The sequence below is a fragment of the Cyprinodon tularosa genome, unplaced genomic scaffold (genome assembly GCF_016077235.1).
Source record: "Cyprinodon tularosa strain WSP-4 unplaced genomic scaffold, ASM1607723v1 ctg189, whole genome shotgun sequence".
NCBI classification, from domain to species: domain Eukaryota; kingdom Metazoa; phylum Chordata; class Actinopteri; order Cyprinodontiformes; family Cyprinodontidae; genus Cyprinodon; species Cyprinodon tularosa.
Genome location: NW_024038669.1, coordinates 1,662,619 through 1,734,707, shown reverse-complemented (window position 1 = coordinate 1,734,707; position 72,089 = coordinate 1,662,619). Strand labels below are relative to the sequence as shown.

General features: G+C 39.0%; 3 protein-coding genes across 3 annotated transcripts; 1 reads left to right on the top strand and 2 right to left on the bottom strand.

Annotated features, from left to right (window-relative positions):
* Positions 1–3,704: 3,704 nt before the first annotated feature.
* On the top strand, positions 3,705–14,826 carry LOC119782109 (gap junction gamma-1 protein-like). Its single transcript, XM_038282903.1, has 3 exons — positions 3,705–3,861; positions 11,807–12,968; positions 13,046–14,826. Exons 2-3 carry the CDS (start codon positions 11,837–11,839, stop codon positions 13,057–13,059), a joined length of 1,146 nt encoding a protein of 381 aa, XP_038138831.1. The 5' UTR covers positions 3,705–3,861; positions 11,807–11,836; the 3' UTR covers positions 13,060–14,826.
* A 3,140-nt stretch (positions 14,827–17,966) lies between these two features.
* Positions 17,967–49,545, bottom strand: si:dkey-3d4.3 (leucine-zipper-like transcriptional regulator 1 homolog). Its single transcript, XM_038282875.1, has 8 exons — positions 49,427–49,545; positions 41,001–41,187; positions 26,814–26,896; positions 26,633–26,711; positions 22,139–22,185; positions 20,479–20,599; positions 20,002–20,185; positions 17,967–18,545 (listed from the first exon to the last, which is right to left on the bottom strand). Exons 2-8 carry the CDS (start codon positions 41,167–41,169, stop codon positions 18,014–18,016), a joined length of 1,215 nt encoding a protein of 404 aa, XP_038138803.1. The 5' UTR covers positions 41,170–41,187; positions 49,427–49,545; the 3' UTR covers positions 17,967–18,013.
* A 5,030-nt stretch (positions 49,546–54,575) lies between these two features.
* LOC119782135 (ileal sodium/bile acid cotransporter-like) lies at positions 54,576–63,015 on the bottom strand. The gene is made up of 6 exons (XM_038282947.1): positions 62,505–63,015; positions 57,954–58,072; positions 57,143–57,231; positions 56,144–56,319; positions 54,891–55,048; positions 54,576–54,781 (listed from the first exon to the last, which is right to left on the bottom strand). The coding sequence occupies exons 1-6, from the start codon at positions 62,891–62,893 to the stop codon at positions 54,642–54,644; spliced, it is 1,071 nt and encodes a 356-aa protein (XP_038138875.1). The 5' UTR covers positions 62,894–63,015; the 3' UTR covers positions 54,576–54,641.
* Positions 63,016–72,089: the final 9,074 nt, after the last annotated feature.

Sequence of the window (72,089 nt, the reverse complement as noted above, 5' to 3'; positions counted from 1 at the left end):
TAGCAGCTGGACCCACCGGTGGGTCCGTAGGGTTCTAGGGGTTAAGCACATTTTCCTTCTGAAGAAATTTTGTAAATCCTTTATACATGAGTATTCCCATGCATACGTAACAAGGAGGTTCCAGTTATTCACTGATACATGCTAATACTAAATACTAAGCTGCAGCTACAGTATACCTCCCTGAATTTAAAAAATGCCGGCGACTATGGGCACTGGCCTATTACAGCCCTCGACAACTGGAACTTTCACCTGGGAACTATTTGTGTAGAAATATGTATATTTCTATACAACTACACACACCTGTCCCCTCTTTATTTACCTCCATTTGTCTCTGTGTCAGTTGTATACCATTTTACTCCCAAAATAATTTTCAATAAAGATTCATGTACAAGTATCAATTGAAACCATATGTTTACAGTCACAATGGTCAGTTTGTTAGAGAAATCTGTAGGGATATTACTTAACTGGAGGACACTCATTTCCAGAGCCACACTGGCAAAACAGACAACAACAAAAAAATCAGCAGACTATATCAGTGTTTCCATCAGCCTTTAATGTCTGCAAGGCTGATAAACATAATTCACAATGAGAGCAATGTAACATTAATATGCATGTTCAAACTCCACTTCCAGAAAAAAAAAATGTCTATGGAAAAAACAGCTTTTTTCAGCTTCTGGTCTGCAGGAACCACATGCTGAGGTGGCTCGGTCTGGACTTCTTCTTTCTCTTTCGCCCTAACCCTAGACAGTGGTTTACAGGGACACCCCAGATTACACCCCATGAATGAAAGCATGCTTCTGCTTCACAATGGAGCTGTGGCTGCACCCTGAGGAGGGGGAGGGGCAATGCATTCCTTCACTGACCTCCTGTTTGCAGCAGATATTAAACAATAACTGCTTCCCTTTGTCTGCTTTCAGCATTAACAGCCTCTACCCAGGACAGTAGAGCAGAGCTCTGATTTAACAAATGGGTGAAAAACTGATTGGTATTGTGTGTGTATTTGTATGTATAGGTTAGTAAGTAACAAAGGCTTTTCATTACATGATATCTGGAGATTAAATGTGACCGTTTGTGGGTGAAGGCTACGCATTTGCAGTGTTTTAATATGTGTGCCTCAATTTGAGTCACCTTCAGAGAAAATGCGGCATCAGCTGGCTTCCTAATTATTTTTTACAGGTAGAGCAAATGTTGCAAAAGTACTGCTGTACTGCAAACTGTAAACACTAGCCAAATAATTGCAAGTTTAATTAGTTGATTGTGTATAGAGAAACACAGCAGCAGGCCTTTTGCTGTGAGCCCCTACCTGCTTTGAACAATCTTATTTTTTCATATCATTTCATGTTATTCTGGATTATGGATTTTAGATTATTCTGTATTTTGCTCCATAAATGTTTCCATAACTTTTTAACTTTCTACCAAAATTCCCAGAATAAAAGTATCCCCTGATGCTGCCACCATCTTGTTCCAGCGCTGTTGGTGTGTTGATGCTGAAATGCAATGATAGTTTACATCATTTCCAACATTTCATGAAATCGTCTAAGAAAGTTCAATTTTCTTCACCTTTCTCCATCTGCTATCCCCTACATGACTTTTAACTATCCGCAAGCAGAAGATTTAATGCAAATCTCCCATAAAGGGCAGGTTTGTGGAGTGCATAACTACACTACAAAAAGAATCTATCTAAACAAGTCTTACAATCTTAGATCATCTTACTGCAGTGGCGGATTATTGAATTTATTACTAGTATTTTCTCAAAAAGAGAAAAAAAAAATCTAACAGAATCAGCTCTTGATTAGTTTATAAATCTCAAGACAAGATAAAAGGTTTGTCTAGATATAAGATTGGAAGACTGGTTTAATGGATCTTTTTTTGCAGTTTAATAGCTGTGAACAGATTCACTGAAAAAAATGAAATCCAAATAAATAATTTTTTCTAGAAATAAACAGCATTTTCCCTGGATTGACTCATTTAGACACTATGCCAATGAAATAAGATGATTTGCATTTAGAATACGAAAAACCAACTGTTTTATTATTTCAAGAGCATTTTGAACTTAATTGATCTTAGATTGGAGGAATTCACCTCTGCATTTAACCCATCCCCATGCAGAGCAGTGGTTTGCCACTGTGTGGCGCCCGGGGAGCAGTGTGGGGTTAAGGGTCTTGCTCAGGAGCCCAGAGTGCAGGCTGTGGGGATCGAACCGAGTAATTGCGTCCTTCTCAGAGCACAAGCGCACTGCTCTAACCCACTAGTTAATCTAAATATCTTATTATATTATTTTAAGGGCAAAAATTCTCAGTTCATTGGCAGATCCTTTTATTTACCTGCTTAAATTACAGGCAAACAAACTTATTTGGAGAAGAAATCAGCATTTGCAGAGTACCTAATCCACCTAAGTTTTAGAATTTGAACAGCCTCTTGCCTTTTTTTGTTCATGCTTTCATTAACTAGCCAGAGAGTTATGCTACAGGTTTTTCGTCTTCACATAACTGTTTAAATAGAGCAATGTGGAACATGTTGCCTTTACGCATCCCTGCTTTAAACTTGTAAACAATGTTTTCCTGTCTTGTCTGCTGGTTTCTTTGGTCATCATCATGATGAACTTTGTTCCCTGAGATCTTCCCAAAACAACTGCACTCAATTTACAGATCATTTCACACTGAGCCTGGTTCTGCTGGAGGTTTCTTTCTGTTTAAAGGGAATTTTTCCTCTCCACTGTCGCTACAAGCATGTGTGTCTCCTGGACTGGGCTGCCCGTGGAGCTGGTTTATAGTTGCCTTTTGTATCTCTGCCTCTTTTCTGCACGTCAGCTTCCTCCTCCTGGAACCCCAGTCGGCCTCAGCAGATGGTCGCTCACACTGAGCCTGGTTCTGCTGGATGTTTCTTCCTGTTAAAAGGGAGTTTTTGCTCTCTACTGTCGCTACAAGCATGCTTAGTGCAAGGGATTGCCTTCAAGTCAATAAGTCGATGCAACCAACATGTTTTCCTTTAGATAGAAAACTGACTGTATGATCTGGTTGAACTGTACAGTTCCTTGAGATGACACGTGTTGTGAATTGGCGCTATAGAAATAAACTGAATTGAATTGAATCTCATTCAGGTGTGTTGGAGCAGGGATAATAGCTCTTTAGGACTGAACTTGAGTAACCTCTTCAACAGTAGGCTACAGCAGGATCAGTAGCATGTAGATGCGACAAGTCTGGGGGGCTGGGGGGGCTCAAGAAGTCCATGTATTTCTTTCACTGGAGAAAGTGTGACATTAGTCAGGGATTTGGCAACGACTGCTGAAAAAATGTGGACAGGAAGAGCTGCAGACTCTTCTTTACAATCCAAAAAAAACACAAAGATTTAAAGACCTGTTTGCAGCTTTTGTTCCTCAGATGTTTTCATTCTGAGAAACGTTGGCAGGAGGAGACATGGTTTAAGGTTACAGTCTGCAGCAAATAGGATTTTCTTTCACAGGAATAATAAAAAATATATATATAATTTTAAGCATACAGTATATAATTCATGAAAAACTCATGCTATAACATGGGATTTGCAGAGAATAACATGTAAGGGGTGAGGGTTCCCAATCAAGGGAAGATTGCATCAGGAAAAGCTGCAGCCTCTTTGCTGGCTGTTGATCGACTGCGCAGACAAGGGGGTGGGAGCAGGGCTGAGAGTGGGAGGAGAAAAGGAGGATTTGGGAATATTCTTTGTCCTCGCCCAGCAGTTCAAGCAGCACCACTGGAGAGGCAGCGTCTCCTCAAAACCAAGGGAGAGAGAGGAAAAAAGGAGAAAACAACTGAAGGGCCTCATATTTATAGAAAGGGCCCAAAACTGAAGACAACTTCCAGGATTCCAGGAGACATTTTGAAGGTAAGTCAGAGAAAAAAAAAATCATAAATCCCACCAACAGAGTGAGGCGGCAGCATCACTGCTCAGCTCCTTTCTTTATATATATGTTTGTATATATGTAGAAAAAAACGATCCTGTATTTAGTTTTTATTGTGTGTTTTTAATATATTTATATATGTAAAAAATCAAAACACATTTATGAAGGAAAAAGTGATTAGAAGCGATTAATGGTTAAACCCCAAGTTGAGTTTAGGCGCACAAACTGATGGGAGATGGCGCTAATTAAAAGCTGCAGCGCAATTTAGCGGCGTGTTTGCAGCAAATGCGCAGAGTTGGATGAGCGCGTGGATGTTTGGCGCACATTGATGTTTATGCGATTATATAATTATTACACAAGGAGCCTTTTGATCTTTCCTCTTCCGTTTCCTCCTTCCTCTCCAGGTTTATTCTATTTTTACACCTTTTGCTTTTTTAAAAGTTTGTCCTTTTTGTTAATCAGGTAGATTGATGACCCACCGGTGTCTCTACGCATCCTGCGTGGTTCCGCCGTGACGTCGTTTGCCACGCGGAGGATTTTTTTTTTTCCTTTTTTTCTCCGCATTCCCTGCAAATGGGATTAGTTGGTTTGCAGTTCACGTTCTGCTGCTTCATGGTTATTTGGAGACTTTCTCAGCGCGGATTGGTTCTGGGCTACACAGGAAGATTAATTTTAAAATATGCAGCTTTAGTTTAGATTTATTTTTTTTCTCAAAGCTTTTTCCTCCTTTAGCCCCCCCTTCTTTCTTTCTTTTTTTTTTAAGGCTGAGGGAGGGGAAATATGAGGATCAACTTTAACCCTTCTCCCAGATGTTGGGGCCACAAAGCTTCTCTGTTCTGCAGCAAATAAAATAACCTCCACAGTTTGGAAACAGACTAAATGCTGCCAAATATCCAACATATTCTGCCCAAAATAATCCAGTGAGCATAACTGGTCTTGAAGGAATTTATCTGTTTAAAGAAGATGTGAAATGTTCTGATAAATATGGAGTTATGCAAAACTTATACATCCTTTAATTGGCATTTTATAGACTCTCTGTGTATAAAACGAAATTACATTTTGTGCAGCTCGCATGACATTTCCATTAAAGCGCAGCAGTGATCAAATTTAAGCTGTGTGGGAGGAGAAAAACATGGTGCAAAAAATTTAATATTGTTGGAAACAAACCTGCACCACTATCCTTTCTATAAAAAAGGTTTTAAGCAAAACTTGAACTCACTTCAGCATCAGACTCAGTTTTAAGATTTAAAAGTTCAGAACCAACAGATAGAAAAGTAACAGAAGAGGGTTGAATGGTTTCAGATTATGTGTTCAGAACATCAAAGGTTCTGACATTTTTAGCTCTAGTTGGAAATAAACAGCAGTTCCCCATCAGTTGGTCTCAGTTTAAAAGGTTCTGCCATTTTAAGATGGCAGGAACTTTTGTCTGGTTTTTATGCAACAGGAATGCAATGAAGCAAGATCAACAAAGGTGCAACTTAGGAGTGCCTGGAGGACGGGGTAAAAGCTTTAGCAGCTGCGCTTTGGACCAGCTGGAGATGATTTCACTGAAACGAGTAAAAAGGAATAACTGTTGCCAATAGTGGATGAGATTTCCAGCTGAAGCTCAGTTTCCCAAAGTTCCTTAAATAAAAAAGCAAAGGGAGCCAACATTCCAGCATTCCTCTGGTATGGTTCAAAAGTTAGTGGGTGAAATGTTTTAAGACCCAGTGGTCAGTAAAATCTAAGGGGGTTGAGTTGCCTGGGCTACAGATAAAAACATTTAGTTGTTTTTTAAATGTATTTCATCATTTAGGTATGAAAGATTTTCACCTAATGGGATTGAAATGTTTCAAATGCCTTAAGCCGGGCATACATTGCGATGTTTTCAATCGTTCTACTCGGTTACAGCTCAAAGTGTACGATGAAACCACAGGGTTTAAAAGTTCGCAATATGTTCTCACACTGTGCGACCAGATGCTTTGATGCGTTCTACCTGCTCACACTGCACGTCTATAAACCACGCCAGGCTCTGCACCGAGAGATGGCACAGGTACGACACATAAATCTGGAAGACGAACTTTCTTGTTTGCTCATGCATAGTTCTAGAGGTTTTGGTAAATCGGCTCGTAGCTCCACTTCAACAGCAGGATTTGTCCACGAACACTTTATGACACCGACCTTATAATTCCTGATCAGGAGGTGGTTGTGAGGGGCTGATTGCCCGTCGTTACCCCGTCTACACTGCATGAAACAAGGACTCGCGATCGGTCTGAAAGTCAGCCCCAGCATTGGCCTGAAAAGGGCAAAAAATCGCACAGTGTATTCCCGGTTTTAGAAAAGCAGGCAAAGATGACTGGAGGTCAAATGTATTTAAAACGTATTCGGCTTAGATATGAGATTTCATTCAATGTTATAAAGAACAAGCAAAAAAACAAATTGAAGTCGAGAACAAAAGCCTGTGGAACCCCATGGTTTAAAGAGAGAAATTGTTTGTTTTAAAATAAAATGCATTCCAGAATCAAATGTTTCAAAGCAGGATGCTACATACACTGGAAAAATGATCTAGAAGTGTAAAAAAAAAAAAAAAAAAAAAAAAAAAAAAAAAAAAAATTATAAATTAAGTGTATTTACCCTTAATTTGATTAGGTAAATAAGATGGTTTGCCAAGGGAATTAGTAAATTAGTAAATACTTCTTCTTCTTCCTCAAAAACCTATTTTTTACAGACTTAAAAACTTCTAAAGACGAGGGAACAAATATTGATACATTAAAATATCACAATATCTTCATATGCTGATATATTGCCATTTAAAAACACCATATCAATCTCTTTTACTAATGAAATATTGCTATATGTCATCGTTATGCTACGAAATCCCCCGAAAATTCCTGAAATGTTGCCATATTTTTATATCTTGATATATTGACGCGGTATCGATCTATTTTACTAACAAAATCTCACAAGAATTTGCAAAATATAGAGTTTGTAACAGAACGATTAAATTTCACGAGATTTCGAAAGTAAAATAGATCGATACCGCGTTTTTAAAAATCTATTTGATATCAGCATATGAAAATATATTTGAGTATATTATTTTTCAAAGTGTCAGAAATGGATAACAAAACTGCTATTTTCAATGACTACTTATTTTTGTCCAGCTTTAACATCGGTATCGATATCGGTTATCGGCTACATGAGTTTTAAAATATTGGCATATCGGATATCGGCAAAAATCCCAATATCATGCATCCCTATTTTTATTCTTAAAATAAGATAACCAGATAACATGCACTTGAAATAAGACAATGCAATTGTTTTCTTAAGTGTAAATTGTCTTGTTCCATTGGCAAGATGTCTCGTTTACCTCCTCAATCCAAGAACAAATTCACTTATTTTAAGAAAAAATGACTTATCTATATTTTTATTTTTCCCAGTGTACCTGTAGAACAGTGATCTCAAAGATAAACAGGAAAATTGGCTCTAAAAAATTGCTTAACATTCATCAACACACTGTTTTATTTGTAATGTTTGCAGGAGGAACGCCCAAATAATCAAACTCAGAACAGAGAAGCTGGGAGTTTTTATAAAGTGTGTTTGGATTAGATTACAGTCTAAGTTTATTAAAGGTGTTAATGCATTTCTGCTCAGCAGAAACATTGTGAAACATAGTTAAGAGTTGGCTAATTTTGTTTATTAAATCACTTCAGCAGCCTCATGTTTGGCCACAATGATGCCTAAAGAGTTACGAGTGATGCTGATTACAGAATAAGTAGGGTTTTTTTTTTATACAGGGCTAGACTCTTTTTCTTTTTTATTTCATTGTTTTGTTTTGGGGGAGGCTTTCTATGTAACATTGGGGTCTTGGTCATCCGACTGAATTAACTTGTTGGATCTGCATCTCCTCTTGCATCTGAGTTATTGGCCCATTCCTGGTCCTGTTTGATACTGCTGCCGTTTCAACCTGTGACTTTGACCTTGTTTTCCAAATGTTTCTATGTATGATGATGATGATGTACCTGATTATAGTAGCATAACTGGGAAACAATTGTTTCCAATCACGTGTAACAAGTTGTAAATATTTAGATAACTAATGGAGGCATGGACCAACCAAGTGGAGTCGCCTGCTCTTTAATACTGGCCTCACTTTGCAGGGAAAGCAAGCCGTCTTGATATTTTTACAGTGTTGGGAGAAGAGGACTATCATTTATTTATAGTTTAGGTTTCCATGAGCTTTAAACACTGATGTAGTCTTTGGTACATTCGTGTTTAAATGGATGTGGGACCATCCCAGTCTGTTGTTAGGGCACCACTGTTGGCATGCAGGGTGTTGATGAGTCAAAGATGATTTTAAAGAGAAGAAACGCCCAGAAACGAATGAAACCAGCAGATGATGATCAGGTTTCCTGTATGGATGCTGGTTAAACTGGTCTGCAGGTTTTTCTTTCCCTTGTTTGCGTTTAGGGAGTTTGTTGTGGAAAGAAAAACCTCTTCAAATGTAAAGAGGCCCATTGTTAAACAGATTAAGTTAGTAGTTTCTCTATAAATCTGTAACTTAAGCTGGAGCGTTTCTTTCTATTCATTGGTTATATTCAGCCTTAGGATCAGGTTCATGTTGGAAGGTCGGCCTGGAACGGCTGCCCTCCTCCTTTTCCATGCATCCATGCTCTGAAATCTGTGTGTTGGGTCGACTCATTAAGCCGAATTTAAGCCCTGATTGGAAGACGGCTAGAAAAGGAACTATCAGGTCAATGTTAGAAGGAAAGGCATTTAAAGTATTTTAAAGATCAGTTATAGACTCGGCTTTCGAATCGTTTCCGTTCCAAATCTCAAAATGTAGAAAGGATTCTTCCCAGTCCGATTTTGACTGGGATTGTTTTTTGTTTTTTAAGCAGTTATCTAAATCAGATGCTTTCAACATATTTATCAGAATTATCTTAACATTCATCGGAAAATTATTAAAGTAATTGTCATTAATGGACCATTATGGTCTTTAAGTATACATGAATCAATCTTCTATGAATCGAAAATTAAAAATTAGGTTTTCTTTTTTTTTTTGCTTTTTTTTTTTTTAACAGGATGCTAGCTAAAAACATGTTTTCCTCCATCCTAAATTTGTCGCTCGTGCGTCCCACGTGTGATATAGACCAACATGGGGTATTGCAGGATAAACCCCAGATTCCAAATACTCCCGCCAAACAGAAAAAACAACGTTGAGGAGATCCGGTTTGACAAATTAAAATTAAAAACGATGGATTGGCAACTACAAATTGGAGCATAATTCTTATATATTCCAAAAAACTAAGGCAGTTGAATTAAATGATTGGATGCAAACTGTCGGTTCTTTAACATACCAGGAAACAGATTTCTCATCCTGATCAAAATATTTATTTTATACTGAGAGATTTAAAAGTTTAATCAAATCGAGTCAAAAGAAACTTTTATGGCAGGCATGGATGAAGAGATGCTGAGTTTGGAAGTGGAGAACAAACATAGTTCATACAAACCAATTTTGTATGATCCTTGTTATCCCTGTTAGAAAAATCCACAACAATAAAATATTTTGCAGAAACTGCACATAAGCTGGATGATAATGTTTTTTTTTTTTGGTCATTAAATTAAGTGGATATTTCTATATGTTTTGCTTCTATGAATTTTAATAATAATTTAGTGCATGCTCTCAAGCTCAAAGGAATAAGGAGCGAGGGAAGATGGGAGGAAAGGCGGAGGCTGTAGGTTTGCTTTGCGCAGGAGGTCTGGAGCAGGGCGGGGCGGTCAGTGATTTCAGGGTTACAAAGAACCCAAACATGGCCCCATCCAATGGGGCGGACTCAACACTATTTCTGACATTTTGGATTAAAAAAGCTTCCTGAATGGGAAGCGAAACGTCTTTGAAATTGGAAACAAAGTATTTTTCTTTCCTGACTGAGAATCTTCACCAGTATACACTAGGCTTGTCCCGATCCGATCCACGTATCGGATCGGGACGCCGATATTGGCAAAAAAATGTGTATCGGCAAAGCATGTAAAATGCCGATCCAGACTGCCGATCCAGTTTAAAAAAAAAAAAATCCGGTCCGTATTTTCCAGTTTCGCCGATTGAAACGATCCATTCCACTATTTTGCGCCAGTGTTCCCCTGTTTTGCATTTTTATTAAAACTTACAGTAATATAGCACCTTTAACTGTTTACGGTTTTACTGTTCACTGTGCAATTTCAGATTGCTATTCGTAATTTTGTCCAGTTTGTGTTTATCTCTTAATAAACAGGTAGGTTTGTTGTTACCAAGCATTGTGTTTTATTCAATCTCACCTAATTTAGCTGGCTAGATGTTATCAAGAGTACTAAAACCCTTTTCAACATGAGTCTTACAACTAAGGCTAAATACTTTAACTTAAACTTAAATACATGCTCGGATAGGCTGGTATCGGCCAGTATCAGTATCGGATCGGAAGTCCAAAAACAATATCGGTATCGGATCGGAAGTGCAAAAACCTGGATCGGGACATCTCTAGTATACACTTGTGTGTCGATCTAGAAATGTTTAAGTAAAGCATATTAGGTGTTCTGTCTAGATTCAACATAAAAGCATGGGTATAATTTTGATACAAGGCTGTTATGTTGGTGCTTGATAGATAATGTTTCGTGTCTGAACATGACTTCTGTTGTTACGGGGGATCATGGTTGTTGACAGGAGAGCTAAACATCAGTGGCTGACTTTTTTAAAATAATATTGACTAAAATATTTTATGGTTTAAAAAAAAATCTAAACCCTTTCAAGATGTTTTGCTTCCAGAAGTCTTTTTAGCAGCAGTCTATGAACTAAAGTCCATAGCCGTTTGTGCTAAGCTACATTGTTTGTAGACTGAACAGGAGTTGAGGTTGGGTGGATGTTGTGAAACCACAGGAGCTTTTTATTCATTGCGAGACCATTAAACTACAACCAGCAGCATCTGGATGTGACTCTGTGTTTGTGTGTGAGGAGTCATCAACTGTTTTTGTGAGATGAGGGCAAGAATTGCACAACTGTCTCCCACTCAGTGTGTCGTCTGGAACGTGAACCTGAGGGCTGGAGCTTCTTGGGGGGGGGGGGGGAGAAAGCAAAGAAAACTTCTTGGAAGTTCATACTTTGACTTTTAGTGACTATAGCTGATGGATTGTTTACTTTTATTGTTAGAGGTTTAGGTGGATATTTTAGTTTTTTTTTCCTCTGACATGCCAGAGCATGTTCTTGATCATAGCTGTAGAATGGGACATGTTGTTTTTTATGCTTTGGCTCCACCTTGTGGCTGTTAAATTTACTACATTCAAGTTTGGTTTGCAATTGAACTTGAAATATTCAAACTTCTTATAAGGTGATGGAAAGAATAGCTATTAGTAAAGGTGAATGTTGTTACTTTTACTCGGTTACGTCTACCTGAACACGTTTTCAAACAAAGTGTACTTTCAGTAGTAGTTTTACTACATTGTACTTTTTACTTGACTGATATTAATAGACTGCATCAATGTCTTTGCTTGAGTAAATTTATCTCTTCTACCTTAAATAAGTAACTTTATTAGATGGGGAAAATGTTTTGCTAGCCAAAATTGCAATATATTTGGATGCTTATCTTATTGTAGTCTCAGTTCACAGCAGTAATCCTATCTATTCTATCAGAATAGAATATGATTCTATGAAATGTCATAAAGTATCAGAGGACCAAATAGTTTTGATTGTATATTGTATTTAAATTGAATCTTGAATTGTTTTTATAGATTTTTGAGATGTATAAAAGATGATTGATATAAAGTCTTATGCCTGAATTTTATTTGGTTATTTCCTTTATTTTACCTGTTAAAATACCAATTTTTTATTTGTATAGAAACACATTGAAGTGATGCTACTCTACCTCATATTGTCAATGATCATAAAAGTCTAACAGTTTTATTTTTCCGTCTCTCTCTGCACAGGACTGATAACTTCCTCGGTCTGGCAGCAAAATGAGCTGGAGTTTCCTGACTCGTCTGCTGGATGAGATCTCCAATCATTCCACCTTTGTGGGAAAGATCTGGCTCACATTGCTCATCGTCTTCCGGATCGTTCTGACGGCGGTCGGGGGAGAGTCCATCTACTACGATGAACAGAGTAAATTTGTCTGCAACACGCAACAGCCTGGTTGTGAGAACGTTTGCTACGACGCGTTCGCGCCTCTTTCGCACATTCGCTTCTGGGTGTTCCAGGTGATCATGATCACCACGCCGACCATCATGTACCTCGGCTTTGCCATGCACAAGATCGCCCGCATGGAAGACGACGACTACAGGCCCCAGGGCAGGAAGAGGATGCCCATCGTCAATCGGGGGGCCAACAGGGACTATGAAGAGGCGGAGGATAACGGCGAGGAGGATCCTATGATCCTGGAGGAGATTGAGCCTGATAAGGAGAAGGAATCTTCAAAGAAGCCCATAAACAAGCACGACGGGCGGCGGCGCATCAAAAGAGACGGGCTGATGAAGGTCTACATCTTCCAGCTGCTATCGCGCGCCGTCTTCGAGGTCTCCTTTCTGTTTGGGCAGTACATCCTCTACGGGCTGGAGGTGGCGCCTTCCTACATTTGCACTCGCTCCCCCTGCCCTCACACGGTGGATTGCTTTGTGTCGCGTCCCACTGAGAAAACCATCTTCCTGCTCATCATGTACGGCGTCAGCGCTTTGTGCCTGCTCTTCACGATGCTGGAGATAATTCACCTCGGCATCAGCGGGATCCGGGACTGCCTCTGCCGGCCGCGACCACGTTCCCGTGCCTCTCGCAACTCCGCCTTGGCCAGCCAGAGATCCTCCATCAGCCGCCAACCCTCGGCGCCACCAGGCTACCACACCGCTCTGAAGAAGGACCCGTCTGGAAAAATGGCTTTCCAGGATAACCTGGGAGACATGGGCCGCGAGTCCTTCGGCGACGAGGTGGAAAGGATGCGCAGACACCTGAAACTGGCCCAGCAGCACCTGGATTTGGCGTACCAGAACGAGGAGAGCAGCCCACCTCGCAGCAGCAGCCCGGAGTCCAACGGCACCGCCGTGGAGCAGAACCGACTCAACTTCGCCCAGGAGAAGCAGAGCAGCGCCTGCGAAAAAGGTAAGCGGATTTCTCCACCTGATTACACTGTAGCTTTTATCCAGACAAAGACGTATCTGCCATCCATGTCTCCACAGGTCTGCGTGCTTAAAAAAACAAAAGGACAAAAAGGGAAATGATTGCCTTGCTTGAGGTGGATGAAGAGCCAAAGCCTTCCAGTGTTACGTCCTGCTGCGGCGTCATCTCAATGAGCAGAACTTCACTCGGCAGACCCAAAGTGCTTTTTAACTGCCATCATGCAACACAAATGGTAACGGTTGACATGTGCATCTCCCTCAGGGCAGCTAACTTTAGATACTATATGGATATTTTATTATGAGACTTCTTGTCATTTCTGTCTTTTTTTTTTTTTTGAGTCTGTGTAAATCTCAAGTTTGCCTTAGACTTGAGCTGGAATTTTGTTAAAGAAAGGCCAAGCCAGTCGTTTTTGTAACTTTTGTATTTGAGATGATTGGGTGATTGTAGAAGCGAACAAAAGGTAGAACAGGGCGTCTGGAATCAAGGAGCGGTACTGGGAGTTATCGTCTAATGAAGACTGTAAACGATGTTGATCATCACATAAGGGCTTCTCTCAAGTGTCTCCCCATTTCTTTTGTGCTTAATGTCAGTGTTGGTCCTGAACTGGTCAACATTTCCGAAACCTGGAACCTGTGGCCTGTACTGTGAAGCTGTGGTTCCTCCTTCGAAACATTCCTCCTCTGTATCTCATTCCAGAACAAATGATCCCTCCTTCCTCTTTCAGGTTTTGGGTTCCCTTTCCCTCTGGAAGTGGACTTCAGTCAGAACGTGTCATATTTTCAGTATTAGTTAATTACGACTTGTTTACTTGTGATTTTCTCCCTTGTATTCTTCTTTCCTTTCCCTCCTTGTTGGTGTTCCTTCTTTCTATCCTTCATTCCTTCATCTCGGCTCTGTTTACATCCCTCCTTGGCTCCTCGTTTCCTTCCTTCCCAGCCCTATAAATCCTGACTCTTAAACTTACAAAGTTTAGACCTTTTTATACTTTATATAACGATCTAACCTCACTATTTTGGACTTGGGGATTCCTATAAAATAATAACTTAAAGGAACATTGGCTGTTGGCTGATTCTTCCATGTCCTTTCCTTCTTATCTCGGAGCCGTTTCCATTGCGCTGCTCTGATCTCAGTCAGGGTAAATGGGTCGAACCTTCGCAGTACAGGCCTGATGTCAGGAACCGGAACACTTGAGGTGCCTTTGTCCAAAGGAATAAACAAACCTGGGTAATGCTTGAAAAAGAAGAACCATGTTACTCTTGATTATTGCCATGTATTATTTTATATGTTTAATACGGTTCTTTATTTTTGTATTCTGAGTATTGTTGTTAGGATTCTGTGTCGTACAAGAATGGCGTTCACTACTGTCTCTGCTCTCTGTGGCTGGATTCTGAGTGAACCTGTGTTCTAGAAAGCCGTTCGGTATGTTTTTGAAAGATAAAGTGCAGCAGTTTGTTTTTTTATTTTAATTTTTTCCTGTCGCTTCAGTCTGTTTCTTCTTTTACTCGGTACGTTTGTGACCAGGAGATGTTTACTTCTGCAGCCCCCTTTCCTCCTCAGTTTTAACTGGAGAAGCTGTGTGCCACATTCCCCATTGCTCTAAGTGCTGATTTCTGGAGCTTGATGCTCCGGACCTGAAATGATGGTTGCGAACAAATTTCTACAATGTGAATTTCTTCTTTGATTGCACCAAGTTTTGTATTCAGACTCATAACCACAGTGCCGTTAGTAAACCATAAACATCATCTCAGATATTTTTGACCAAACCTTTTTGTACTTTTTTAATGTTTTGTATTGCTTAGTACCTTGTGGTTTTGAAAATAAACGGTTTTTACAAACATGATGATTTTTGTATGTTGTGTCAACGGGAATAGGGGGAGGGGGGCTGTTTGACCAAACGGAGTCGGAAACAAAGAAATGACTGAAGAGTAAAAGTTAATTGGTTTCTATTGAGTTCCAGAAATGAAACGCATCTTTTATTCTCTGATAAGGTGAAGGCTAACACTAGCGCGTTAGAGCAGTGCACTTGTCCTCTGAGGAGGTTGCAAGTACCCTGTTAGATCCCCACAGCCTGCACTCTGGGTTCCTGAGCAAAACCCTTAATCCCACACTGCTCCCTGGGCGCCACACAGTGGCAGTCCACTGCGATGGGTTGAATGCAGAGATAAATCTCTCCAATGTGAGATCAATAAAGTTCAATTATAAAGTGTTATTACTTCTCCTTGAAAGTTTAAATGAGTATTTCCTGAGCGATGACACCCTGGAAAAAGTTGCACTGGATCTCAGCCATTCTCCATCTTCTCCAAGCATCACCCGTCATCAGAGCTGCAGGATGCCATGCTCTCTCTCTCATATCCCACATTAGTCGTCTGATCACGACTCATCAAGAGTTGAGTGATCTCTGTATGGTCGAGTCTAACGTAAAGCCAAGAAGAATACAGCTGCTATTAAAACAAGCAGACCCAGCTGTCGCATTAAATGGCTGCAGAAAAACACCATCCCCCCCAGGTTTTAGCTCTCAGAAACGTGGATCTTTCAAATTAAACTTGTTTTGTTTTGTGAAAAAATCCACTTATACTTTAGCTGTTTTATTCTAAAGAAATGTGTATAATTTCTTCACATTATAACAAAACCAACTGATGGATCTCTTTGTGCTGCTTCGAGTAAAAAAACTGTTTCAAAATAAAATGACAGCAATAGCTGAAATTAGTTCATAACTGATCGTCTGATTATTTAAATACAACCTATACAGATTCGGGGGGGTTGTGTACAGCAGTGCGCATTAAAGTGGGGATTGACACTAAAGGATGAGAAGCCCTGGTTTAAGGTATCTGCATGTCATGAGGTCTTAATTCACTCTAAAGATCTGATCCTTCAGATTAAGGGTCTTAAAATTTCTTGGGCTGGCTGTAAGAGCTCTTAATTGAAGGATGAATGGAAAAGCAAGTTACATCCAGTTTATATTTATATATGCACACCCACAAGTCTTTACAAGACCTCTAGTAAAGCTAAGTACGACTGTAGAAATTCAATATTTCAGATTTGGAGCAGGGATCCATCTAAAGTTGATGGATGCTTTAAGAACCCCTGATGTCTGAGAATCCATGGCACTGAATATAAAAAAACTTTAAGGACTCTTGGCTTGAAGTGAAGGTGATCAATCACCCTAAATACTGACCAAATTGTCCTGGTATAGGAAGTAAGGTGTAAGAAAAAGTAGCCTTTGCTTTCTATCATAGTTCATGTATCATAGGGAGCATCAGACATTTCTGTGCTTAGAATCCCACAATCCTTTACATGACAACTTACACTGTGAAAACGATCTAGAAATAGGTAAAAATTTTCTTAAATTTCGTGTATTTAATCTCAATTTGAGGAGGTAAATGAGATGATTTGCCAGTGGAATTATTATTTTTACTCTTAAAATATTATTAGATAATATGCACTTGAAGTAAAACAATGCAATTATTTTTTCTCAAGTTAAATATAATTTATCTTGTTCCATTGACAAAGTGTCTCACTTAGCTCCTCAATTCAAGATAAAAAATTATTTTAAGAAAGGAAATGACTTATTTAGATTAAAATTTTTTGCTTTGTATAGGACCCCCCCAGGTGGTTCCATACACCTTCATTTTTTGGGCTTTACAAGGGAGATTTTAGTTCATTTATAGAAGACCCTAGTACTAATTTAAACAAAATCATCAATGTGCTTCTGTGAACTGTGGTCGGAAAAATTAGATTTCTCATATTTCATATATTGATTTATACTATTTACTCATTGAAAAAAAAGTTTTTACTCACCTGTATAGGATTTCCTAAAAGCGCGCGCCTGCGAGTTCACGAGCCTACGGAAACCGCGGCAGACCAAACCAGATGAAAGTGCGCATTCAGCGTCTGCTCTTGATAATGCAAGCGTAGAAGAAGAAATGTGCTGTTTACCTGTGCAAAGAAAGAAACAATTAAAGAAAAATGTCTGAGGACTTCAGTGTTGAGGAAGAGCATGAGTTCTTTGCCGAGCTGAATGCGCACTTTCATCTGGTTTGGTCTGCCGCGGTTTCCGTAGACTCGTGAACTCGCTTTTAGAAAATCCTATACACTACTGTTTATGCTCTAAAAACATTCTAAATGACTTCGTTTCGAGTAAATTATGGACGCTACCCACTCAGGACACTTGGAATACATTGGACGAGCAGTATGGAGGAATATTGATGCGTTTTTTGTGGACTTTTATGGACCTTTCTGTCTCGGGCGCCATAGACCTCCATTATTTGAATGTCAGCAGACAGCAAGAAGCCTCCCAGATCTCCAGATGCATTTGAGATATCAAAAAAGTACTCCAGAGTGTTGCTCAGCATGGGGGTGAGTAGAAAATGAAGCCTAAACATGTTTTGGGTGTACTATTCCTTTAAGTTATTTATCTTTTTTTTAATGTTCTATATATTTACTGAGGTGAATAATAATAATAAAAAAAGTCAGAGTTGGTCTTTAGAGCCTGGTATCCTCCACGGTTTAGACTATTTCTGAATAATCTCGTCTCCCACAGAACCTGATGAAATGGAGAGGACGCCACTAAACAATTTACTGAAGCTTTTCTGGAGCAGAGGCACCTTTTCTGGAGCTTTGGCGCCCTCTTTTGGAAAAACATCACACCTTTTTGTTCTTTTCAAGATGAGGAGTTTTTTGGTCTGAGAAAAAAAGAAAAATGTCTAATGTCACAGATGAGAATTTAGGTTCCAATTTAAATATTGGCAAAGAGATTTTGTTGTTTGAATCTTACTGATGACCCACACTGGCTATTTTTCTCCAGGACTAATACCAGAAATCTGTCTTGAAATGTCAATACTTCAATAACTAAATGTTTTTTAAAACTCCAAAAGGTAAAATAAATGCTTAAAGATTACTCAGAAAATGTGGTAGATGTGAAACATCTTTATATACTCTTATGTACAAGTTGTATCATCGGGCGGGGGGGGGGGGGGGGGGGGGGGGGGCAACACTGGTTGTAAGTAAACCTTCAAGTCAACCGTCTGTTAAGAGTCAGTCAGGGTCATACTCCAGATGGAGATGGGACTCTTTATGCTGAACGGTTTTCCTCCCAGCACCAGCAGCATGTCAGGCAGATTCTTGGAAATGTCCTGGTCGTCTGAGCAGCTCCACTGCTTCTTAAAAGCTCTGTTCTCAAACGTCAGACAGTTCTTCTCTGTGTCAAAGATGGTCTCTGAAGAACAAAGACCTTTGCTGAATGTCTTCATTTCTATGTCTGATTGGGAAATGGGGAAGCATTTATTTTTAAAATGTCGCGGTTTAGCATCCTGTTGTGATGACAGAGCGGCCTGGACGCCATCGGACTCGTAGCTGCGACCCAGTCCGGTGCAGCAGTGGTGAATCCTCTGTGGGGCGTCGCTGTGTGGGAGGGAGGCCACCTGGCTCCAGCTCTGAGAGGGGAAGCTGTACCTCCACAGGCTGTTGTTTGGTGATTTCTGGCTCTCACCGCCTCCGAAAAGCAGCATACTGTCTCTGTAGGTCACAGCCGCGTGGCCCATCAGCCGAGGGGGGCCCTGCCTGCAGAACACGAGCAGACCAGCTGTTAGTTGGAGAAGAAACAGCACCTCTGTTAAATCTATACTGTAACCTCTGGCCTTTAGGGGGTGATAGACTTCGAGTTGTAACCCCCCCTTGAAAGCAACTGACTACTGCTGCAAATGAAGCAGCTTCTCTCTATTATGGAATCTGATAACGGAGCCCTGTGGGCCACAAGATGGAGACGTTATGGAGTTTCTGGAAAAGATGAGTTAAAATTCAGCCTTGAGATGAAATCCTACATCAGAGAACCAGAAATATGTCGGATCAGTTTTATTGACTAACAAGCTTGGGTTAGCTGTGGCTCTGGGTCACATGACCCAGATCTAAAGTTAAATAGACGAGTTTTAGAGAAGAGCTCATGCGCTGATAACAACCATCTTATATCAGAGATCTGATTGTTCCTTATGTTTCGAATAGAGCACTGCGCTCTCAATTTGCAGGTTTATTAGTGGTTCCTAGAATTTCTAAAAATAGAATTGGTCCCACAGGCTCCCCTCCTGCGTAACCAACTACCAGTTTTAGTCCATGAGTCAGACACCCTGTCTACTTTTAAGGGTTAGCTTAAAACTTAGAGTAAAAGTGGCTCAGGTTATCCTGAGCTATCTCTATAGTTATGCTGCTATAGGCTTAGACTGCTGGAGGACGTAGGGACCCCCATTTTATCATTCTGCTTCATTCTATCTCTATTCTCCCACTCTACAGAATCTGTTAGTTCAATCTCTAACGTTCTGCTCTCTCTGCTTTTACTCATAGTACCTTCATCCAGGCTGTTCCCATTTGGCTGCGACACCATCCTGGAGAGAAATAACAGCTGTGATGCTGCCTGTTTATCAGTGTAGTCCTGTTTCTCTGACTGTGACTGGATGTTCTCTCTTCATCCTCTGACATGGGAGCTGGCTCGGAGCTCGTCTGCCTGGCTGTGTGTTTCCTGGACGGGGTCGCCTTTAACAGTTGCCTTTTGTATCTCTGCTTCTGTCTCCTTGAACCCCAGTCGGCCTCAGCAGATGGCCGCTCACACTGAGCCTGGTTCTGCTGAGGTTTCTTCCTGTTAAAAGGGAGTTTTTCCTCTCCACTGTCGCTACAAGCATGCTTAGTGTGAACTGTTTTTTCCTTAGATAAAAAACTTTTAATCAATTTGACTGGATGATCTGGTGAACTGTAAAGTGCCTTGAGATGACGTGTTGTGATTGAACCTCTTTAATGTCTCTCAAAGTGAACTAATGCTCGGGTCAAAGGTTAGATAAAATAGTTTTAAAGATATTTCAATATTTTATTAAATAAATATGGAAATAGTCAAAATAGTGAATACATTTTTAATGTTAATTTCCCTTTTCTGATTATTGAGTCAGTAATCGTTTCCCGTTTAATGAGGGTTTTATCCAGAGACCGGGATGATGGTGGTCTGTTATCTATCAGCTAACCACCCGGTACTGACCTGAGGGAGGTCCAGGTGTGGTTGGTGGAATCCCATTTCCAGAAGTCTCTCTGCTCCCGCAGACCTTTCAGTCCTCCAAACAGAAACATGGAGTCCCTGTAGGCCACGGCGGAGTGACTGTGTCTGGGTCCAGGACCTGATGATCCCCGCTCAGAACCAGTCAGCCGAGTCCAAGTCATGGAATCTGTCAGAGACAAAAACTGATCAACGAAACACCGATGTTCTTCTCAGCATCAAGTCTGCAGTCTCAAAAAGTCTGTTTGAAATCAGCTAAACTCCACTGACCTCTAAAACCAAGGACAAGAATGTGTTTTAAATCAAAAAAGTTCAGCAGTTTTTAATTGAAATTTACTGAGAAAAACCTGGAGACAAGCCGACTTAATCAATTTCCATTTTCTTTTCTTTTCTTTACTAACACAGTTGTAATTGAGTCATTTTTTTTTCTAAACCTGCCAATAAAACCTGAAATAATCTCACTGAGATTTAAACTCCAAAACTCCTGCGAGGTTCCTTTAAGGTCCATGAATCCTCCGTAGACCAGCATGGCCGATCCCAGCACCACGGCGCTGTGTCCTTTCCGATTGCTCGGCCTTTGGCTCTGCAAACACAAACATCAGCAGACATTAAAGCACAGGGAACATTTGATGAGATATCAAGGAATAAATATATCCAGATGAGCCACTTTCAACTGTTCTGCTTAGACAAATAAAAATAGAAAAAGTAAATAAAAACCCAACACTGGAAAAACAATAAAAATGTGTTAAATCAAGTGTATTTACCCTTAATTTGTGTAGGTTAATGAGATAGTTAGCCAATGGAATTAGCATTTTTACTCTTAAAATAAGATAATTAGATAATATTCACTTGAAATAAGACAATGAACCTGTGTTTTTTTTATTTTAAGTGAAAATTGTCTTGTTCAGTTGACAAGATGTCTCTTTTACCTCCTCAATCCAAGAACACATGCACTTATTTTAAGAAAAAATAACTTATCTAGATTTCTATTTTTTCCAGTAAATTCCAGGACATTTATTTACTAACATGACATGTTTTATTAACCTACATTTTTAACAGAAGCAAATTATTTAATCACCTTACCTATATCAGAGATTGGAGATGCAGGCTGATATATATGATATTGATCTGCTGATAACGAACTGATAGCGTTTTGAGAGTAAAATTACACCAGAGATTCTTTCTTTGATGCATTTCATGCATCATGTTGCTCATTTAGATAAATTCTTTATACATTTTTATTCTGACTGTAGATGTGGGCTAACTTAAGCTAGTAGTTATTGTATTTTCAGGCATATCAGCTTCCATCCTCCTTTCCTGAGCAGAATGTTCACTATTTTGAAAAGTGATCAAATGAAACAGCCCTCTGCTTTCAGTTCTGTATAGTTAGAGAAACTGGAAACCTTTAGTTTGTATGTAATTTACTAAAAATAATTTTATATGTAATTTCTTTACTATTGTATTAATGTAGTAAAAGTAAAGGACATTTGCCGTCAGGTCCGTATGATATACGCTCAGGCAAATATCCTTGTCCGGAAGTTTGGATTCTGTTCTGACGAAGTGAAACTGAACTTGTTCAGATCATATTGCACATCACTGTATACGGCACATTTGTGGTGCAACTTTAAAAAAGCCAGTCTTCATAAGTTGAAGGTGGCTTTTGTTAAATAAGAATTTTGTTAAATAAGCCCAGATGGACCAGTGCCAGTGAATTGTTTGTATCTGTTAGTATCAGGACTTTTATGGCTGTTTTGAGAAAGCTTATGTATAAATTTATTTGTCGTCTAAATGAGTCTGAAAATATAATTATTTTACTGATGACCAATGTAAAATATAGTTCAGTTAAATATTCATCTGTGCTTTTGAGACATTGGTATAATTGCCTCCTGAAGGGGTAGGGACCTTCTCTGTTGTACTTTTATTCTTTTTTTATTCTTAGTGTATCTGTTTTCTTTTAATGTATATTGGACCTTGAGTCTGTAATAATAAAATCAATCAATAAAGGGTGATTAATTGATCTATGAAAAATTAAAAAGCACTTTTCAGTCTTCCTCTGTAGAAGAAAGCTGCGAGCACTCAGGAGGTTTTACTGTATTGGTATGATGGCCAAGGTGGCGTTTACCTGAGGGCAGCTGGTCCTTCCCTGGCAGGACACCCACTTCTGATTCACTAGAACACAAAGAAAAAATAAAGCAACAGACTTTAGCATCAGGACTCACAGAATTCTGATGCTACTAGAACTCCCACTGGCCGTCTATTTGATGGTCGACATTTTTCCCAATGGAATGCAAAGGGTTCCTACAGCATAAGGCAAATTAAATTCAAGATTTTTTAAGACTTTTTAATGCCACTTGAAATACAAATATAAGGCCATATTCACAAGAAAAACCTGCTTGCGACAACTTGACCCAAAGGTTTATTTTACCATAAACCACTGCACTAATGTTTCAAATTTTGAAAAGCTTCCCATACAGGAAGAAAGCTAAAATATATATTTAACAATTATTTAACTGAATTCACAAACTTTGTTTTAGCAGGGAACAAAACAAATCAGTTTTAAAGCCCCAACATAACCAGTGCTAAGTCTTTTTTGCAGCTATTTTTCTTCGTACGGTTTTCTTAGTATGTTTGATTTGGTGATAAGTGGAGGCGTTGCAGAGACAAGGGTGGAACTAAACTGAGAAATACCGGCTGTTTCTCTGTAACTCCATTTTGACGCTTTGTGTTTCACGCTTCGCATGTGCGACTCCACTGCCTTAATTCCCATCGTTCTGAGCTTGAATGACTTCTTGCACTAAATCCACTGAGCCTCATGTATGTTCCCTGGTTTTAGCCATGGAGAAAACTCTTGGCTGGAGACAATTTTGGTTACATTTACACTTGCTCATATTTTCCAGACAAAAAGTTAATGGCGCATCTCCCAAATGTCCCGGCCGCAACAACGCTTGTATAAGTTCCGCTATCGGGACTGAACCAATAATGGCAAGCCGTTATTTTTTTATAAAACAAAAAAATAAAATTAAATTTTAATGTTTTATTTAGATCACAAAAATAAATCGTAATAAAAATAATCCTATTTATGATGTTTAAAAAATGAAGACCTATGAAAGACTGATTTAAGACATTTTAATACCAACAGGGGGTTTTCAGGTGACGTCACGCTCACGTGACTACTCAGTGCGTCCGCCATATTGGGTGGCAGCCTTAGGCAGTATTGACAGTGAAAAATGGTGAAAACGTGTGTAATTGTTGGTTGCACGGCCCGTGGAGGTGGAGATCAATGCTCTTTCTATCGCATACCAGCCGTAATCGTGAAACAATGTGAAAAAACAAAACAGCTATCTGAACAACGCCGCCACCTATGGCTGACACGGATATCCAGGTCCGATTTGGACGGTGTTAAGCTGGAATACGCCAGAGTCTGCAGTGCTCACTTTGTCACAGGTAATTAACTGTCAAGCATTTAAAACATATAAGAATATATTAATAATAGGGCTTGGGCGTCATGACGTATTATTTTCCGTGGCCGCAATGTTGACTGCCTCCGCCGCCGCTACTCAGACTACTGCCTATGACTACCGCGTACTGGACTCCCTCTCTCAGCCATGTTTTAATTTGATTAATTTCACCTTAACTTGATTTCAACCAGCGGGAAAAGGCTCAAATATGTGAGAAACCCGGAGGGTTTAGGGAGGTTTGGCAGTTAACGTTACTAACCAAACCTTTGAAACACATAGCAGCTAGTTAAAAGTACATTACATGCCTGAGTGGTTGTTAGCACTAACGGTTAGCACTGTTTGCTGGCTTTATGAGCTGCAGCTCGCGAACTCATCCAATCGTAAACTGCACATGAGACTCCAAGGACTTGTAGCTTTGGAACTGTTCGCGCACCGCCGGCCGTTAGCCACCTAGCATAGCGAGCCCTGCGTCGGATTGTTTACATTTTTACCATCTTATTAAAACTCACCCGTCCACGTATGATGGCGATTTCCTTCATGTACATCACTTCGACATCTCGTACCCAACCAGATGTGAACTGGTTGTTAGCCTCTAGACCCTTGTACGCTCTCATTTCCTCAAGAGTGTGCAGATGGTTTTCACTGAAAACCAGGTAATGAACTATGTCGCTGTGCTCTACATTTGGCCAATCATCTGGATTAGTGCTAAACAAGGCACCGTGGAGGGCAAAGGGGTCCATATGGTCGATCACGGAACATTTCCTCAGATATGTTCCATAATCTGGTGGCTCTAGGGTGCTGGCGTACTTATCCATTCGCGACATGATATATATGATATACAATAATATGCCACCCAAGATGGCTGACCGGAAGCTGGCCAGTGACGTCACTGAAAACCCCCTATTAAGGCCTTAGTTTTATTTTGAAGAATTCAATGCCTTTTAAGACTTTTTAAGGACCCGCAGGAACTCTGAATGCAAGAGTAGTGATGATGTCACCAACTGAAATGGTTGTAGTGTGCGATATACAGTAAACTCGTTATGGATATGTAGATCTTAAAACGGGTCTAATATATATTTTTTAAAAGCTGTATTGTATGTTATTATTATTTGTGGCCTAAATTTGTATTAAAAATAAATCATTAAAATAAATAAGACTGTTTTACCACACAGGTTTGAAGTTTGAAATTATAATTTTATTTACAGTAAGTGATTGATTATCCACGAACATTTCCTGGACACCACCTTTTCACATTAATGACAAACGTCATATGAGCATTTTTTATTTTTTTTTTGCAGCGCTGAAGCACCTGGCACTGTTTTCTTTGTCTCTCCAAAGCTGCTTTTCAGTGGTGGAGGGGTTGGTAACCTGCGGTTGACACGCAACGGTTTCTCCAGTTCAAGGATAAAATCTCTGCATAAGATTGCATGATGTTCATATCTTCAGGTACATATCTTCAGGTAACACAGAGTACATGTCAGACTTAATAATATTACTTTAGCGATAGTTTCAAGGTGTTGCTTTATTGTATGTCTCGTACCATGTCTTTCGGTTGTGCTGTTCTTTTTTCATCTCGTTGCAGGTTATGAAGCAGACTGAAAATGTTTTGTCATTGTCTCCTTTCTATCTCTTCTTTCTTTCATCTTTTCTCTTTTTTTTTCTTTTTTCCTTTTTCTTCTTCTGTTTTTCTGCTCTATTTACATTGCAGTGTCCATATAAACTGTAAAACTCCCTGCATAATTATAATAAAGCAATTTATATGCATGAAACAAGTGGAGCAATATGTCCATTGCCATACTGCTACACTTGAGAAAGTAAAATCTGTTGGGCTCTTTTTGGCATCAAGACAATTATTCTTATTGCCACATTACCAGACAGGACACTTTAAAAATAAAAAAAAAGATTGCATGATGTTCAAACAGCACCCGAACAAAACCAACGCGTTATAGCTGTTATGTCCAGGAGCAACAAGCGGCCTTCGCATTGTTCATCCTCGGACTCGCTGTTGAAATCTGCGTCCTTCTCATCAGTCTCTCCCTCTCTGCCTGAATCCCTATCATCAATATTCTGAAGCATTTCTAAATCCTGTTTTGAGGTTAGTTTTTTTTCTGAATTTTTTTCCATATTAGCCAAAGATTTCTAGGTAGAATGTTGGTTGCTAGGCAACGGTGCCAAATGTCAATCAACCGCGGGAAGAATTTACAATGCAACTAATAGAGCTGTCAAAATGACGGCTGTGGGAGATCGAGGTAAAATGAACCATATTTTTTTAAACGTTTTTATTAAATAAAAAAAAAACGTGAAATAAAGGAAATATACAATCAGGAAAAGTCAGTTAACATGAGCAACAAATGATTAATGTTAATTAAGTTCCTTCCCTTTAAAATCTCAGAACTGCCAAAATGACGGCCTTGGGATTTCTAGTTAAAAAACCTCCTGGATGAGGCTGCTTTGAGAAAGTCAGTTTTATGAGCTTTTCAAAACCCAGAAAATAGAGTAAATATTTTGAGCAACACAAAAAAGACTTAGCCTTTAATTTAAGGTACAATGCAGACTGTTGGCTAAGAGGAAATACATCCGTATAGATGTTAAAATCTGCAAAGTTATGCTACGACCTGAAGGTGCTAACGTCTCAACAGCCAACAACAACAAACACAGGAACCAAAACGCTGCAGAAAGCAGCTTCCTGCTTAATGATCCTCCATTAAACGACCCCTTTCTAGCTTCTGTTTCACTGGCAAGAGATTTTAAATCTTTTTGATAGAAACAGCCCTTTCTACATTAAATTAAATCAGCTGTATGCTCTACCGCGCGGGTTTGCGTAGGGATGAATATTTTCAGGTGTTTCAAGGCAACAGCCAGCATGTGTGGACAAGTTGACAGGCTGAGGATTAACTGCTGTAGCATCTTTATGCCTGAGGCTTTTAAAAGCCAGAGAAGCGTTTCCATTCATATTTACTGGGGAAAATTCACCTTTTCACAGCTTTACCTTCCTGGGACTTTGGTCCATTTACAGACCCAGTAGTTTCTGGCCTTGTTTGGAGGGTGGGTTGTGTAAATCACCAGCAGTCACACTAAGTTTATCACAAAGTGATGTTTAAGATGTGTCTGTTTAGTCAGTTGATGAAGAAATGTAATGTAAATAGAGTCAAACTTACTGGTCTCAAACACCCAGAGGGGGCACTTCCTCCAAGTGTATGCAGAATCCAACATGCCTCCAAACACATAGAGGAAACCCTGAAGAGGACAGACAGAAACAGGGAGACCAATATTTTTCAATGTTTTCATGCTATACAGGAATAAAGTGTTTGCATTTATTCAAAATGAAGAATTTTATACCTTATTAGCCACCATAGAATGCTGCTCCAGCTCTTCTGGTGCAGCTTCACCAGTGCAGTTAAGTCGGGTCCATTCATCAAGCACTGAAGGAAACACAGTGTGTAATGAGGTCACTGCTGCATGTAGAGACTCTCCTTTGGTCTATTTGGTGCAGAGCTCTTATGTCAGCTACAATCATTACATTTATATTCAAACACTTTACGCAATAAAAAAAAAAAAAAAACATGAGGCGCAGTAAAATACGAATAAACTCGACAGCGACAAACACAAGTGGAAAAAGGAGAGCCTCGAAGTTGAATAATAAGATAAAGATAACCATTTTAAAAGTTGAACTGTACAGCATAAGAAGAAAAAAGATTTTAATTATTTAAAAAAAGAAATGACTGTGTGGTTATTAATAAAAAGTAGGGTTGTCAAAAGTATCGATACTCAAAAAAAGTATCGATACTGAAACGTTGTATCCGGATACAATACTCATTTTCAAAAGTATCGATACAGCCATCTAAAGTGCAAAATAGTGGAAAATGCACTTTCTGAACACTGTGTGATTGAATAATTCTGTGCATTTTTCAGTTTCAGACTGAAAAACATCTGCAAAGCATAGCTAGGAAGGAACACTTAATTTAAATTTTGTAAGTTTTTTATCAAGCTTGCTTAATATTGTGCACAGCATACAACCTCAAAATATTATTCTTATTGTTTTATTTATTTCTTGTACTTTTTTAGTAATGAAAATATTTCTGTTGAATTTTAGAGTCTTTGTTTTTATCCTTGTGGTATCGAAAATGGTATCGAGTTGAAAAGTTTAGTATAGTGACAACACTAATAAAAAGGTTAATAATCCAGGCTAAAAAAAATTTAATTGCAGCTGGTTTGAAGACAAATGAAACAATTGTGCATGTGATGGCTGCATGTACAACCACACAAATGGTCTGGTAATTCTTTCATTAAATCTTCTATTTTATTGTACTGTATTTCCTTTTATTCTACTTTGATTTGGCATTGGTTAACTATCTGGGTGCACACTTTTAGTTGACTCATTTAGTCATTTCTTGCTTGTTTGGTTTCTGTACATTAATATATTTTTCATTTGAGTTGTCAGTTCCTGGCAGGCTGTCATGAGTAAAGCCAGTAAAGGAAAGGAGACCCCAGCTGCAAAGGATCTCCTCATTGATATGGAGGCCTAGTTGGACTCTTCCACTTACATTTAGAAGGGGTGTAGAAAGGGTTTAGGTTTCTGTATTTGGTTTTGTTTTCTATAATAACATTTGGAAAGTTTAATATTTAAGTCCTCTTGATCATAGGTTGCTGATTGAGTATGATGCTGATTAGTTTGGTCTTTTGTTGTAGTTTTCTTTAGGAAAATATATTTTATGTTTCCCTCTTGTTTCAAAATGGTCTGATCGACCAGTATAATATATGTTTCCCTTTAGTTACCATTTTTTCATCAAGACTTCCCTGTGCTCAGAGATGGGAAGTAACGAAGTACAAATACTTCGTTACTGTACTCAAGTAGATTTTTCTGATATTTTTACTTTACTTTACTACTTTTTACTTCTACTCCTTACATTTTTACACAAATACCTGTACTTTCTACTCCTTACATTTTAAAAAATTGGCTCATTACTTTAGTTTTGAATCATTTCAATGGAGTTACCGTTATTATTTTTCACGTCATCAATACCAAATTCAGTCTAATTGGATGGGAATCTACGTTGCATTTGACGCACCGCTACAAGATGAATCGACAGATTCGGCGGTATTCATTTGCGGCAAATCATTGCAGCTTGGTGGCGGTGGCGTTAGCATAGTAGCATGGACGACGAGATGATTGAAAATGAACACAACGGAGATCTAGGCCTATTGGCAGACATCCATTTAAAATGTAGGCAACGGCATGAAGAAAGTGGTTTCTACTTTTACTTTTATACTTTAAGTAAATTTACAAGCCTGTACTTTGTTACTTTTACTTGAGTAAAGAAGTTTAATCAGTACTTCCACTTTTACCAGAGTATTTTTTAACACAAGTATCTGTACTTTTACTCAAGTACGGAAAGTGAGTACTTTTGCCATCTCTGCCTGTGCTTCTCAGATTTTTTTGGCTCGGCCCCTCACAGTGCAATAAGTGTGTAAAAAACAACAACTTTCAGAGTTGGTAAAAAACAAATAGTGAAACCTGCCTAGTTTAGCCCTGATATACAAACTGAGCAGATCAGAAACAATGCAAATAACTGAAAGCAAGGATCTGTGTAACTAATAACATGGTTTAACATACTGGCCCTCTTGGAAACAGTGAAAATGATGGATTCAAACAGCAACATCAAACATGGATTTATCTTAGTAATTTAGTGTAATTATGCTATGACTGTACATTTATAGCATAATTACACTAATAAGCATAATTACACTTTTTATATAGTTTTACCAAGATTTGAATTTAGAGTAATTATACCAAGTACAGGTGTTGACGTTAAGGATTTTTATTCACATTTAATTTGTCCAGAAACAGTTTTTACTTGCCCAGTACTTGCCCAGAGGAGTAGCAACAATCTTCCAGTCTGACTTACTGATTACTCCCAAAACAATTAATACCTACAACTCTTTTGAACATTTAACCCTTAATTTCCCTGATCCAAATTTCAAGGCAAGAAAACCTCTTCTTTTTGTAACTTTGTATCGTCCACCAGGTCCTTACTCTGAATTTTTAGATGAGTTTTCAGAGTTCCTTTCTGATTTGGTATTAAATACTGACAGGGTCATCATAGTGGGAGATTTTAACATCCATGCTGACATTGAAGGCGATAGCTTAAGAGCAGCCTTTAATGCTATCTTAGACACTATTGGCTTTGTTCAAAATGTGAATAGTCCCACGCATTCTCATCTTCATACTTTGGATCTTGTGCTGACATACGGCATAGAATGTGAATAAATAACAGTATTTCCTCACAACCCTGTCCTCTCTGACCACTTTCTAATAACCTTCAGGATTACTTTAACAGAGTTCTCCTCCCCCAAAAGAAGGTTCAATTTTAGTAGATCTTTATCAGATAGTGCAGTTATAAATTTTAAAGAATCTGCTTCACTTTCTCTCTCCTCTGTGTCACTGAGCAGTGCTGCAGAGTGCAAAAGCTTAGCTTATTCCCCTTCACAGGTTGATGATTTTGTTGATGGGGTTGCTAGTTCTCTGCGTATTGCCTTAGACAACGCAGCTCCTTTGAAAATAAAAACCGTTAAAAATAGAAAGCTTGCTCCTTGGTTTAATGCAGAGCTGCGTACTTTGAAGCAAAATGCTAGGAAACTGGAGAGAAAATATCGCTCCACAGGCCTGCGAGAGTCCTTTCTAGTCTGGAAAAATGGTTTACTGCTGTATAAGAGGACCCTTTGTAAAGCAAGAGCAGCATACTTCTCCTCATTAATAGAGGAGAATAAGAATAATCCTAGATTTCTTTTTAATACAGTTGCCAAACTCACCCAGAGCCATAGCTCTGTTGAACCGTCCATTCCACCTGCTCTTAGCAGCAATGATTTTATGGGATTCTTTATAAATAAGATTGATCTTATTAAAAATAAGATCATAAGCACTCCTCTATCCGCGATTGTACCTGAGGTAGTCATGGAATCTGAACCGGGTTTAGACTGCTTTGATCCAGTTGAACTCTCTGAATTAGCAAAATTATTGTCTTCATCTAAGCCTTCAACTTGTATGTTAGATCCAGTTCCAACCAGGTTATTTAAGGAGGTATTCCCTTTGATCTCCTCCTCCATTTTAGATGTGACTAATCTATCTCTGTTACAGGGATATATACCTAAAGCTTTTAAGGTTGCTGTAATTAAACCTCTGCTTAAGAAACCGTCTCTTGACCCAGATGACTTGGTCAATTATAGACCTATATCCAATCTTCCTTTCTTATCCAAAATTCTTGAGAAAGTAGTTGCCAAACAAGTTTGCGATCACTTCCACCATAATGAACTTTTTGAAGAGTTTCAGTCTGGCTTTAGAGCTCATCATAGCACTGAAACAGCTCTGGTGAAAGTCACTAATGATATTCTCATGGCCTCAGATAATGGACTTGTATCTGTGCTCGTCCTGTTGGATCTTAGTGCTGCATTTGATACAGTTGATCATAATATTCTTTTAGAAAGACTTGAATATTTTGTTGGAATTAAAGGAACAGCACTAGACTGGTTTAAATCTTATCTATCTGATCGAATTCAGTTTGTTCATGTTAATGATAGATCTTCAACACGCTCAAAGGTTACCTGTGGAGTACCACAGGGATCAGTGCTAGGACCAATTCTCTTTACTTTATACATGCTCCCAATTGGTAGAATTATTAGACAGCATGGGATTAATTTCCACTGTTATGCTGATGATACCCAGCTATATCTGTCTATAAATCCAGATGAAGCTAACCCATTACATAGATTACAGGCATGTCTTGAAGACATAAAAACCTGGATGACTCTTAACTTTCTGCTTCTGAATGCAGACAAAACAGAAGTTATAGTCTTTGGACCAGAGTCTCTGAAAAAGAAACTGATTAGCCAGTCACTTCATTTGGATGGGATTAAACTGATTTCAGATAATAAAGTAAAAAATCTTGGTGTTATTTTTGATCAGGACCTGTCATTTAAATCCCATATCAAAGAGGTTTCTAGAATTTCCTTCTTTCATCTGAGGAACATTGCAAAAATTAGAAATCTCCTGTCCAGGGGTGATGCTGAGAAACTAGTCCATGCATTTGTTACTTCAAGGCTGGACTATTGTAATTCTTTACTATCAGGAAGTCCACAAACTGTAGTTAAAAGCCTTCAGCTGATCCAAAATGCTGCAGCCAGAGTTCTAATGAAAATTAAAAAGAGAGATCATATCTCGCCTATCCTGGCTTCTCTTCATTGGCTTCCTGTTAAATCAAGAATAGAATTTAAAATCCTCCTTCTCACATATAAAGCCTTAAATGGCCAAGCACCATCTTATATCAGAGATCTGATTGTTCCTTATGTTCCTAACAGAGCACTTCGCTCTCAATCTGCAGGTTTACTAGTGGTTCCTAGAATTTCTAAAAGTAGAATGGGAGGCAGATCTTTTAGTTATCAGGCTCCTCTCCTGTGGAACCAACTACCAGTTTTAGTCCGTGAGGCAGACACCCTGTCTACTTTTAAGGCTAGGCTTAAAACTTTCCTTTTTGATAAAGCTTATAGTTAGGGTGGCTCAGGTTATCCTGAGCTATCTCTATAGTTATGCTGCTATAGGCTTAGACTTTTGGAGGACATAGGGACCCCCATTTCATCATTCTGCTTCATTCTCTCTCTGTTCTCCTATTCTGCAGAATCTGTTAGTTCAATCTCTAACCTTCTGCTCTCTCTGCTTTTCCTCAGAGTAGCTTTGCCTCGTCTGTTCCTGTTTGGCTGTGACGTCATCCTGGAAAGAAACATCAGCTGTGCTGCTTCTATCAACACCCTTGTTTATAGATGTTGGAGATCGGCCTGTTTTCCAGTGTGGTCCTGTTTCTCTGACCGTGACTGAGTGGATGTGCTCTCTTCGTCCTCTGGCATGGGAGCTGCCTTGGAGCTCGTCTGCCTGGCTGTGTGTTTCCTGGACGGGGCCGCCTTTTACAGCTGCTATTTGTATCTCTGCTTCTGTCTCCTTGAACCCCAGTCGGCCTCGGCAGATGGCCGCTCACACTGAGCCTGGTTCTGCTGGAGGTTTCTTCCTGTTAAAAGGGAGTTTTTCCTCTCCACTGTCGCTACAAGCATGCTTAGTGTGGGGGATTGTATTTGAGTCAATGAGTCAATGCAATCAACTGGTTTTCCTTAGATAGAAAACTTTGTATCAATTTGACTGTATGATCTGGTTGAACTGTAAAGTGCCTTGAGATGACATGTGTTGTGAATTTGGCGCTATATAAATAAACTGAATTGAAATTGAAATTATAATGTTTGATAAATATAGTTCCTAATATTTATTTTTGTATATATATCAATGAAACATGTTTGTTTTTTAAATGTTTTTTTAATTCAGTATTTTTTAAGTTTCCAGGTTCCTGGTGTGTATATGCATGCGTCAGATAATGAACTCAAGCCTACATTACCGTGTTAACATGCTTTTCAATCCTTCCTGCACATTCTTTTCAACTAAAACTTTGCTTTAAACTGTTGTGTGCTTGGAAAAATATAAATTGTAATATTAAAAATCTAAAGAAAACTTGACAGGGTAAAAATTTACACTACTACTACTCACCAATTTAACATATTTAGCTCTATAACATTTAAATGCACCACTCCAATGTCTAAGAGAAAAAAATGTAATGAACATTTTTTAATGTATGACCACTGTACAGTAGACTGCCATATGATAGAAATATTTACACTGTGTGCATACAGTTATTATTATTATTTTCCTAATCCCTGACTGATCATTTTTAATCTAGCATGTATTATAGTATAGATTAAATTCTTCATCCAGCTGCTGCTCTGCAGAATTCTCTCCCCAAGGAGAGAAAAATCACGCCATCTAGCGGAAAATCCTGTGGCTTTTTCAAATCACGCGAGAATGTGTACAAAACAACAAAGATGGCGCCGGCAACACTTGTGGGTCGTTTTCAGCGAATGTCGGTGATTTTAAAGTCTCTCCCAACAATAAAAACTACTTGCCACGGGCGATCGGGCAATGGTTAACATCGAGACCTGAAGTATCTTGCTCCCAGGAAAAGAACTGGACGGAAAGTTCCGAGGTGTAATCTCCTTCAGGGGGACACAACTTCCTAGTTTAACAGTCATTACGATATGTGATAGTTTTAGTCGATTTTAGTTGACTAAAACTTAAAAAGGTTTTAATCAGTTTTATGTTGCAAAACAAAAAAGTTAACCTTCGAATAACAACCAGATTCTTTCCAAGGCTGACAGCTCTAGCCTAGATACTTTGCTGTTGGGCAGAAAACTTTGATTTATAGAATTCAAATCTTTTTTTTTTCATGAATTAAGGCCCTACATTATAAAAATGTGTCTCACAAAAGATGTGAAAATATCAGATCTAGCTCAACACATCATATTGTTTAATATAGCAGACAGACAGGCTAACAAAATGTTCAATAAAGGAATAGTTTTACACATAAAAGGTTTCCATTCAAAAGCAAATATTTCCTGATCTACTATGAATTATGCATTAAACACAGATCAATAAAATGTTTATTACTCCAAAAAAGCAAAGCACAAAAACATTCTTCTTTCTACTTTGGCATTTTTGGCTTTATTTCTGCAATTGGGCTGCTCAGGGGTCAAAGTGCATTTAAATTTACAGGGTTTGACATAAAAAAATACAGAGAGAAACGACATAATTGCAGGATTAAAGAAGACGCAGCAGCAGGGCTGATACTGATTAGCAGATTACAGCACGATGACGCATTTTTAACGCCTGATCGATGACCCGCTATTTTTTATTTAGCCTCGTCTCGCTGACGAAAACTCAAACCTAGCGCTAGTCATGTTTTAGTCATCAAAGATCCACGCTTAGCTCGTCAGTTTTTGTTATTGTCATGAAAAAAAGGAGTGTCAAAGAAATGATTTCCTCATCTTCATCGTTGACGAAAACAAAGCTGCTTCCAACTCTTCCTCCTTTCCCAATGAAATGTAAAGTTTACTTTCATCTTTAAAGAGGACTTTGGACCCCTGACAGCAAGAACCGGTTCCTTCTGAAGCCAAATGGATGAAAGAGTAAACAGCTTTCAAACTAAATGTTGGTGCTAGGAAGAAAAAAAAAGCTGGATGTATAAAGCCGTGCACAGACTTGTTACCGCATACCTTCCCCTTATATTAGATCCTGATTTGTGGAAATTCAAGCACAGCTGGAGCAACTGCTGGGAACTCTACTGCAACAGAAGTAATGATGTCATGTTCTGTCCCCCTACAACACTCTTAGCTTAAAATGTTTCATTTCAAAGTATTTCAATGAGTGCCCTATAAAGGGTCAAATAAAAAATGCACAACCCTGTACCCGCTGCCGAGAGGGAAAGCTTATTGAACGCGTGCGAGAGCGTGCATGAGCCCATTTCTCCGTGTGCACGCTCTGTTTAAAAGTTGCTATTTGCTTCGCTCATACAAGCTTAATTTGCAATTTTTCCACTTATTTTGATGATCCACCCAGAAAAAGAACATTGTAGGTGGATCAGTGAAACATGTCAGGGACAATCTGATAGTTTGCATATTAGGGGGAAATATGAACGTGTCCTGCCGACATGGAGGTAAGATGAAAAGAGGAAAGAGAGGGCTCAATCAGCAAAGATTCAAATAAGGAGGAAGATATTGGTGCTGCAGAGAATTAGACTAAAGTTTAGGAGAATGGCTGGAAATATATGTTATAATTCTCCTCTGCTTCTTTTAGTCATGCTTTCATTAGATAAAATTAGGGATGCACAATATTGGGATTTTGGCCGATATCCGATATGCCGATATTTTAAAACTCATGTAGCCGATAACCGATATCGATACTGATGTTAAAGCTGGACAAAAATAAGTAGTCATTGAAAATAGCAGTTTTGTTATCCATTTCTGACACTTTGAAAAATAATATACTCAAATATATTTTCATATCCTGATATCAAATTGATTTTTAAAAACGCGGTATCGATCTATTTTACCTTCAAAATCTCGTGAAATTTCATCGTTCTGTTACAAACTCTCATGATATTTTGCAAATTCTTGTGAGATTTTGTTAGTAAAATCGATTGATACCGCGTCAATATATCAACATATATAAATATGGCAAAAGTTCGTGAATTTTCGGGGGATTTCGTAGCATAACGATGACATATAGCAATATTTCATTAGTAAAAGAGATTGATATGGTGTTTTTAAATGGCAATATATCAGCATATGAAGATACTGTGATATTTTAATGCATCAATATTTTTTCCCTCGTCTTTAGAAGTTTTTAAGTCTGTAAAAAAGAAGTTTTTGAGGAAGAAGAAGAAGTATTTTTTATTTTTTTTTTTAGACTTTAGAAACTTAGAAGCTGATCAAATATCGGGTTAAATATCGGTGGGGTGGCCGATGTCCGATATTCAGTTTTAAGGCCGATACCGATAGGGGGCCGATTATATCGTGCATCCCTAGATAAAATGCATCGATTTGGTCATATATATTCTTTAAACAAAAGATTTTTTTTTTTTTCTGGATGAACAAGAACTTCAAGTTAGAACACACAAATTGCACAAGAGACGAGTCCTCCGTCAGAGATAGGGGTCGATTTCATATTTGAAGGATGATCGAGCAAAATGCAATGATTTCTTATAACTTCATCCTGGAGAGCAATATCAGCTATGCTGCTGCCATCAACACCTTTGTTTACAGGCCTGTTTTCCAGTGTAGTCCTGTTTCTCTGACTGTGACTAACTGTATGTGCCCTCTTCATCCTCTGACATGCTAGCTGGCTCAGAGCTTGTCTGCCTGGCCGTGTGTTTCCTGCCTTTTACAGCTGCTTTTTGTATCTGCTTCTGTCTCCTTGAACCCCAGTCGGCCTCAGCAGATGGCCGCTCACACTGAGCCTGGTTCTGCTGAAGGTTTCTTCCCGTTAAAAGGGAGTTTTTCCTCTCCACTGTCGCTACAAGCATGCTTAGTGTGAGGGATTGCTGAAGAGTCAATGAGTCGATGCAATCAACTGGTTTTCCGTTGATAGAAAACTTTTAATCAATGTGACTGTATAATGCGGTGACTGTAAAGTGTCTTGAGATGACATGTGTTGTGAATTGGCGCTATAGAAATAAACTGAATTGAACTGAATAGATGAGGTCAGAAACGGAAAGAATAAAACTGAATCTGGTAGATTTCGAAACAAGAGGGGAAGCTGTTCTAATGCAAGATCCTGAATGCAACTAATGTGTATTGCTGCAGAGAGTACAGAGTAAAGTCTGGGTGAGGACACACCTGTGAATACATGAAGGACAGACTTAAGATCTGCTGGACGTTAGGATTGAACATCAGACGAGGGGTTTAAACTTAGCTTCTCTGTTCTGATTGTTTGGGACTGTTGGAAAGAAAACAATGCGAGTTACTGAAGTGGGCTCCCCCTAGCCCTGTAGGGGGCCAATGGCGATGCTTCCTGATACAATCTATAAGTGGATTTACTGCTCACCCACATCTATCAGCTTCCTCTCAATCCTGAACACTGCAGTCCATAAAGAATAGAAGCAAAAAGTCCTCTGGGAGAACTTATAATAACAATGCAGAAGCTCTGATAATGGTCTGTGGACTATCACGCGTGGTCTAGCTCTGTGTCACAAGATGAAAATAATACGTGATTCAGAGCGATGACACTTTGAACCTGTGGTCAGGAAACTCCCTGGATCTAAATCCACTGTGGTCAGGTTCTCACAAAGCAGGTGGGAAACAGAAGCTGACAAACGGTTCGTCGCAACGCACTCAGAAGACAAGAATGTATCCAGAACTAGGGATTCCAGTTATTGATGAATGGATTTATCTAAAGTTAATTGATGTTGATCAAAGATTAACTTATTATCCAAAATAATTGTCAATCAATTAATCTTAAAATTGATCCGTGATCAATTTAAGATGAATTTATAAGCGTATATTTTCTTATAAGACTGAGTTTTCTCTTGCAATAGGAAGATCTTTCCATAAAAGTAGGGCTAATACGATGAGTTAAAAAAAAGAAAAATATTTTCCTTATACATTGTTAAAACCTCTTACACCCTAAGGGGGTATAAATAAGTTTCTGCCTGACAAAAACACACAAAAGTAAATAACTTATAGTCTCAAAGCTATTAGATTTAAGAAGAAACTTTTGGTACGTCTGTAAAGGTAAGATGTCATAGAATGGTTTTCTGGTGTCAGCACCATTGTAGCTTTGACCCTGCCTGAAATATTAGGGACAAAATACAAAATATTTTGCATTTTTTGAACCTCGCCAAAATTTTCTTTGAAATAAACATTGCAAAACACTACCAAAATATTATTTATAGCACACAAAAGTAGTACAGACTTTCAAATCTAAATGTTGTGTAAAAATATACCAAAGTTGGACTCAATCAGATGAATCATATTTATTTTAGAATGGTATTAGTGAGAAATTTCTTAGGCGGAGAGGCCATTTTGGCACATTTATCCATAAATGTCACCAAACTGTGCCAAATGTGTTTTTTACATCAATACTGGGGGTTTGGTAAAATTACGAGGTCATGTAGCAGCTGGACCCGCCGGTGGGTCCGTAGGGTTCAAGGGGTTAAACTGTATGGCAAAAACAGGAACCATAAGGTTCCTGAACAAAATATCCATTCATCCATTTTATGTCACGCTTATCCGTTGCATAAGAATAAAATATGTTGGAAATGTATGATTTCTAATGAAAAGAGACGTAAATGTCAGGTTGGGTGGTGGCTTTGAGGACCCAAATGCAGAGAGGAGAAGGTACAGATGAGTTTGGATGATTTAATGAAGGTACAAGGGGAACAGAGGCAAAAAAATAAATACTGAAAACCAAACAAAAGCCAGTAAACGTTAGGGAAAATACTCGAGGGAAGTAAGAGACTAAAAGCAATGAAACTACCTCTGCAACACAACAAACCAGCACTGTATGAAGACTCAATCACACACAGGAACCCTGACAGTAAACCTATAAGGCTACGTTCACACTGCAGCCTGAAGTGACCCAAATCTGTTTTTTGGCCCATATGCGACCTGGATCTGATCTTTTTATTGCAGTCTGAACAACTCAGATCCGATTTTTTCCAATGCGACTCAGGCCGCTTGGCTATGTGGTCCGATACGAATCTCATATTTTCAAATGCGACCTGCGTCTGAACGGCCAGGTCGCATTTATCCAACCTGAATGCCATTAATACCCGACAAAGGTCTGTATTCTAGGTCTTGCTATGAAGAAGTAGCAAGAAAAACAACAACCATGGCGGACGATGATGCAGAAAGCAGTATTTATGTTTAAATTAGTGCTGTCAATCGATTAAATTTTTTTAATCGCGATTAATCGCATCAATGCCTGAGTTAACTCGCGATTAATCGCATTTTAATCGCACATTTTTTCCTGATTGAAAATCATTTAAATACTCTCGGTGACATACAAAAAAATACATACAGGCTAGGTTTGTGCCAATGTTCTTTTTTTAAAATGAAAACAGGTCACAGATACTGATTTATGCCATAGAAACATATGGCAAGAAGATGGGGAGGCATGTAGCAAAAAATAACAAATATGTAGCCAAAAAAAAGGCCCTGACAACAGGCTGATGTAAAAGACAGTCTTTACAGTCAATACAGTCTTTTGAACAAATACAAGCATTTTACCCTACTGCTATAAAATGCAGTAGAGTTAACATTAGATGTTAATTAACCAAGATAATAATGAACAATTTTCAATCAATACATCAAAATCAATAGATCGACATTACTAGATGGAGGTAGTCTATGCTCTAGAAAGTTACTTTTCAGCCTCTTAACAAAAATCTCACGTTAAAAAAATTATCGCCGTTAAAATGGCCTTGCGTTAACGCGTTAATAACGCGATAATTTTGACAGCACTAGTTTAAATATCTTGAAAAGATTGCATTTTTATGGGTGGGAAAGATCGCTAGATGCGCTCCAGCACTACCATTTATGTTTACTTCCGTCAACACAGAGCACGCTGCTTGTGACATCATTGCGTCCTCTACTGCGCATGCGGGACAACTGCGTTGTATGAATGCAGTTCACACAGGAGATCACATACAAGTCGCATATATTTAGAAATGTGAACGGCAATGCAAAAAAAGAATCGGATTTCACAAAAAAAACTGAAGTGAGCATCAAGGCCTGCAGTGTGAACGTAGCCTAAGATACAGGAGAGGTCGCTCCAACATACTGTCAGACTGTTTATTTCTTCGTTTTAGTGGAGTGGATGCAAACTGTGATGTAGCGTCCTGTTTTTGTGTAATCCAGACTTTATTTCTCAGATAGACTTGTGATGCTGGCGGCTTTTAAATGGCTGATTCTGGCTGATCTAATAGGAAATAAAAGCTTGGCTCTATGTAGTGCATTAGCTTGAAAAAAGGCTAGCAAATTGCTAGCATGTCTTTTTCTAGCATGTTTGTGTAATTGCATCAAATTGTTTATATCACAGAGTTGATTATTTGATAAGATCCCAGTCCAGAAGCTAATATCCACCATATCAGGAAGAAACACACAAGTCATCAAGAACAACAATCAAACCAGGAAGTATTCGCTTCAGATAAAAATATAAAGGATTTTGATAAAAGCCTACAGGTCAGTGTTTGTGAAACTATTTTCATCCAGAGGAGAGAATCTATATAGAATTTTACTTTCACTTAATTTTAAAAAATGAAACATAAAGCAGCTCAAAAGGTGTGAGATTATTATAATTTTTTTTAATAAACAAGCACAACTTTAAAGGAAAAGTCTGGTCAGAAAGAAATAATTAATGGTTCATTATTTATACCTAAAACTAATATGTTTGCTGTGATTTAATGAATTTAGGATTAATCAGTAAAAAAATAAAAACAATATTTTTCGCAGTCAGAAGTCAGAGTCTGGGAGCGGCCAACTTGACATCTTCCGGCAGTGACGTCACTGTGCGGTAAGCCTAGCGCCATTCTCACTGCTTTATAAGCAAAATCAATGGGAACTACCTCAATTCACCAGAGCTATAGTGAAACTGACAATGCCCACGTGCATGGCAGTCGGATGTTGGAATTCATCGGGTAAAAGTAAAAAAAGAGAGTTATTCCACCTTTCCGATTCCTGATCCTCCACGGACGGGTTGGTCGTTGGATTGCCAACTTGAAGAGGGAGGATTTACCAACAAACTTCTGGCCAGAGAAAAAACACGTAATATGTAGCCAACATTTGGAAGAAGAATGTTTTCAAGATGACTTGTTGTGACAAACACCAGATACAGCACTGGGACTTGATCAACAGCCGATACCGCATCGTGACGTCACAAACCAGTAGGTGGCAGTAGTGTTCTTTGACAAACATAGATGCCTCCAGTAAAGCACATTAAAATGATAATTACTCTGAATTAAAAACACTTAACATTTATTGAACAGTATGTAATAATTTCATATTTTAAGTACTTTCAGAAGTTTGTATTCTGAATATGCCCAGACTTTTCCTTTAAAAAGCTATATTATTAATGGGAATCATGTGTTCATTGAGGGCCTTTACCAACACTGTACTTCCAGAAGTCTCCCAGGCAGCTGTTGTCCCTTCCTCCCAGGACGTAGACGTCCCCGTTATAGCTGCAGCAGGCGTGTTTGCAGCGGTCACCCGGACACAGGTGGCTCTGAGGGAGCGGCGTCCACAAACAGGGACTAGTCTGACCCGTCCCTGGCATCTCTCAGCATAGCAGGATCTTCAACAATAAAAGAAGCTGGGTTTGTTTGTGGATAAATCAATCGACCAGAAACATCTTTAGAAAGGTGTAGAATTCAACCCTGTTGATACTTTGAAAATAATGTTAGGACATCATGTCTGTACTAGAACACATTTAGATCAACTCTGCCAATAGGTAAAACCCTGATTTTCTGTTTTCTGCCAAATATAAACAAAAAAAAAGCAAACTGTGCAGATAAGTTCAGAAATGGTCTAAGCAGATCTCCTGTGAAGACCCGCTGGGATAATGAGACATTCAACAGGTGACATTAGCAGTGGTTGTTATGGTAGCGGTGTGTACGGTGGTTCACCTGAGACGTTCTGACTCAGAACACCTGACTAATGATAGAGGAGGAGTCTGGAGAATAAAGAGCCAGACTCCAGAGAGAGAAACTCTCCAGTTCTTCGATAACCAGTGGCTCCTCTTCTAACATTTCAGCCAAGACTCTTCCGCCTGGCTTACATCAAACTTTAGAGATTAGTTTATTTATTTTTTCTGTTTTGGTTTATCCTCACCTGTGAATAAATGTGATAACATACACTACTGTTCAAAAGTTTGAGGTAACATTGAAATGTCCTTATTTTTGAAGGAAAAACACTGTACTTTTCAATGAAGATAACTTTAAACTAGTCTTAACTTTAAAGAAATGCACTCTATACATTGCTAATGTGGTAAATGGCTATTCTAGCTTCAAATGTCTGGTTTTTGGTGCAATATCTACATAGGTGTATAGAGGCCTATTTCCAGCAACTATCACTCCAGTGTTCTAATGGTACAATGTGTTTGCTCATTGGCTCAGAAGGCTAATTGATGATTAGAAAACCCTTGTGCAATCATGTTTACACATCTAAAAACAGTTTAGCTTGTTACAGAAGCTACAAAACTGACCTTCCTTTGAGTAGATTGAGTTTCTGGAGGATCACATTTGTGGGGTTAATTAAACGCTCAAAATGGCCAGAAAAAGAGAACTTTGATCTGAAACTCGACAGTTTATTCTTGTTCTTAGAAATGAAGGCTATTCCATGCGAGAAATTGCTAAGAAATTGAAAATATCCTACAACGGTGTGTACTACTCCCTTCAGAGGACAGCACCAACAGGCTACTGCGGGTAATATTTAATGAAGATGCCAGTTGGGGACCTGTGAGGCATCTGTTTCTCAAAGTAGAGACTCTAATGTACTTATCTTCTTGCTCAGTTGTGCAACGCCGCCTCCCACTTCTTTTTCTACTCTGGTTAGAGCCTGTTTGTGCTTTCCTCTGAAGGGAGTAGTACACACCAGAAGTAGACTGGTGAAGTATTAAGACTGGTCCAGAAGTATAGCAGAAAGAAAATGTTGACTTTATTTTGCATTAAGATGTTTGAGATCAAACAAGAACGATAATTTCCCAGCAGGGTGTCGGAGGAGGTGCTTTAACACAAGGGCTACTCAGACCATTTAACGCCACAGAGGTGCAACATGGCCAATGTGGAGTGAAACACTTAGGGCTGCAACAACGAATCGATAAAATCGATAAAAATCGACTTTTAAAAGCGTTGGCAACGAATTTCATCATCGATTAGTTGTGTCGCGCGATTATTGCGTCATCCGCCGCGCCGTCATCACTGCCTCTTGACTGAAAGAGGAAGAAAAAAAAATATGGCAGAGCGAGTCAGCGCCGCAGGAGCAGTGTTACCAACTCAGCGACTTTTCAGACCCCTCCAGCGACTATTTTTCAAAAAAGCGACTAGCGACAAATATGCCGACTTTTTACGGTGTCACTGGCGGCTTTTGGAGACTCTTACGTGAAAGCACGTATCGTTCCTACTCTGCCGTGGGGCGCCTCCCCCCGCTCCCGCAGGAGTCCCTCTCAGCTGCATTCAGAGCCTCAGCGTCCAGACTGCAAATGAAGCGCGCATGCACCGGGATTGACGGCGCAGATTGATCACAATAATTAAAATAGCCTGCGCTTTGTAAAGCGAAAAAAGTGATAACACGCAACTTTTTTTCAAAAGAAATGAACATGGCACGGAAGCACCATGTTTGTTTGGTTTTAAAGTGGGGAAACGTAACGTTAGTTTCTCAGGTAGCTCATCTGATGCTTTCCTTACCGTGTTAGTAGGTTACAGACAGTGATAAGGTTGGCTACTTATTTTACTTTTAATTTCATTTGAATTAGCTTAAGCAGCGTTTATATTTTCTTTATAAATAAATTAACTTGCAAATTATGAGGGCAAGGCTTTTAAAGTTTAAATCTTCTGGCAAAGATAAAGTAAAGAAGATCCTGCAATTTATGGAAGTAAAGCAGAATAAAATCCAGCAAGATCAGTAATATGTCAATTAATTATCTGCCACATTCCCATGTAAATATCTGTCTTTGGAGGATGTGTTTTTTTTTAGCACCCCTAGTTCTCTCATTTTTATTCCAAATACAATTTATAATTTGAACCACAGGGCTATTTTTATCTCTATGGTTCAGTATTTTCTCAGTAGCAACTTTAACTGCTATACTTTCCTGTCTTAAAAGGCAGAACTCTTCTAGTCTAAAAAAAACTTATTTGTTGAAATGGGGGGGGCCTATTGTTTGAACCCCTTAGAGGCTTTTAAAAACAAAAATGTCTTTTTTTGCGCTTTATGAAACAAAGTAGCCTATATTTTGTGGATGTACAGCTACATTTCTCATGTAAGTTTGCGTAGTTTTAACACAAACATTTATTTTTCATATTGCACCAGTACAGTTAATGAGCAACCTGTACTTGTGTGCTTGTTTGTTCTGTCTAAAATGTTTATTTTGGAATAAAGAGGTTAATATAAAAAATATTTTTTGTCCGATTCATCGATTAATCGAAAAAATAATCGTCCGATTCATCGATTTTTAAAATAATCGTTAGTTGCAGCCCTAGAAACACTACATTATTACAACATCAAATAATAACAGAGGCAACATAGTTCTGCTGAGATAGATTTGAAGTACTCTTTATTGACATTGACCGATCTATAAAATATCCCACTCCATCGGGGCCCTGTTTTAGGATGTCTGATTACCCTATTCTGAGCAGAAAGCAATTGATTTTTTGATATTTAGGATTTCGCCTTCAAAATCCACCATGGCAACAGAAGAAATAGTCACAAACTGGACATTTGTCGGCAATAGAACTTAATATATTAAAGACGGCAAATGGAGATTACAAAAAAATGAAAAAAAGGCCAAATTGATCCTGCTGCAAAGCAAGGAGATACAACATCGCAGAGATCAAGCAATGCATTAGAGCGATTTGATAGAACAGGGGAAACCATTTAAAAATCAGCAGGGTCAAAATAAAGAAAATCAACACCCAATAAGAGACATTTTTAACTATAATCTGTTACTTTTGAACAGCATTTAACACTGAACGAAAATTTGGTTTTTATGCTTTCTTGTTAAACATTGAATTTTTTTATTTTAAAAATATTTTACAAAATATAAAATTTTTCCATTTTGAAATCTAAAGTGTTTTTTGAAGTAAAGAACAACAATCGTTCAGTTTGGTACAGGTGCTGGTCATAAAATTAGAATATCATGAAAAAGTAGATTGATTTCAGTAATTCCATTTAAAAAGTGAAACTTGTATATTATATTCATACATTACATACAAACTCATATATTTCAGATGTTTATTTTGTTTAATTTTGGTGATTACAAATGACAACAAATGAAAATCTCAAATTCATCATATCAGAAAATTAGAATATTGTGAAAAGGTTCAAAATTGATGGCCCCTGGTGCCACCCTCTAATCAGCTAATTAACTCAAACCACCTGCACAAGCCTTTAAATGGTCTTTCAGTCTAGTTCTATAGGCTACACAATCATGGGGAAGACTGCTGACTTGACAGTTGTCCAAAAGACGACCATCGACACCTTGCACAAGGAGGGCAAGACACAAAAGGTCATCGCTAAAGAGGCTGGCTGTTCACAGAGCTCAGTGTCCAAGCACATTAATAGAGAGGCGAAGGGAAGGAAAAGATGTGGTCGAAAAAAGTGTACAAGCAAGAGAGATAACCGCACCCTGGAGAGGATTGTGAAACAAAACCCATTCAAAAATGTGGGGGAGATTCACAAAGAGTGGACTGCAGCTGGAGTGAGTGCTTCAAGAACCACCACACACAGACGTATGAAAGACATGGGTTTCTGCTGTCGCATTCCTTGTGTCAAGCCACTCTTGAACCACAGACAGCGTCAGAAGCGTCTTGCCTGGGCTAAAGAGAAACAGGACTGGACTGCTGGTGAGTGGTCCAAAGTCATGTTCTCTGATGAAAGTAAATTTTGCATTTCCTTTGGAAATCAAGGTCCCAGAGTCTGTAAGAAAAGAAGAGAGGCACTTCATCCACGTTGCTTGAAGTCCAGTGTAAAGTTTCCACAGTCAGTGATGGTTTGGGGTGCCATGTCATCTGCTGGTGTTGGTCCATTGTGTTTTCTGAGGTCCAGGGTCAACGCAGCCACATACCAGGAAGTTTTAGAGCACTTCATGCTTCCTGCAGCTGACCAACTTTTTGGAGATGCAGATTTCATTTTCCAACAGGACTTGGCACCTGCACACAGTGCCAAAGCTACCAGTACCTGGTTGAAGGACCATGGTATCCCTGTTCTTAATTGGCCAGCAAACTCTCCTGACCTTAACCCCATAGAAAATCTATGGGGTATTGTGAAGAAGAAGATGCAATACACCAGACCCAACAATTCAGAAGAGCTAAAAGCCACTATTAGAGCAACCTGGGCTATCATAACACCTGAGCAGTGCCACAGACTGATCGACTCCATGCCACGCCGCATTGCTGCAGTAATACAGGCCAAAGGAGGCCCAACTAAATACTGAGTGCTGTACATGCTCATACTTTTCATGTTCATACTTTTCAGTTGGCCAACATTTCTATAAATCCTTTGTTTTTATTGGTCTTCAGTAATATTCTAATTTTCTGATATGATGAATTTGAGATTTTCATTTGTTGTCATTTGTAATCATCAAAATTAAACAAAATAAACATCTGAAATATATGAGTTTGTATGTAATGTATGAATATAATATACAAGTTTCACTTTTTAAATGGAATTACTGAAATCAATCTACTTTTTCATGATATTCTAATTTTATGACCAGCACCTGTATATAAACAATTTCCTGATTCCCATATTTTATAAAACACCTGAAATGACAGTTTGTTATTTTTCTTTTTTCTGTCTTAATGTTGGCAGTGGGCTTTAGGCTGCCCTGCAAGGCTTTAAACCTGGGTTTAAATGGAGACTAAGCCATTCTCAAGCACATGTCAAGGAGCTCATTTTCAGCCTGGATCCAGATTTATTTTTGATTCTGTTCATGGTGGAGAATCCTGCTTCACAGCAGCAGGTTGAGCCAAACATCCTCTAAATGTTCAGGGTCATCTTTGAGCACGCCATTTCACTTTTCTGTCACCAGTTCACCGCAGTTCTTCCAGCAGTCCACACTTTCTCTGCTCTCTTTTTCTCATGGTCTTCTGCTTCTTTCCCATCGCCCGGCTTCCCACAGGTTTGCCTGCTGTGTCTAAAAGTAGCAGCAGCAGCAACATAGACTGTCAGCTCATTGGCTGATTTGGATCACATGCAACCTGGTGCTGGACGCTCTGGAGGGCTTTACCGTGTTAAACGGAGAAGCGGCACAAGTGACGTTAGACACTGTCGACCGACAACATGCAGTAATTTATAAATGTTTTAAATCAAGTTGGATCCAGGTTAGCCAGCAGGTGGGTCCAGATCCGGACCCCTGGACGCTAATTCGTGACCTCTGGCTTAGAGCGGTGTGCTTGTGGTTGCAAGTACCAGGGTCGATCAGCTGTGCTGCTGCCATCAAGACCTTTGTTAATAGATGTTGGAGATCTGCTTGTTTTCAGTGTAGTCCTGTTTCTCTGACTGTGACTGGCCGGAACTGGACCCAACCTGATTTAAAACATTTATAAATTACTGCATGTTGTCCGACGGCAAAGTCTGATTTCACTTGCGCTGCTTCTCCTGTTTCTACGATCAAACTGTCTGGGACCAGGCTACACGTGATACAAATTAGCCAATGAGCTGCGTTAGTCAGGGCTGCTGCCGCTAGCTAGTTATAGACACAGCAGGCAAACCTGTGACAAGCTGGGCGATGGGTAACGATGATGAGAAAACGTTAAAGAAAGTGTAGACTGCTGGAAGAAGCGCGGTGAACTTGTGACAGAAAAGTGAAATGGCGTGCTCAAAGATGACCCTGCACATTTAGAGGATGTTTGGCTCAACCTGCTGCTGTGAAGCAGGATTCTCCACCATGAACAGAATCAAAAATAAATCTGGATGCAGGCTCAAAATGAGCACCTTGATATGTGCTTGAGAATGGCTTAGGCCCCGTCCACACGAAGTCAAAACGAACACGAAACGCTAATATTTGCCAGAACGTTTGTCGTAAAGACGGAGACGTAAAATAAATGTGATCGTCCACACGAATGCATGAAAACGCTGCAAAATGTATGCCAGGCCTGTAAGTGGCGCTGTGGTGCCAAAGCAAAAATAGGCGACGAAATGTTGGGCATGCGCACTAATATTTATACATGGTTGCCTTGCGGGTCCATTTTTGTGGTCAAATTCAGGTGCTGAACTATGTCGTCGATATTGCTCTGTTCTTCCTGGAGATATTCCAGAAGAAGAAGATTCTGTTGTAAGCCCGACAGCAGGGTGAGTAGCATGAGCAGCAACCATTCAACACAGTACGGCGCCATTGTTGTTGTGATACTGTCTCGCGCATGCGTGTTTAGAGGCGACGCTATGACGCATGCGTGTAAAAAAAAAAAAAATGCGGTTAGAGCTTAAAGATGGAAACGCGAAAACGGCGTTTCAAAATCTTCCCACTCTGAAGGCTGAATAAAAAAAAGATTGTTTACAGACCCCGAAACGCAGGCTTCGTATGGATGTGAGGCTGGTTTGGTGAAAAATTTGTGCGTTTAGGCCAGGGTTTGACTTCGTGTGGACGGGGCCTTAGTCTCCATTCAAACCCAGGTTTAAAGCCTTGCAGGGCAGCATAAAGCCCACTGCGAACATTAAAATAGAAAAAAGAGATAAAAAAAACAGTAACAAACTGTCATTTCAGGTGTTTTAAAAAATATGTTTATCAGGAAATTGTCTATATACCAAACTGAACGATTGTTGTTCTCTACTTCAAAACAACACTTTAGATTTTAAAATGGAATTTTTTCTTTTTTTATTATGCTTTTACTTAAAAATTCAATGTAGGCCTATATCATGGATGCATAAAAACCTCATTTTATTTCAGCGTTAAATTCTGTTCAAAGTAACAAATCATAAAAAAGGTCTCTGGACCTTTACTGGTTGATGATTTTCTTTATTCGGACCGGCTGAATGTTAAATTGGTGACCCTGAGCTTCTAACCATGCTTAAATTAGGGCTCAGCAAACAGCAAATATGCCATTTTTAACCCTAACCAATGTTACACACCCTATTCAGAGACCTTAAGGACCAGATACCCTATAGAATCATTCTATCACCCCTTTAATACAGAGTCTGTAGGGTTTTATGTACCTCTGAAAGAGATGAATATTTATTGCTCAAATCAAGATAGTTTCTCTTATCCTAGAAAATTAATCACGTCACATTCTTTTCCATAACAAAACCATCTGAAATGTTTATCTGATATGACATGATAATGATGCAGGGCTCCAATTATCGTCACGTGACTGATGTTTCGTCACATTTTGGAGACCAAGTTGTTTCCTCCGATTAAAATGTGGCTTTAGCGAAGAAAGGAGAAGGTTTTTCAAAGTCAAATGAACACATTTACCATAAAGTTCTGAAAACAGGTGTTATAGACGCGAAGCTGCTGTTAACAGTCAGTAAACGGTCAGTAAACGGTCCTCGGTGACAGCCTTTACAGGCAGGACAGCCGCTTTAGATGGAAAAAAACGGTCCGCAAACTCACAGAAACACCAACAGACATTAGCTTTGTAAGCCTGAGGATAAATATCCCAATATATTCGATAAAAACTTTCATTTCCGCTTATTTAAGAAACTGTTTTAAAGAGGATGCAACTTGATCTTTAAGGATTCTCTACGACCGTTAATCTGATTCGTTTAACGCCAATAACACATCAAACATCATCAAAGTGTTTTGCCAAAAATAAGTTTTATACTAAGTTTACAAATGTATCCGTAGGTATGGTTAAAGAAACATAAAAGTCTGTTCTTACGGTAACTTTTCCCGGGCCTCTTCCTCTCGTCTTCTGAACGGTGAACAACTGGTGCGTTCAAGAACCTGTGGGAAATTCCTCTATCAGGGAGCGGAAACAGCATTCAGCGTAATCTTTTGATAGCAGTCTATTCTGTTCGGATTTCTGGGCTGCGCCTTCCAGAGGATGTTGGTCTAATTGGACTGTATCCTTTGAAGTCCTTGAAAGTAAGGAGACCGGAAGAACTTTTCAAAACTGTTTCTTTTTATGTATTTTTATTGTGAAGTGAACAAAAACTTCACTCGTGAACCCAGAGTGGAATAAGCATAAACAAATAAAAGCAAATGTAATGATATAAACCAACATGCTGCTGTCATTTTGCACATCTCTGATGTTTCTGCTATTTTCAAATATCAATTACTGTAAAAATGTCCATAGCTGTATAATGGTTATTTATTCTCCACATGCACAGTTTGATATTGTTAAAACACTTTACAGTACAGTATTTGATTGTTTATATTTAACTCTTCCCTATTATGTCATTCTTATAGATGTTTCTAAGGTCCAATTTGTGTGAACATTTTCAATAATCTTTCTGCTGCTGTAAATTTGCCCATTGTGGGACAATCAAGAGATTTTTTATTCTATTCTATAAAAGGGGTAGAAATATATAAGTAAATCTAAACAATGTATGTATAAAAAAATATCTGCAAAATCTCTAATATTCAGCAACAAAAAAATACTTAGTTAAGCAAATTGTGCAAAATAGCAATAAAAAAATAAAAATCCTATCAGATTTATAGTCCCCACACTGCAGATATATTAGAATCTGTCCTTAAATTGCAGCCAAACCCATTTACACAGTAACAGATAAAAACCTTTAGATGAATCAAACATCACCGCCACATATCTGACTCAATAACCATTAAAACAACTATTTTCATTAATTTCAGACATAAATATTCACCAATCTATTCAAACTTATGTTTTATTAAACTGAACTTCCAATATTCACCACTGTTCGGCACTAAGTACCATTTCCTTTGATCACGGAGCAGCCGGCTTGCTTGGTCTCGCAATGAATCCTGGGATATCCAAGGATAGATAGGTTACATCGGACCCGTCCTTTAAATCGGGCAAAAAGAAGGACGCATTTATAGGCCGCATAACGAGGATTCTTGGAATCCTCGTTATTACATTGTAATAATCCTACTTACTTAATTTTATGCAGTATCTGAAAAAGAAAAAAAAAACACAAAAAAAACAGCGAATCTGTGTTGATAAGATTTGGACTTTTACATTGAATGCAGTGAATGCAGCATGCAACATTTGGAAAAGAGGTAATATAAGTATGACGCTGTGGACTTTGTGCCCCATTAAGGTGTTTTTATTCTACTGTAAACACTTAAACCTATGAAGGGGAAAAGGGATTTGTAAGAACATTTGTGAGCTGTAAATATTTTACCACATTTTGCTGTGTTTGAAAACAATTAAAGGTTTGGATAAAGGCATCTCAGGAGGAGGCATAATTGCAGCATGCATCAATAAAACTGCATGAAGAAGCAAATATAATGAGAAAATATGCCCAGTGCATATTAGTATATTCATAGTGAAATTACTCTAAAGGAAATGTCCAGTCAGCAAGGAATAATCTATGGATAATTAGTTATACCAAAAAACTAATGCCTTTGCTTTGATGAAATGAATTTAGCGTCGATCAGTAAAAAAATAAAAACAATAATTTTTTTAGCGATCACTGAGTCCGGTAGCGGCCATCTTTGCCCAAATATAGTCACACCTCTCTCCTGCCATCTTCCAGCAGTGACGTCACGGTGCGGTAAGCCTAGCGCCATTCTCCCCGCTTTACAAGCAAAATCAATGGGAACTACTAGACACATCTGCAATCAACAACAATTATTGAAGATTTCCAGAGGACTTCACCATTGAAATTCACCAGAGCTATAGTAAAACTCACAATGCCCACGTGCATGGCAGCTGGATGTTGGAATACATCGGGTAAAAGTGAAAAAAAGTGTTATTTCACCTTTCCCATTCCTGATCCTCCACGGATGGGTTCATGGTTGAAGAGGGAGGATTTGCCATTGGACTTCTGGCCAGAGAAAAAGCACTTAATATGTAGCCAACATTTGGAAGAAGAATGTTTACAAGATGACTTGGATAATAACACGTTGTGACAAACACCAGATACAGCACTGGGACTTGATCAACAGCCGATACCGCACCGTGACGTCACAAACCAGTAGGTGGCAGTGGTGTTCTTTGACAAACATGGATGCCTCCAGTAAAACACATTCAAATGAAAACTACTCTGAATTAAAAACATTTCTTTTCCATTTACTCATTTATTGAACAGGATGTAATAATTTCATATTTAAAGAACTTTCAGAAGTTTGCATTCTGAATATGACCGGACCTCTCCTTTAAAATATTCACCTTGATAATCTCTTCATAATTGTGCATAGCTTGCATGTTGCATTATTAGTTATAAAGTAGGTGACTTTGACTCTGCTTGACTCTGTTTTCAGATTTTTTCTACACGCATCACAAATTGACATGATTTTTGTTGGGATTTTGATAAACCAACCACATAAAGTGCATAACTGTGTAATGAAAGGAAAATAATTTGTGAAAAAAACAAACCTGAAAAGACGTCTTTGTCTTTGATAAAATGTTCCGCCAGGAATCGGATGTTTAACTTAACCTGTATTTTGACCAGCTTAAAATACCCTGCTAAGGTAATTTGACAGTTCAAACCAGACCTTTCCTTTGAATGACACATTAGCTGTTAGGATATTTCTGGGAGAAAAAAGAAAGTAGATGATGCATAAGGTGAAATGTCTATCCAAAGCTTTAAGGAAACATAATATTTTGCGGAACCCATGTTATTAAAAATGTCAATCTGCTTGAAAGAAAGCATTAATATGGTGTCAGACACATATTAAGGAGGAACTGAAGATCCATTTTTAAAATACACCTTCAATTATACTAGAATATATTAGGCAGTTTTTATCAATGTATTTAATCCTATAAACATAAAACAACTACAGGCTATAAGAAATTTGTCCCACTCTCACCTCAAAACAACAAAAGCTTCAAGATTTCTGTCATGATTGGTTTAAAGCTAAACCCACATGCAGAACACAAACAGAGGCTGAGTAAAAGTTTAACAGAGTTTATTGAAAGAAGTTTTCACACAAAGACATGAACTGGTTCAGGTACTGGTCCGGGTTGGGATCACTGATGTCTGCAGAGATGGACAGTTTGATTAGCCAGGCAGTCAGATGATTGAGTCTTAGGATAATTCAGAGTCTACCTTGAAGAGGTCCAGGCTTTACTTGTGAGAGAGGGAACCGTTGGGTCCAGAGACTGTTGGTTCAGCAGAGTGCACAAGCAGCAGCAGCGTCTAGCTTCTGACTTTGAATGGCAGACCTTGATCAGAGTTTCCAGCTCTTCTCTGAGAGCAGCAGGAGATATCCAGATTGGAATCTTCAGGTTTGGCTCACCAGGGTTGGCAGTCAGGTTAAGCTCATCCAGAGCTTCAGACTTGAGACAGGTTTCCTGTGAGCAAAGACAGAGGCAGATTAGAATCAGGTTTCTCTCATGAGATGACTAAGATTCTTTCAGGTAACAGAGGCTCAGGTTTGCTAACCAAACTAGGTCAACACTGCGGCGTTGAAGGAAGGTCTGGCAGCTGCTTATGTAGGGAAGGTCTCCTGATGGGCTGACGAGCTCCAGGTGTGCTGGAGGGCTCCAGCCCAGGAGACCCACGGCGCACTCTGCTGGAGAAAGGTGGTACATCCCCAGATCCCAACAATTTCCTGAAACAAATTAATATAAGCGGTGAGATATCATTAGGCCCCTATGTACATGTATAATTATGTTTTTGATAAAAATCCTTTCACTAAAATGACATCAGAACGCTATTAGGTATGTCTTTTGTAATATTGTCCATCCAAATGAAAAATGGAGAACAGATAAGCAGATCATGGCTTGTCTACAGTGAAAAGAAGGACTGGGGTATTTACTTTTGCCGTCGCCTTTTTGGAAACACAGGAAGGAGCAATCAGCTAAGTGAGCTTAGTGCTTGGAAAAATCTGTCATTCCTTTAGAGACAGCATGAAAAGTCAGCTGAGTACAAAGCATAGAGAGGAAAACAACAAGAAGAGAGGGACAAAACCTAGAACAAATAATGGATGTCTATTCTATTAACATTATGTGTTGTCTTCTTAATTCAGAGGGCCCCCTGCCTATTTTTACCTAGGGCCCCAAATTTCTTAAATCCGCCCCTGCTTAAATATTTATCAACCGCCCCACTGACACGTGGAGCTCAGCAAGGCTCCATTATGGGGTTGTCTTGTTTTCACTTTACATTTTGACTCTATAGGATCTATGTTTGATTAAAAAATATATATTTTACTTTGATCAGTTAAGGTACACACTTAGATATATTTCAAACTAAAAAGTATTATATCATATTTCTTAAACTATTTGGATTACATAAAAAATACCCGTGAGAAACAATAACTTATCACAAGAGTTTATTTGAGAATGTTGAGATGTTAACAGTATTTGTATTCACATCACAAAAATCATTACAACAAAAATATGTTTGTATTTATCACAATAATTGGAACATTTTGAAAAAGTTCACGTGGAAAACAGCTGATAAATTACATTTTATACAAGCTTTTTTTTTATTCAGACTCATAAAAGGAACAAAAAAATACTATGTGTTGTAATGTTTAATAATGTGTAAATGATGCATCAAAGTGTATGTACTGTTTATGTTTTCAGCCGAAAATTCACGGATTTCAATTCTGGTAAAATTTTGAAACCAAGCATCGAATAAACATTGACTTTGTTACGGCTCCATTGTTTCGCAAATCATTCTGGATTAATGTTGAATAGTTACAAAATATCAGATTAAAATTTTTACAGCAGCTTACAACATTTAGTCACTCTACAAGAAAAGTAAAGTAAGTATTTACTTTAATAAATTAAGAGAAAGTGGGACATTATGTCTAAACACCTTCCAGAATGAACACAGCATTGGGTCAGTCAGAGGCTCCCCCTTCAGGTGACCTCTGGATATACAGAGAGAAATCTTTCCAAACTTTGCTGCTGCTGATTTACTTCTTTCAGCCTCTGTTCATAGTTCAGTAATGCTGCTTTATTCAGGAGGACTACAGTCAATCATTAGCAGCGATTCTCACTCCTACATGGGTGAAAAGGTGCCGTTCAGCTCGTCAGAGTCGAAAGCTTTGTTATCCAGAGCAGTTTGTTTAGGTTCTCCATCATCTTCTCCAAACTCATTGTCAGAATCTTTTCCGCATTTCCTTTTATATATTTGATAAGCTGTGAAGGAAAGCATTCACAGTGAGAAATATGACTTGCTACTTCATACTGAATTCATATGCAAGAAAAAATAAAGTACACTGCCAGCCTGTCTCCCTGTGAAACTTACCCATTACAGCAAAGATTGCCGCTACAAGCTGGAAGATGCTGTAGATCAGAGGGAACGCAAACATGAGCTCCAGGTCTTCAGGGGAGAACGAGAGCTGGGTGATAGTGCTGCACAACTGGGCGTTCTGGAATCCTGTTTCTAGGGCAATCGTTCGACATCTGAAAAAAAGGAGTCATTAAACCTCATTAAAGGGTCACTTATGTCTTTCTTTCTTTCTTTCTTTCTTTCTTTCTTTCTTTCTTTCTTTCTTTCTTTCTTTCTTTCTTTCTTTCTTTCTTTCTTTCTTTCTTTCTTTCTTGGGGAAGAAGGCCTTGTACACTAGCTGTGTGAAGGTTCTGAACATACATTTTCTGGCAGATGTGAGGGTGTCGAGGTGGACTGAGTTTTTTGGCACCAGCTCTACCCCAAGAGGCTGTTGGCGGTCCCTGTACAAACCCCCGATTGAAAAACGGGTGGGTGACCTCCAGTGGAGGATTGTACACGGGGCAATAGCTACAAACAGGTATCTGGCACACCTTAATCCTGGCGCTAGTGTTAACTGTCCTTTTTGTTTACAGGAGGAAACATTGTATCATCTTTTTGTTGAATGCTTAACATTGAATCCTCTTTTTGTTCTTTTGGATCGTTTGTTTAGTGGTTTTGGTGTTCAGTCCTCCAGCTGTATTTTTATTTATGGTCCTCGGTATTGTGCAAACAAGAGATCTGTTCACGTGCTTTTAAATTTCATTTCTGGAATGGCAAAACTAGCAATATGGTTATCAAGAAAGAACAAAATTAATGGTCGTCAAGATGGACGGAAGATGCCTGTGTGTTATTTAAGAGACTGGTCATTGCTCGTGTTCGGGTAGAATTTGAGTTTTTTAAGTTGACAAAGAGTATAAATGTCTTTGTAAGTAATTGGGGCATTAATGGTGCTCTATGTTCAGTAGATGAAGAATCTTTAGTTTTTGCATTTTGATGTTTTTCTTTTATTAACTTTGTTTTGTTTTATTGATTGCTGGATTGTGTAATAAAGGCAATTTTAAACTCAAACTCTTTCTTTCTTTCTTTCTTTCTTTCTTTCTTTCTTTCTTTCTTTCTTTCTTTCTTTCTTTCTTTCTTTCTTTCTTTCTTTCTTTCTTTCTTTCTTTCTTTCTTTCTTTCTTTCTTTCTTTCTTTCTTTCTTTCTTTCTTTCTTTCTTTCTTTCTTTCTTTCCATATTGTGTACTTTCAGCTTTAAGTATTAAGAAATACTGAAGTGTTTTCTCACTCACCTGTACCAGGGCTGACCCACAAACCGGGCCAAAGCGAAACCCAGCCCAAAACCAATGAAGGGATAGACGGATCCAATTATCCATAAGGACGGAGCAATGATCCAGGAGGATTCGTAGAGGACGCCTCCCAGCACTGCTATGATGATAATGAGGGCAAACCCGCCAATAGAACCAATCTGTGAAAATTGGAATAAAAGTACTTTACCTACACTCTGTTGATGGCTTCATTAGCTACACTTACATGGACACAAATAATCGGAGTGATCAAAATGTTCCATATAAACATGTCTGTCTGAAGGTTCTAATCTGATTTGCTTCAACTGGAAAGAAATAACATTTTGAGTGAGAGAGGTGATTTTCAGCAATCGCCATTCCGATTGGAGTCCATCTACACACCCAGTCGAATCTTTGGAGCAAAATGTATGCAACAGAATGTTTTTATTTCTCTTTAGTAACCTTTATCCACCGGCTCCTGGTCAGCCATGGTGGAGGATGTGGCAGTAAATCTAATGTGTGGATGAACATACCATCCTGCACTCTACCCCTGCAGCAAAGGAGTGTTAGCAAAGGTAGCCTAATACTGAGCCCCTATGTAACTTACCTAAAATGACCATCAAAAACAAAAACAATGGATGCAAAGATGCGGTGAAGGTTCAAAATAGAAAACCTGCATCAACAGACGAGTGCAGAACTGAGAAAAAACAATGTGCAGGGCAGCACACAAAGAGCTGAGGATGAGCAAACACGTGGGGTTTTTTACAAAACAGGCAGCTTTTTATTCTACTACAAAAGCATTTCTGGAAAATCAGACAGTTCTAGTCATGCTTAAATGATTTAATCTGAACAAAAACTTGCTACATTTATACATATGTCATGATCAGATCATTTTATTTAGTGTCCATGTAAACAGAGATCTTGAAGATTTAGATCGGATAGGGGGAAATTTGCTCATAAATGTAGCCACTCTTAACATTTCCTACAACAAAATATAAAACATACCTTTAGAATCTTTTTTGCTGTACGAGGCCATTTGGTTTTTACATAAATCCCGGCTGCAATAGGTATAAGAAGTCCTGCCAGTGTGATTCCTGAGTAAGTAAAGATGAAATGTTAGTCAATGAGCTGGTGGAACTCTTCAAAATTGATAAAAACAAACAGAAATAATCAGTGTATGGCAGGAGTGAGCACTAAAGATTTCAAATGTATTCCCAACAATTCTTCCTATGCATGGGCGGTTCTAGACAGGGGCCAACGGGGGCCAGGCCAGTGTCCTGGCCCCTGTTATGACCCCTGTGCATAATACTAAAGGACATTCTAATGATGTTATGTGCTGGAAAAGACATGGTTACTGATAGGTCCTTTGGATCCATTTCATTTTTTTCTTTCTTTTTTAATTCTGTTTTACTAATTATTTAAAAACAATAAGGTGATAGCTTCACTGCTATTGAGATAGGATCCCACTTTTTGTCTGCTAAATGTTTTTTCTAAACAAATACAAAAGATTACTCAAATTTTTACAGCTGAATGTATGCGTTTTTCTTGAGTTCTAATTCAGATTTTAAAGAAAACTGTAATTTTAACTTAAATTAAGTCAAAAATATGTACAATTCCTAAATTATGAATGTAAATTATGAATGTATATTGACCTATTATGCAGCTGTCTTAATAAATTTGAATCCCTTGTTTTTTATTCCATGCTTTTCTGTGCCCACCGCCGCCAACCCCCACCCCCCCCGGCCCCTTGGTACATTTGGTCTAGAACCGCCACTGCTCCTATGTAAGAATAAAGACAACAGATCTGTTTGTTTACCAATGCTGTCAAAAGGAATCTTTATAGAGTCGCTGGAAGTCCAGACGCTGGTGTAGATGAACAGACAGAGCGGCATCATGCCCAAGGCAAAGATGGAGGAGCAGGCGGTCATACTGATGCTGTGGAGAAAGAAAGCAAAGAACACCGTTTGATTGACATTACCTAATCCAATGAGAATGATTGAGAGAAGTGAATTACACTTCACTGATCAACTCAGGAGCAAATTAATTACATTTCTCTAATGTTGGAATTAATAAATAATTAATTTGCCATTTTTTTCTTATGATAAATGTGCAGGAGCAGCACAACTGATAGTTTTGGGACAAGAAAATGGAAGGAATGTTTCAACCCATCTCCATGACAATAATTGCTAATTTGTTGTCCTGACCCATAACCTGTTGGAGGATTTAGGGAAAGTTAGGAAGCTGGTCATCTTGAGACTTGCTGGAAGGTAAATTTAGATAGAGTAAAACCTGAAACAGTAAATGGTTTTGGATTTTTCATCAAGACTGAGTAAATAAAAACACTTTGGCCCAATTAAAGTTTCCCCACAGGCTCACACCAGCAAGCAGGATGTGTCGCCACTCTTAGGCCCCGTCCACACGAAGTCAAACCCTGGCCAAAATTCAGAAATTTTTCACCAAACCAGCCTCTCATCCATAGGAAGCCGGCGTTTCGGGGTCTGTAAACGATCATTTTTTTATTAAGCCTTCAGAGTGGGAAGATTTTGAAACGCCGTTTTCGTGGTTCCATCTTTAAGCTCTGACCGCATTTTTTTTTTTACACGCATGCGTCATAGCGTCGCCTCTAAACACGCATGCGCGACACAGTATCACAACAACAATGGCGCCGTACTGTGTTGAATGGTTGCTGCTCATGCTACTCACCCTGCTGTCGGGCTTACAACAGAATCTTCTTCTTCTGGAATATCTCCAGGAAGAACAGAGCAATATCGACGACATAGTTCAGCACCTGAATTTGACTGAACCACGAAAATGGACCCGCAGGGCAACCATGTATAAATATTAGTGCGCATGCCCAACATTTCGTTGCCTGTTTTCGCCTATTTTTGCTTTGGCACCACAGCGTCACTTACAGGCCTGGCATACATTTTGCAGCGTTTTCATGCATTCGTGTGGACGATCACATTTATTTTACGTCTCCGTCTTTAAGACAAACGTTCTGGAAAATATTAGCGTTTCGTGTTCATTTTGACTTCGTGTGGACGGGGCCTTAAGGCAAGGACATTTGATTTAAAAGGCCCTCTTAGTGACAAAATAACTCAAAGTGAACAAAACATAAGAAAAGAAAACGCAGAAAGAATGCTGAAGTGGAATAACTAAGGTAGGTAATGATAAAGTTGGATTACAAACTTAAACTGATCATGTTTCAGTTAACAGTTGAAAAAGTTCAGCCAACAAAAAGAAGGCAGATGCCCACAAAACAGTAACCTGACTCCGCCAGATGGATTTGCTCCGCATCTGGAAACCTTCCGTTGAAGTAATTTTGGGAAGGGGCGAAAATACTGGTTAGCTGATTGGCCTATGTTGGTGATAGACGGGCCAAATAAACCAATCAGATCAACGAAGCATATGAGGTACTAACAGAGCGACGACGAAAACACAACCACAAGCCAGGCTACTCTTGCCGAAACCAGTCGGGAGAAAAGCAAAAACATATTTTCCTCTGAGAAAAGCCTCCAGAGCAGTGTTTTGCTCTTCTTTCAGTGAAGAAATACTCTGTAATTCCAATAAAACTTGCTCAATAGCCACGCTAACGCTAGTTTCATCTGCTGAAGCCGCCATGTTCTTTAGACTGAACTGTCGCGCTTCTCGTTGCGTCACACCTCAACCCGCCTCAAAGCCAACGCTGATTGGACGTTCGTTTGGTGAACTGCTCCAAATTTTCTTTAACGGAGTCTCCAGACTGATCTGCGAGTGAAACCTTGAAAGCTCGCGAGATCAGGATGGTCTCACGAGGCTAGGACAAGACCACATTACCTTTGAAACATTGAAAAAAATGTGGATATTTTGATGAAAAAAATTAATGTCAATGTAATAACAAGAAATGCCAACTTGCCCGAATATATTAAGAAAAATAACAAAAGTGCTTCTATAAGAAATTAATGAAAAACACTCTGAGAGTGAAAGAAACATATTTCTTATGGTCCAACATAACCTTAGAGGCATCAGTACTGATACTGGCACTTACATTTTTAGTTTATAAACCTAAATATAATTGTTAACTAGGCTTATGAATGTTTTAACTTTACTTTTTAACTTTTCAATCAGCTTTTTACCTTTTTTCTTGACTTATTTTCCAACATAATTTACAGTAGGTAATATATAATTAAAGGGCTCATCTTATTGGTCAAATGCTAAAATAACAGGGGGAGACTATTTGTAAGGATTATGCAACTGATCAAAAACTGTAATTTGCCCTATAAAGGGTTAAACAATGCTGCAGATTTGAGAACAGATAAGGTGGTGGATGTATGTGATGGATTGGGAGGTTCAATCATGAAGATAACTTTCTGAATATGAAATTATATTTATGTTTGGCCTGAGAATCCTCTTCTGACAATTTTTTTTTTTTTGTGAATTAGTGCAGCTCCTTCATCAATTGGATCCTCATCAAAGGTCATGCCCTGTTTGAGTTTTTAAAACATAATGTGTCTAACAGATTTATCCACTAAGTGTCCATGATTTCATGGTTAACAAACTTAGAGTTATAGACCTGCAACCAACCTTCATTAGAGGTTTGCAAGGTTGATCGACTGACATCATGTCTGTAATGTATTTTAATGCTGAGCAATTCTGTTATTTTTAGACTAAGATAAGCTTTTTAAAATGTATTCTCTGAGATAAAGGGAGCCAGTGGAAAGAATGCAGACCTGAAACTTTTTATAAGGGTGGCCAGGCAATAACTGATTGCTTTCTAGATAAAAGGTATAGTGGATACCATTCTTTGTCGTAAGTTCTGGGGCGAAGACCTTTTCCTTTGTCATTAATTATCTACTTTTATCAATAATTATTCTGCATAAAAATGATATTTTGAAGTACTAATATCTGCATAAATTGATTTTTAAGTTTTCATTAAAATAGTTATTTATCTGGGATTGTACTGAGGAATCCTAGATGACTTGCAGAAACATAATGTAGTATGAAGTAATTGTTAATATAGGAAAAATCTAAATGTTTGAAATATTCCACTTCAGAGCATTACTGCTGCCACCATCTGTAGTAGAGGAAAAAAAAAGGTAGGGGTGGCCAATCACTGGCTAAGGGTGGCCATGGCCCCCCATCTAGCTCCGCCCCTGCTGAAGAGATGCGCTCCACCTGCTCAGTTTCAGGGAGGATCTAAGCAGCAGCATTCTAGTTCAACTGCAGCAGTTGGATCAACTTTTTTAGGACGACATCTTTCCAGTAATCAGTCTTCCAAAGAGAAATGCATGGATTCGTTTCTCCTGTTGAGACATTAGTCGTTTAATACTGAAGCTGTTCTCCAGGTGATAATAGATCAAACGTTTGGCTGGCTTCATAGAACTGAGTGGTTTGAATGTGATTTAATACAACTTTTGAGCCAATTGGCAGAATGAGAATTGTTTTGTGAATTATAGAAAATATCAATTAGAGTTTTCTTGCTTTAAAAAATGATTTGGTGCATTCATCAGTAGCTATGTCATGTAATGTCCAGCGTGAACTCACGAATCATAATATGAACCTTATTTAATGCCATATTCATTTTTTAAAGCTGTATCTATAATAGTTTTGCTTTATAAAACAGACAAAACAAAGTAAAATAAAATTCTTAAAAAAAATATGTTTTTTTTTCTGATGTTTTGAAAAAAATGTAAGTTTTATAAAGTTCTAAGTTAAGTAGTTTTTTAAACCTTTTTTCTGATTTATTAATGCATTTTTCTACCCTTCTCAGAAATCACAGGCTTTTAGAAATTAAATAATTTTCTATATGTTTGCAGTATACATCTTTGAAGCATTATCTCTAACCATATTAACTATTCACTGCAGAACCTGCAGAACCACATTCACAGAACTGTCTTCTCTCTCCTCCATCAGCTTAACAATTAATCTCCAGTTCTTACCAAGTTCATTATTTCCAAATTCCCTTTAGTGCTTGTGTCTTTATCATTTTTATTTTGAAATGTTTTTGTTTCAGTGAGGAAATGGGCAGCAGGAGCAACCATCTGGATAAACCACAGTACAGCTCTCTGACCAACTTTCGAAAACTCTGCAGTAATCAACTCTGTTTAAGAGGATAAATATCTGAATTAATTTTTCCTGCTGAGACTTTTAATGCTTGAAATGTTCCTATGATGACAGAAGGCCAACTTTGTTACTGTCTTTATATGCCTCAGAAGCTTCAGATCTCGGTCTATCATTACACCCAGATTTAAGGACCTCATCCGTAGCTTTTAGTTCTTGTAACTGAACATCTTAATAAAAAAAGAAAACAAAAACACTTCACTTATTAAAATGAACAAAAAAAAAAATTGAATCTTAATAAATCTTCGATCCAGCCTAAGCATCTTACCTCAGATCCATGTCTCCATCCATCCAGTAGCAGACAATGTTTGAGCTGGTTCCTCCAGGACAGCAGCCCATAATGACAATGACGACGGCCTGCACAGGGAGCACCCCAAAAGCAAGAGAAAGCGCAAAGGCAGTGAAAGGCATGATGCCGAACTGGCAGAGGAAGCCGATGACGATGCCCCAGGGTTTCTTGATGTGCCCCCATAGATTTTTGGCATCCACGGTGCAGCCCATGGCAAACATGACAAAGGCCAGCATCACCGTGAGCACGACGCTCATCACAAGGCTGAGGATCGCATTATAGTTACTAGGAGGAACCAGGCAGTCTTCACCTGAGCAGAATGTGGCAGAAGAAGGACAGGCTTCCACTGCCACGGCTGATAGCGTCATTGTGATTGCTGGATGGAAGGAGAAGATTCAACTCAAGATGAATCTTCCAGAGTGTCCCTCTGTCCTGGAGCCAGTGATGGTGGTGACAGTGGGAAAACTGACTTTCTCTCTGCTCTTTATGCCACACCGCTGCAGTGAAAGAATGTCAAGAGGGAGGATCAAGTAAGAAAAGATAAAAAATTAACCAATACTTAATGTTTTATGGGGTCAGTGTCCAGAGGATGGAGCACATAAATAGAAAATCCACTGAATTCAGGAATGTAAATGCTATTGCTGCAACCCTTTATTGCCTCTGGGAAGGTAAAACTTTACAAGGTAGATTTGCTGCACAGCAGCATCATCGTCCGCCATTACCAGAAGTCGATGGATCAACAGAAGCCGTCAAACGGATCAACCAAAAGCATTAAAAAGAAAAGAATGTGTCTCCAACTAACAGGATTTTTTTTCCAGAACCTAATATCATCATATCCAGAATTACAGAACTCATAAAGAACAATTAACACGGGAAGTATTTGCTCTGCATAGAAATTAAATGGACAGATTTTGATAAATACCTACAGTGGTCAGTGTTTGTGTTATTGTTTTCATTCAGAGGAGAGTCTCTGTGAAGAGTTTTTAACACTCTCTCAATGTTGAAAAATGAAATGTGAGGAATATAAACATATGCTTTCAAATACAACTTTTGTTCTTTAAATGAATTTGTTCAGCTTAAAAAATATATATATTGACAGCCTTTAAAACCACCGTATGTTCAGAGGTCTTCAAAGGACCTAGTATCCCCATTATTGTGCATGATTGCCTTTAATGAACGGTGTTCACTGAATCCGTTCATATTTTTAGAGAACATTGTCCTGAACGGACCAGATTTGAACTAATGAACGTGAACGAATTCAATTCAATTCAATTAAGTTTATTTCTATAGCGCCATTCCATAACACGTCATCTCAAGGCACTTTACAGTTAAACCAGATCATCTAATCAAATTGATTCAAAGTTTTCAATCTAAGGAAAACCAGTAGATTGCATTGACTCATTGACCCAAATGCAATCCCTGACACTAAGAATGCTTGTAGAGACAGTGGAGAGGAAATACTCCCATTGAACGGGAAGAAACCTCCAGCAGAACCAGGCTCAGTGTGAGCGGCCATCTGCTGAGGCCGACTGGGGTTCAAGGAGACAGAAGCAGAGATACAAAAAGCAGCTGTAAAAGGCGGCCCCGTCCAGGAAGCACACAGCCAGGCAGACGAGCTCTGAGCCAGCTCCCATGTCAGAGGATGAAGAGAGCACATCCAGCCAGTCGAAAGTGAGGTTCACTACGAGAATAGTGAGTGACACACACAGCTCGCATTCACAGGCAATTGATCACCCTCAACTGGAATGTAAACACCACCTAACTGATCAAAAGGGCACAGAAGTGCATGTACTTCCTGCGGAGAATGAGGAGAACCCACCTGCCCCCACCCATCCTCACCACCTTCTACAGAAGCACCATAGAGAGCATTCTGAGCAGCTGTCTCACTGTGTGGTGTGGGGGCTGCAGCGCCTCAGACTGGAAGAAGGTTAAAAGAGTGGTGAGAACAGCAGAGAGGATCATGGGGGGTCCTCTTCCCTCCATTAAAGACATTTCATCACAGCGCTGCGTGTCCAGAGCCCATAACATCATCAATAACCCCTCACCCCCCCACCATGGACTGTTCTCCCAGCTGTCCTCTGGAAAGAGGCTTCGAAGCAGGTCCAGCTGCAGGTCCAGCAGATTCTACAACAGTTTCCTCCCCACTACCATCAGACTGCTAAGCGTTATGTAAAATGGGTTGTAAAAAAAAAAAAACCTGAATGTTGAAACTGTAACTATACAGTCATATGTTTACATCACTTTTTTTTATTCACAATGTTTTTAATCACTGCTGCTTACCTCATCAAGGCTGCACATGAAAAACTGAAATAGTCCAGAGAGCTATACTTAACGAAATTTCTTTTCGATTGCACTTGTGTGTACAAAATAAAAAATCTGTCTGTCTTAAAAAAAAAAAAAAATAAAAATTATAACAACACTTTTCATAAGATAACATTCAGGATTTACGGCACTATTATAGAAATCAGCATGTCTATTGCTAGTACCAGTCATCTGCTGGTATTTCTGATGCCAGTTCTGCAGAACGCCTGGCAGAGTTTTATGAACTAACAGATGAAGTCTCAGACAAAAGAAAACTAATGATTTTGTGCAAACTGCCCACCGGGACTTAAACAACTCTGTACGTCAGCTATGTCCACTTCAAATTCCAAGGGACACATGGAGTTGAAGCATCTGCGCTATTATGGAAAATATCTGCTACTGAATGAGGAACAGAAGAAATCATTTTGGATCCAGATCTTTTCAGCAGAACCTCAATGTTCCTCTAAGTTTCTGAAGTTCTGTGTAATTTAGCTAAATAAAGGCTTCACTGCACATCCACTATACCCTGACTGCATCCAGTATTTTCTATTTCTTTCTATATATCACAATCACACATTTAAAGAGTAAAGTATTAGGTTCTGTTCTGGAGGTTTGTGGCTTCAGCCAGGCGTACAGTGTGCGATCATTGCACGCTGCTACAGCTCACACTGTATGAGGAAAGCGCAGGGTTTAAAAGTTTGCATGTTCTACCTGCTCACACTGTACATCTAAAAACCACATCAGACTCAGCTCCGCAGGGAGATGGCGCTACTCGGACTCGTCTATCCAGAAGCAAAATGAATAGAAGAGGAATATGAAGCTCTCTAGAAAGAAACGCGCTGCCTTGGAAATTTGTGCAATTTTGCTGAAAGCAAATGTGGTTACTAAGGTCTGACAGTTTTACAGCAAGAACCCTTCCATGCGTCTGTAATTTCATCTGAAAGCAAGAAGAGGAGGAAGAATCCTTGTTTGCGCACTGAACGATTTGCCCACGACCACCTTAGGACGGCCGACTGAATTTCAAACATGTTTGATTTTCTTCCAACCTTACGATTCCTGATCGGGAGGTGGTTGTGAGTTGCCGATGATCCCTCGTTACTACCTTTACACTAAACGATCCGGCTGAAAGTTGTCCTTTCTCGCACAACAGGAGAATTGTAATGAAAAAGTCAAAATAATCATACAGTGTATGCCCAGGTTTAATTCACCAAATTAACCTGAACTACATAATTTGTAGGTTTGTGAACTTAGTTCATTTTTGAAAAAGTGAACTATGAGCTTGAGCTAGTTCATTCTCATCTGTGTGAACTGAATTTTGAGCTCCTTCTTTTTAATTAGGAACTGGCACAACATTGAGTATCCCTTCTTTGCAGAATGTAAATGCCCCATTGTAGCTGCGGCAGCCATGTTTGGACCAGCATCCAAGGACAGGGACTGCTCTGACCTCAGTCTTGCTTCTCTTAGCCTAGCAGTAACATTTTCTACAAAACTAAAAGAAACAGCACACATTAAAGCTGGTTATGGAGTGGATAAAGAAAACTAAAAGAAATGGATTGAAAAAGGTAAAAAATTTAACTGTTATTACTTAAAAGGTCATGATTGGATGCCATGTCTGTACTAGCAATTCAATTCAGTCCATAAGGAAATATTGTTTTTTGCGTCTCCGGCGGAACTCTGTAAAAAAAAAAAAAAAAAAAAAAATGTATAGAATTAACCAAACATCTTCCTGTAAAGTCCCAGTTGTGTAAAAAGCTCATACTAAGATAATGATACATCCAACATTAGGGTAAGGTTACCTGGGCAGCTTTGGTTGTTAGGGTTGCGAATTTAAAGGCATACTATGCAACATTTTTCAGTTAATTAATGTGTTCCATAACATTTTGGATGATTAAATGAGTCATTTCAGGTCGAACAAAGGTTTTCTCGGCCGCCCTGGTGGTCTGTAGGGGAAATACCGTACTTGCAATTGCAGGACCCCTCGGCCCGCACCCACAGGCTCAGAGGTTTTGTGCATTGCGAGAGTCCGTCTTGCTTTACAGCGAGAACTGCTACACGCTCGCAGTGAAAGGCATGCTCGTTGCTAGCGCAGTGCCGATATTTGTGCAGTTATCATGGCGGAACCAGCGAGAAAACAACGAAAGCCCATGTCGGAGCAGGCAAGAAAGAGGAAAAGGGCTCTGGACAGAGAGAGGAGTCGTACACGGGTGAACATCAGGCAAGTTTTTTCCGAATGGCAAGAGCTAAAAGAAAAAGAAGGCTGCAAGGCTGACGCGGACCTCGCGATTCTGCTGATGCGATTGTAAGTAACATTTGAATGGTTTCTCTCTCTCTGTGTGCATGCTCAAAACAACCGCGCCTGGCCTGATGGAGAAACCAGGAGAACAGCTGAGCATATTTACAACAGTGCACTTTTACTTTCGCCCTCTGGGGGGAGCCTCGCTGGAAAATCAACACTGGTTGCATAGTATACCTTTAAGAGGCCATGGAAAAAGACTATAATTTGGCTGCAAAGCAATTCTAGCGAACCCTCAACTGCCTCCAGAGGTTGAAGCATTGCTTTGCTGACCCTGTTTTCGATGTGAGTGACGAGCTTCTGATACTGGAAGACGACACTGTTGGATGATGGATGAAATACTTAAAGCAGCTAACACACCTTCCATAGTGGAAGAAGATACAAGAGATGGTTAACACACTCAGCGTGTGAGTTCTTCTGGCTTGTTCCTCGTCTTACCATGGCTTGTGTTCATTTTGCAGGTTCTGAGCTTGGAACTCCCTGGAATCCAGGAAATTCTGCTGCCCGGCCAATCACAAATGCAAAAACCAGGTTTACCCTCACCTGGGCTCTGTACTGACACAGCCAGAAACCAAACCACACCTTCACCTGCTTTTCCATCCTCATCACACTGCCATCACCTGGAAAGGAAGGAAACCATTTAGTAAACATATGACAGCTACCAAATCTTTGCTTCTGTACACACCTATATAACAGCGCTGGTCTCAAAAATCAATGCTCCATACTGATGTCCAGTTCCTTTTTTTACTCAAGAGCCACAGAACACTGTTCTGGTGAAGATTCCCAGTCATCCAGGTCAGATTAATTCCAGAAAAGGTAAAAAAACCCACCTCCACTGGACTCCCTTTCCAAATTTGAAGATCAACGTTTGAAGATGGATTCCTTCTCGCTATCAACGCAACCCCCACCCCCATATAGGGGACCAAAACACCTCTATGTCAGCCAGGCCAACAGTTCCCTTAAACGACTAACTTTCAGAGACATAGACAGGTTTTGGGTATTGAAGGCTAACAAAGGAAACAAATGATCCTCATTCTAAAGGGTCAGACTCATCCGTCTGGTTCTGTTTGCATGTTTTCTGAGCTAAAGAAGGCTTTTTTGTAGCATTACGTAGTCCTACTCAATTCTAGTCAGAATATGAGTCTGATACTGCTCCATAGAGCTGTGATTATGGGGCGTGTTTCGAACGAACCAGGAAAAAAAATGCCTCTGCACTCAATTGGATAGACCTACAACCAATAAGAGCAACGGAGTGCGTGACATATGTTAAGCGACGCATAGTTGTTGTCAACAAAAATCAAAGCGTGCAGTTGCACGCCTAGAATAAGAAGATGAGCCTTGATCGCGTTTCTCTGTTCCTCTTTTAAAATTAATTTGCTGTCGATATCTTCTAGAACAGACCTAATAGCAGAATCTACTCACCTCAACTCTCCAGCGGCAGCCATTGTTGTTGACACCCAAGCGAGCTTTGGTGACGTGGTTGATTACGTTACTGTTGATCATCTGTCCATCATCGTATAAAGCCCGCCCTGACAATTTGATTGGCCCGCCAGATATTGTGCGAGCATACTCGCGCTACTATTGAGCAATGCCAGACCGAACTTCCCGACCTCAAACGTTGTGGGCTGGACTAAGTTCGGAATGGCACCCAGGCTAGCTTTTTTGGTCCACTCTATAAAGCTTCGAACTGAACGCTTATTATGACAACCTTCCTGGATGGGAAGTGAAACGTCTTTAAACTTGGAAAAGTTTAGCGGATTTCTTTTTTTTTTTTTTTTTTTTTACTTTTTTTGGCACTGAACACTGTGTAAACTATAGAATATACAAAAATGCATTTTTAAGTATAAGTTTCAGTAAACAACATAAAGTACTGACTTTTCTTCCTCTTTCTCACAGTATTACAGTATATGAAGATTGATAAACAACATAAAATGTATTAACAACATTGCCATGTTTGCCACTAAAACCTGTGCAGAAATAAGAGGGAGAATCTGAATATCCTTCTCCATGTGTGACGCCCTCTATCTCATTGATGCTTTTTGGAGTTCAGTTTCCACTAATGAGTTTCAAAATAAAAGCTCTGGGCTGTTAACTACTGGGCCTGGTCTACAGTAACTCCTGGATGTTCAACAGCCAGAAGCCAGGGCTCTTTTTCAGGAAGGCAATCCCTGCTAGAAATGTGCACTACCTAATGCCTTATAAGCAGAGAAAATATTATATATTTTTTTTTATCTGATTGGTTGCTTAACAACAGGTGTCCAAAACTTAATCTAAGTGTTGCCGCAGCATTCTAATTAATCTGATTACAGATTGTAATATTTTCAAACCTAATCCTAGAAATAACAACTTATATAGAAATGGTGTCGCTATTGGCAACCCTTTATCTTTCCACTGTAGTTGCTTTTCTCTAACCCTAACAAACCTGCATTTAACTGGATAGGCCGGTAATACATAAAAGTTTAAGTCCTCCTTCTCATCTGCACATAAAGCCTTAAATGGCCAGGCTCTGTTTTATCAGGAAGCTGATCATCCCTTATGTTCCTCACAGAGCATTTCCCTTGTAGTGTCTAGTTCTACTTTTGGTTCCTAGTATTTCTAGAAATAGAATAAGAGGTAGATCTTTTAGTTATCATGCTCCTTTCCTGAGGAACCAACTACTGGTTTTTGATAAAACTTAGAATGACTCAGATAATCCTGCACTATCTCTATAGGTATGCTGCAATGGGCTTAGACTGCTGGAGGACATAGGGACTACTTTTCATCATTCTGCTTCATCCTATCTTTATTCTCCCAGTCTGCAGTATTTGTTAGTTCAACCTCTAAATTTATGCTTTGCTTTTTTCTTATCGTAGTAATTGCTGAACAGACCAGATTCAACACCTTAGATCAGTGTTTCCCAACGGGGGTATGCATACCCCTAGTAATTCCTGTGTGCATTGCAAGATGAACATGAAAATATTTTATTTCTCAGGTAGTAAAATAAAATAGGCTCTTATCTCCTGAAAAATTAAACCAAAAAGTACTTATTTCTTATATCTGTGAGTTCACCTTCAGCTTTAGCACAATTCAAATCCAAGCAGAGGAACAGATTAGATGTAGAGACCAGTCTGGTATCGGTTGTTTTTCAAACTGAACAATCGGAGATCATCAAAGCAGCTCAAGTGTCTTGATGAAATCAAAGTAAAACTAATCAAGTAAGTCTGACTATAATTTTTTCTGTGTTTTGTTCCCAATTGATGTGATCATAAGGAAGTTACTCAGAGGAGCTCCAGTTTTATAAATAATTAGAATTAGACTTAGACATCTTTTAGTGTCATTTTGTATACACAGTGGTGTATACAAAATGAAATTGCGTTTTGTACAGCTTTTCAGATCATTTCCATTCCTTAAAGTGCAGCAGTGATCACATGTAAACAATGTGGGAGAAAAAAAATGGGGCAAAAAATTCAATTCAATTCAATTCAGTTTATTTATATAGCGCCAAATTCACAACACATGTCATCTCAAGGCACTTTACAGTTCAACCAGATCAAATTGATACAAAGTTTTCTATCTAAGGAAAACCAGTTGATTGCATTGACTCATTGACTCAAATACAATCCCCCACACTAAGCATGCTTGTAGCGACAGTGGAGAGGAAAAACTCCCTTTTAACAGGAAGAAACCTCCAGCAGAACCAGGCTCAGTGTGAGCGGCCATCTGCCGAGGCCGACTGGGGTTCAAGGAGACAGAAGCAGAGATACAAAAAGCAGCTGTAAAAGGCGGCCCCGTCCAGGAAACACACAGCCAGGCAGACGAGCTCCAAGGCAGCTCCCATGCCAGAGGACGAAGAAAGCACATCCACTCAGTCACGGTCAGAGAAACAGGACCACACTGGAAAACAGGCCGATCTCCAACATCTATAAACAAGGGTGTTGAAAATGCATTGATATGGAAGTAAATACAGGTTTATGATATAATTTTATTTTATATTTACTTCTATTATTTACTAACTTGCAGGCAACATATTTAAGTTATTTTTTTATTTGAGATGAAAAGCATAAAATTATAAAAATTAAATGTTCAAATTAAAAGATTAAGTAAAATAGTCTTTATTTCAGTTTTTGTACGTTCCACTTTTGTACATAATCGATACTTTTGACTGAGAGGGGTACTCATGGGAATACAAAATGCCCAAAGGGGTACACAAGTCAAAAAAGGTTGGGAAACACTGCCTTAGCTTATAGATGTGGGAGCTTGGCCTGTGTAGCAAACCACCTGTTTGGTTATTAAAAATATTAAAATATTCCTTTACCATATAGTTGAGCTATTTTTCAATGCATTTATTTTCATGATTTAAGTGTATAAAATACAGTTAATCTGCAAGATAAAGAGTAACCCCCCGAGGAGGCACAAGTTCTCACGTCGGTTTCAACGAGTTACTTTCATGGAGCCTGGAAATAAATACTGAAAACCATCAGTCGAGTCTACACTCTTTCGGAGGGTATTCTACAGCCTGTTTTCAGTTCATTCCTATTTATCTTAAGCCACATTTAAACTACCATTTTGAAACCGTGCTGAGATCCGTCTGAGCACAGCGACCGAGATAACTGTTGAGTGTAAATGGAACAGCACCATTCCAGACACAACAGAACTGCGCTTACATGGTACTAGTTCATCAGTAGGGCTCGGTGGGGTTCAGTTCTGGCTCACTTCTCAGAAGACAAAGAACCCATGAGCAAACCGTGTCATCACCTCACAGTCAGCCTCCTTAATCAGGAAATTTCAGACATTCATAAAAACACTAGATTCCCACCGTCCCACACGATTTCCAGTGATGATTCTGCTAACCAGTTTGATCAAACTCAACATCCGTAGTTGTTTCCTGCATCTGTAAGCCCTGGTCAGACTATCGTTTGTCGTATCCAATTCCGACTCTGTCAGGTAAAATTACCAAAGGCTGTCTTTACGCCTGACTCTCCGCAAACAAC

Excerpts from the sequence above, each read along its gene's own strand:
- LOC119782109 (XM_038282903.1), top strand. The coding sequence starts at position 11,837 with ATGAGCTGGAGTTTCCTGACTCGTCTGCTGGATGAGATCTCCAATCAT.
- si:dkey-3d4.3 (XM_038282875.1), bottom strand. The coding sequence starts at position 41,169 with ATGCCAGGGACGGGTCAGACTAGTCCCTGTTTGTGGACGCCGCTCCCT. Across the intron at positions 20,600-22,138 it reads GAAGGACCAGCTGCCCTCAG|AGCCAAAGGCCGAGCAATCG; the intron begins GTAAACGCCACC and ends TTGTGTTTGCAG. Across the intron at positions 20,186-20,478 it reads GTTTTGGAGTTTAAATCTCA|ATTCCATGACTTGGACTCGG; the intron begins GTGAGATTATTT and ends TGTCTCTGACAG.
- LOC119782135 (XM_038282947.1), bottom strand. The coding sequence starts at position 62,893 with ATGACGCTATCAGCCGTGGCAGTGGAAGCCTGTCCTTCTTCTGCCACA. Across the intron at positions 56,320-57,142 it reads CAGCAAAAAAGATTCTAAAG|ATTGGTTCTATTGGCGGGTT; the intron begins GTATGTTTTATA and ends CAATTTTCACAG. Across the intron at positions 55,049-56,143 it reads GTGGGTCAGCCCTGGTACAG|ATGTCGAACGATTGCCCTAG; the intron begins GTGAGTGAGAAA and ends CCTTTTTTTCAG.